We start from the raw sequence: 72089 nt of genomic DNA, 5'->3' as shown, positions 1-72089 counted from the left end.
TTAAATACAAAGAAAACATATTAAAAGCAGCAAGGGAAAAACAGCAAAAAACACACAAGGGAAACCCCATAAGGTTAACAGCTGATCTTTCAGCAGAAACTCTGTAAGCCAGAAGGGACTGGCAAGACATATTGAAAGTGATGAAGAAGAAAAACCTGCAACCAAGATTACTCTACCCAGCAAGGATCTCATTCAGATTTGATGGTGAAATTAAAACCTTTACACGCAATCAAAAGCTGAGAGAGTTCAGCAACACCAAACCAGATTTACAAAAAATGCTAAAGGAACTTCTCTAGCCAAGAAACACAAGAGAAGGAAAAGACCTACAATAACGAACTCAAAACAATTAAGGAAATGAGAATAGGAACATACATATCGATAATTACCTTAAATGTAAATGGACTAAATGCTCCCACCAAAAGACCCAGATTGACTGAATGGACACAAAAACAAGACCCATATATATGATGTCTACAAGAGACATACTTCAGAACTACAGACACATACAGTCTGAAAGTAAGGGGATGGAAAAAGATATTCCATGCAAATGGAAACCAAAAGAGAGCTGGAGTAGCAATTCTCATAACAGAAAAAATAGACTTTAAAATAAAGACTATTAGAAAAGACAAAGAAGGACACTACATGATGATCAAGGGATTGATCCAAGAAGAAGATATAACAATTATAAATTTTTATGCACCCAACATAGGAGCACCTCAATACATAAGGCAAATACTAACAGCCATAAAAGGGGAAATCAACAGTAACCCATTCATAGTAGGGGACTTTAACACCCCACTTTCACCAATGGACAGATCATCCAAAATGAAAATAAATAAGGAAACACAAGCTTTAAATGATACATTAACAGATATTTATAGGACATTCCATCCAAAAACAACAGAATACACATTTTTCTCAAGTGCTCATGGAACATTCTCCAGGATAGATCATATCTTGGGTCACAAATCAAGCCTTGGTAAATTTAAGGAAATTGAAATTGTATCAAGTATCTTTTCCGACCACAACACTATGGGACTAGATATCAATAACAAGAAAAGATCCATAAAAAATACAAACACATGGAGGCTAAACAATACACTACTTAATAACGAAGTGATCACTGAAGAAATCAAAGAGGAAATAAAAAAATACCTAGAAACAAATGACAATGGAGACACAACGACCCAAAACCTATGAGATTCAGCAAAAGCAGTTCAAAGAAGGGTGTTTATATCAATATAATCCTACCTTAAAAAACAGGAAGCATCTTGAATGAAAAACCTAACATTGCACCTAAAGCAATTAGAGAAAGAAGAACAAAAACACCCCAAAGTTAACATAAGGAAAGAAATCATAAAGATCAGATCTGAAATAAATGAAGAGGAAATGAAGGAAACAATAGCAAAGATCAATAAAGCTAAAACCTGGTTCTTTGAGAATATAAACAAAATTGATAAAACATTAGCCAGACTCATCAAGAGAAAAAGGGAGCAGAGTCAAATCAATAGAATTAGAAATGAAAAAAGAGAAGTAACAACTGACACTGCAGAAATACAAAAGATCATGAGAGATTACTACAAGCAACTCTATGCCCATAAAATGCACAACCTGGAAGAAATGGACAAATTCTTAGAAATGCACAACCTGCCAAGACTGAATCAGGATGAAATAGAAAATATGAACCGACCAATCACAAGCACTGAAATTGAAACTGTGATTAAAAATCTTCCAACCAAAAAATCCCAGCACCAGATGGCTTCACAGGCGAATGCTATCAAACATTTAGAGAAGAGCTAAAACCTATCCTTCTCAAACTCTTCCAAAATATAGCAGAGGGAGGAATATTCCCAAACTCATTCTATGAGGCCACCATCACCTTGATAGCAAAACCAGACAAGGATGCCACAAAGAAAGAAAACTACAGGCCACTATCACTCATGAACATAGATGCAAAAATCCTCAACAAAATACTAGCAAACAGAATCCAGCAGCACATTAAAAGGATCATACATCATGATCAAGTGGGGTTTATTCCAGGAATGCAAGGATTCTTCAATGTACACAAATCAATCAACGTGATATACCATATTAACAAATTGAAGGAGAAAAACCATATGATCACCTCAATAGATGCAGAGAAAGCTTTCAACAAAATTCAACACCCATTTATGACAAAAACCATGCAGAAAGTAGGCATAGAGGGAACTTTTCTCAACAAAATAAAGGTCATATATGACAAACCCACAGCCAACATCGTCCTCAATGGTGAAAAACTGAAAGTGTTTCCACTAAGATCAGGAACAAGAAAAGGTTACGCACTCTAACCCTCTTATTCAACATAGTTTTGGAAGTTTAAGCCACAGCAATCAGAGAAGAAAAGGAAATAAAAGGAATCCAAATCGGAAAAGAAGAAGTAAAGCTCTCACAGTTTGCAGATGACATGATAGTATACATAAAGAATCCTAAAGATGCTACCAGAAAACTACTAGAGCTAATCAATGAATTTGGTAAAGTAGCAGGATATAAAATTAATGCACAGAAATCTCTGGCATTCCTATACAGTAATGATGAAAAATCTGAAAGTGAAATCAAGAAAACACTCCCATTTACCATTGCAACAAAAAGAATAAAATATCTAGGAATAAACCTACCTGAGGAGACAAAAGATCTGTATGCAGAAAATTATAAGACTGATGCAAGAAATTAAAGATGATACAAATAGATGGAGAGATATACCATGTTCTTGGATTGGAAGAATCAACATTGTGAAAATGACTCTACTACCCAAAGCAATCTACAGATTCAATGCAATTCCTATCAAACTACCACTGGAATTTTTCACAGAACTAGAACAAAAAATTTCACAATTTGTATGGAAACACAAAAGACCCCGAATAGCCAAAGCAATCTTGAGAACAAAAAATGGAGCTGGAGGAATCAGGCTCCCTGCCTTCAGACTATACTGCAAAGTTACAGTAATCAAGACAGTATGGTACAGGCAGAAAAACAGAAAGATAGGCCAATAGAACAGGATAGAAAGCCCAGAGATAAAGCCATGCACATATGGTCACCTTATCTTTGATAAAGGAGGCAGGAATGTATAGTGGAGAAAGGACAGCCTCTTCAATAAGTGGTGCTGGGAAAACTGGACAGGTACATGTAAAAGTATGAGATTAGATCACTCCCTATCACCATACACAAAAATAAGCTCAAAATAGATTAAAGACCTAAATGTAAGGTGTGAAACTATTAAACTCTTAGAGGAAAATATAGGCAGAACACTCTGTGACATAAATCACAGCAAGACCCTTTTTGTCCCACCTCCTAGAGAAATGGAAATAAAAACAAAAATAAACAAGTGGGACCTAATGAAACTTAAAAGCTTTTGCACAGCAAACAAAACCGTAAACAAGACCAAAAGACAACCCTCAGAATGGGAGAAAATATTTGCAAGTGAAGCAACTGACAAAGGATTAATCTCCAAAATTTATAAGCAGCACATGCTGCTCAATAACAAAAAAACAAACAACCCAATCCAAAAATGCGCAGAAGACCTAAATAGACATTTATCCAAAGCAGATATACAGACTGCCAACAAACACATGATTGAATGCTCAACATCATTAATCACTAGAGAAATGCAAATCAAAACTACAATGAGATATCATCTCACTCCTGTCAGAATGACCATCATCAAAAAATCTAGAAACAATAAATGCTGCAGTGGGTGTGGAGAAAAGGGAACCCTCTTGCACTGCTGGTGGGAATGTGAATTGGTACAGCTACTATGGAGAACAATGTGGAGGTTCCTTAAAAAACTACAAACAGAACTACCATATGATCCATCAATCCCACTAATGGGCATATACTCTGAGAAAACCATAATTCAAAAAGAGACATGTACCAAAATATTCATTGCAGCTCTATTTACAATAGTCAGGAGATGGAAGCAACCTAAGTGTCCTCATTGGATGAATGGATAACGAAGATGTGGCACATATATAAAATGGAATATTACTCAGCCATGAAAAGAAACGAAAGTGAGCTATTTGTATTGAGGTGGATAGACCTAGAGTCTGTCATACAGAGTGAAGTAAGCAGAAAGAGAAAGACAAATACTGTATGTGAACACATATATATGGAATTTAAGAGAAAAAAAATGTCATGGAGAACCTAGGGGTAAGACAGTAATAAAGACACAGACCTACTAGAGAATGTACTTGAGGATAAGGGGAGGGGGAAGGGTAAGCTGTGACAAAGCAAGCGATAGGCATAGACCTATATACACTACCAAACATAAGGTAGATAGCTAGTGGGAAGCAGCCGCATAGCACAGGGAGATCAGCTTGGTGCTTTGTGACCGCCTGGAGGGGTGGGATATGTAGGGTGGGAGGGAGGAAGATGCAAGAGGGAACAGATATGGGAACATATGTATATGTGTAACTGATTCACTTTGTTATAAAGCAGAAACTAACACACCCTTGTAAAGCAATTATACTGTAATAAAGATGTAAAAAAAAAAAAAAAAAAAAGATTGTACCTGAAATTCATTTGAGGGAGGTGACAAAGCCAAAATCCCAAGTGGTGCCTCTGGATAAAGACTGCCTCCAATTGTTGGAGTATCTAATCAGCAAAATTATTATTCACAAGAACGTGTAGCTCATGAGTTCATTAAGGTTGCTGGGTACCAAAAGTACTAACACTTCCCTATATATCATTCTTTCTGATAAGGATAATTTTCTCTGGCATTTATGGAAGGGGAAGTACAAGCATATAACCTGTGAAATGAGATACTTTTAATAGTGGCAGATGCCATTCCTCATGCCCTGCCCTGCCCTGCCCTATGTTAACAAAGCTGCAGAGATGGGAGTTGCCCAGGCTAGAGTGCCATATATTCCACAGTTCACATATTATTTATTTATTTATTTATTTATTTATTTATTTATTTGCGGTAAGCGTGCCTCTCACTGTTGTGGCCTCTCCCGTTGCGGAGCACAGGATCCGCACGCGCAGGCTCAGCGACCAGGGTTCACAGGCCCACCCGCTCCGTGACATGTGGGATCCTCCCAGACCGGGGCACAAACCCGTGTCCCCTGCATCGGCAGGCGGACTCTCAACAACTGTGCCACCAGGAAAGCCCTATTTTTAACATCTTTATTGGAATATAATTGCTTTACAATGGTGTGTTAGTTTCTGCTTTATAACATAGTGAGTCAATTATACATATACATATATCCCCATATCTCTTCCCTCTTGAGTCTCCCTCCCTCCCACCCTCCCTATCCCACCCTCTAGGTGGTCACAAAGCACTGAGCTGATCTTCCTGTGCTATGTGGCTGCTTCCCACTAGCTATTTATTTTACATTTGGTAGTATATATATTTTTAAAGGCAAGGTGAGGGAGGGACATCCCAGAGTATGTGACCAGTTTGTGCACAATTCTCTGGTTGATAGTGATCAGTCCTTACGTGCCAGAATGTCTGAGAGCTATGTGCTTATGATCATCAAGTAGTTAATTTCTTCCATTTGTTGGTGGTTTTAGCACCTGAAATATTCAGGAAATGTGCATCTGCTATTACACTCTTATCGTTGATCTGTCTTAAGGGATTTATTTATTTTTCATCAGATAATGCAAAGTTTCTATTATGGATTTGGCTCTTTCTCTTCATTAAGCATGTTGACTTTAAAAAATAAAGCACAACATAAGAGTTGTAAGTTAAGTATTATTTGGGGCAAAAAGAGGACAATCGCCTGGGAGACAGCATTTCAGATAGCTCTGAGAAACTGCTCCAGAAAAGAAAGGGGGGAAGGTCAGTATATTTGTGGTTTTGATGAAGGGGGATTACATGCATTTGAGCACATCTTTTTGCAGAAGGTTTCTCTTAGTCTCGTGAAGGTTACTGCTAGTCACGAGGAGCAGAGTCACCATGAAGGATTTTAGTGCTTTTCTAGATATGATGAGATACAAAATTTGGGCTCATAAAATTGGCTCCTGAAAATAACTATCTGAAGACTTGTTCTGCCAGTTTCTCCCAGAGTGCCTCATTTCAGGTCTCCACCCTGAACTCCTTTCATGGGGGTGTTGAAAATCAGCAGCTGCAGAAGCACATGATTTAATCCTTGTAGAGGTAGTTGGCAAGTGCCAATGTCAAGTGCCAATGGCATGTGCCAATTTGTTGTTGACAAGCACATTTTAAAATTTTAGCCTCACCCACCTGAAATCAAATTAAAACTTGCCACACCAAGTAGTTATTGTAGAACCACTGTTACCTGAGAAGTCAGTTCAGGCTTTTCCAGATACTGTCTCTAGATAGATGATTAAAAGTCAAGTTATTTAAAACTCTGCTCTGTTTCCCTCATAATTACGAATGAGAAGGTAAGACTAGATTAATGTTTCCCAATTCTAAATACTTTGGGTTATTCAACTAGTAAAATTCTCTATGTTGTATCCTGATAGTAAAATAGAAGCAAAAGGAAAGTGGCAGGGAGTAAAATGAATTTACAATTATTGTCAAAAATTAGAAAACTGGGGAAGATGTACCTTTGACAGAGTACTATTTTATCTCATTTCTATAGGTAATGATGTCTGAGAAACACTAAATTTAATGTCAATGATCAGTAGTCTTCAATTTTCTATTATCCTTTCCATCTATTATTTAGAAATGTCCATCTCTATAGGGATGTCCATACTATAGGGATCTCAAATAGTATATATCCACAATTATCTCAATATATATTCACCAAGCCTGTTTCTATGCTTAAAAAATCTATTGATTACCATATCAGTTGCCCAACTCCATGCTCATTCTTGACACCTCCCTTACCATTTCCTCCATTCCCCACATACATTCAGTTATCAAATCCTAAAATTTGGCCCTTAAATGTCTTTAAAGCTGTCTACTTTTCCCTATCACCCTTCCTGTGCCTTAATGTAGACTTTGGCTAATCTTTTGACTAAATTATTTAACTAAACTCCTGAATCATTTGTTTCTCTTCTCTTGCAATTTATCCATCTTGTTAAACCTGTTTTGCTTTTTTTTTTTGCATGTGTATGTGTGTATAGGCATTAAAATATTCTAAAATATTGAAAGTATTAAAAAAAAGCATAGACTAAGAATAAAACTTCACATTCCAAGTCAATAGACACGCTCATCAGTGACATCAAGTGTCAAAAGTTCATATATGTTTATTCAGATATTTTCTCATCTACAAAATTGCATAAACACATATACTTTATATGTGTTTCCAATGTTTCTGCACAAATGGAACCATATTGTACACATTGCTGGTCTTTTTAGTTTCATTTATTTGAATTAACCAAGTCTTGGGAATTACTATATTATTATCTAAGTTATTTTTTGATTGCTTTGTAATATTCCACTTCATGTACATCCTATGTTATAAGAGCTTCTGACCATTTTATTTAAAGAGACTGCTAAATAAATAATTCAACAAAATGGTAGACTAGTAAAAATGTTCTCTATGAGCATCCAGGATGTTACCAAAATTTAGTTATTACAAAGATTTCTGTAATAAATATCCTTGTACATAAATTATTTTGAATTTATTTCAGTGTATTTATGAGTTAAATTCCTAGAAGTAGAATTGCTTACTGAAAGGACACATTTCACATTTTGATAGACATTCTAAGTTATCATACAAGATATTGCATAAATTTATACTTGTATTACTCTCCTACCAATACTTTTATATGTTATAAGTCATTCATATTTCCTTTTTAAGTATCTATTGACTAATTTTATTTGTTATTTTAGGTTTTTATTTGTAAGAAATTTAAGACACATGTAAATAAGTATCTTATGTAATTATAAATCTTTATAAATAATTGACCTTAAGTGATATTTAATATGTCAGTCATTTATAAAAATATCACAAAAATATTTTCTAAGTTGATTTTTTTACTTGTTAATGATAAATTTGTTCAGAAATTAATATATCTTTAAAAATTTTTATTTTATATTTTTAATCCTGTATCAAAAAACTTTTCTCCTGAAACATTAAAAATTTTTATTAGTATTATGGAGTATTTTTTCACATACTTTTTCATGTTTTTGATTTACCAATAGTTTTTGTGAAAGAAATTAATGGTAAAACTTTTAATAGTGACTTCACATATTAAAATCTTATGTATATGCATAACTTTTTATAGAGCCGCCTCCTGCTGTTCTGTTCCATTGATCTGTTAGTCTTCCTATGATGGGTCAAACTGTTCTAATTACAGCAGCTTTATGATATATTTTACTTTTTTTTGTATGTTTATCCCCTTTATTACTATTTCTTTTACCTGCTGGCTGTTTTTAGTGTTTGTTTTTCCACTTGAAATATAGAAGTGGCTTCTATAGTTAAAGAGCAAATAAACAGAAATTATATCAATTAAGATTACATTAAATTTATCAAATTATTTGGTTGGCCAAAACATTTGTTTGGATTTTACCATAAGATGTTACAAAAAAACCTGAACAAACTTTTTGGCCAACCCAATATAAGGGAAGAACTGGCATGTTCACAAAGTATATCTTTCATATACTTAGGTCGCTTTTCATGTGTTATGAGATAACCTGATACTAGAATTAATTTTATTTCTTGCGTTGCAAATTTGTGCCAGATTTATATTTCCCTTTCTAGAGTTGAATTATACTGTTCTCCCTATTTTAATAACATTTTCAATGATGTCCTTCTGCCTAGAAGGTAAAATGTAAATTCCTAAGCATGGTGTACCAAGACCACTCTAAAGTAGCCCTAGCTTTCTTTTCTTATTTGATGTCATAGTCTCCCCAAAATCCTTCTCTCAGGTCACTCTGAACTGCTCTGTAATATTTTTGCTACTTCGTAAATGTCATTATTTGTAGCCTTGAAAACCTATTTGTTATTTTATGTCCTATAGGAATAAAACCATGCTTATATGAATAAGTACAAAACAATGTGATATTTCCTTTAAGTACAATGAAAATCCATAGAATGGGTACCCAATATTTTTTAATAGCTTACCAACTAATAGTTACTTACTCAATAAATAGTAATATCTTAGATTATTAGTCACAATTCTTTTTTTTTGCCAATGCATAAGTAGTTTAATCAAAAATTATAAGTGAATTTATAGATGACCTGCATCTATATTAAACATTTACAAATGATTTTTAAATCATGAATTAGAACCAAAGTAATAGTATTTATAGCTATAAATCTTACTACTTAGCAATATTATTTCCACTTTCCCCTGCTAGCTCTTCTCTAAATACAGATATAGAAATTAAATCTTAGCCAAGAACCAGAAATCTTCATGCTATCTGAATCTTTGATATTAAAAGATAACATAAAAAAGTGCCAGATAAGACAAAATACTTTTGATTATGCTGTAAGTAGCTATCTCTCTATAGTGGTATCCCACCTCCCCTAGGAGATGCTTTCTCCGTTTAAGTTATATAATAGTTTCTATTACTCAAAAGAAAGAAAATAGAATGAAAGAGTTGGGGTAACCAGTATCTTAGTAGAACACAACTATGTTGCATTGGATGATAGGTCTCCAAAAGATGTGTCCATGCCTTATTCCCCAGAACCTGTGAATGTAACCTAATTTTGAAAATTGGCCCTTATAGACACAATTAAACCACAGAGCTTGAGATGAGGAGATAATCCTGGATTATCTGGGTGAGCCCTAAATCCAATGACAATTGTCCTTGTAAAAGAAAAGCAGAGGAAAATTTAACATAGAAGAGGAGAAGAAGCAAAAAGAGGAGATAGTCATTTGGAGATGAAGGCAGAGATTATAGTTGTTATGGGCTGAATTTGACACCTGAAATTGAAGTACTAACACCTAGTACTTCAGATTATGACAGCATTTGGAGTTAAGATTTTTAAATGGATAATTAAAGTTAAATGAGGTTATTAAGGTGGGCTCTAATCCAATATAATTGGCATCCTTATGAGCAGAGGAGATTAGGGCACAGATACACACACAGAGGAAAGACCATATGAAGGCAGAGAGAGAAGATAGTCATCTATAAGACAAGGAGAGAGGTCTCCTACTGACACCTTTATTTTAGGTTTCTAGTCTCCATACTGTGAGAAAATAAACCTTGGTTTAAGCCACACTGTCTATGATACTTTGTTATGGCAGCCTTAGGAAATTAACACTATAGTGATGCCAAGAAACATTTGGAGTTACCAAATGCTGAAAGAAGCAAGGAAGGATGTTCTCCTAGAGTCTTCAGAGGGAGTGCAGTTCATCTTGAACTTTGGTCTCCAGAATTGTGTGAGAATAAAGGTTTCTGTTGTTTTAAGCCACCAAGTTTATCATAATTTGTTAATGCGGCCCTAGGAAACTAATACAATTTTCCTTTTACCAAGGAAAATCAAGTGGTTTATAAGTGACTGTGTTTATTATTTTGAGCCATAATCCATGAAGGATGGTGAAAAAAGGCCTCTGAGTGCAGCTAAAGCTAGAGAGGAATATTACAAGTCTTGCTAGGGCTCTCTGCCCTCAGCTTCTTTTTGTCACCAGCTTCACGATGCTTGGGGAAAAAAAGCACTCAGTAGCATTTGTATTTGCCTTTAGGGATTTCTAATATTGAGACAAAAAATGTCCTCAAAACAGATTCCACTTGGTTTTTGATAATGATGCTCATTCACATTAACATTTATTTATACAAAGCACTTTCCAAAATTTTGCATTTGATCCCATCAGTTTCTTTCTATATTCCTTCAGACCATTATTTCCAGGGCAGTTCTTCTGAAACACTGTTTTGTTACAGTCATACCTGGGTGTGATACAATCCACCACATTGTGCTTCTAGGCCCAGCTCAAGATACTTTCCCCATGAAGTCTTCCATGGAAATCACATCATATATTTACATACATTTTATTCCATTAATTTAGTTTATATATCTTCTCCACTAGAACATAAATTTGAGAGCAGGAAATGCATCTTACTCATCAAATTTTGTTTTTGTTTTTTGTAGCAAGAATTCAGCAAATATTTTTGAATGAATACATTTATTTTTCTCTATATCCTTGTGACTTTGGTGAGACTGATATTCATATTTTAGAAACTAAGCCAGAAAAATTACATTGAGTAGTCCAGGGAAATTTAGTTAGTATTATAGTTAGAATAACACCATCAATTTATTTGGTCCTTTCTTTCCCTACAAGCCACTCATCTGTGGGTCATAGGGAGACAAGATGGATAACACTGCAAAGAAAGAGGTAATGACTCTATGAGCATTAAAGCTATTGTCATAATATTTTCTTGGCAGCTTCTGCATCCTGGCATTAGGGAAGTTAAAAAAAAAACTACAGTTAAAGGTAAAGGCAAAGGTAGGCAGATATAACAGATGACAAAATAAATAAAAGCAACATTATGACAAATGAAAGAGGGGATGTTTCTGGGAGACAATAAACTGTGATTCTGCTCTTAATTGAAGAGCAATTCTTTTTTTTTTTAAACATCTTTATTGGGGTATAATTGCTTTACAATGGTGTGTTAGTTTCTGCTTTAAAACAAAGTGAATCAGTTATACATATACATATGCTCCCATATCTCTTCCCTCTTGCGTACCTCTCCCTCCCACCCTCCCTATCCCACCTCTCCAGGCGGTCACAAAACACCGAGCCGATATCCCTGTGCCATGCGGCTGCTTCCCACTAGCTATCTACCTTACGTTTGTTAGTGTGTATATGTCCATGACTCTCTCTCGCCCTGTCACAGCTCACCCATCCCCCTCCCCATATCCTCAAGTCCGTTCTCCAGTAGGTCTGTGTCTTTATTCTTGTCTTACCCCTAGGTTCTTCATGACATTTTTTTTCACTTAAATTCCATATATATGTGTTAGCATACGGTATTTGTCTTTTTCTTTCTGACTTACTTCACTCTGTATGACAGACTCTAGGTCTATCCACCTCATTACAAATAGCTCAATTTCATTTCTTTTTATGGCTGAGTAATATTCCATTGTATATATGTGCCACATCTTCTTTATCCATTCATCCGATGATGGGCACTTAGGTTCTTTCCGTCTCCGGGCTATTGTAAATAGAACTGCAATGAACATTTTGGTACATGACTCTTTTTGAATTTTGGTTTTCTCAGGGTATATGCCCAGTAGTGGGATTGCTGGGTCGTATGGTAGTTCTATTTGTAGTTTTTTAAGGAAACTCCATACTGTTCTCCATAGTGGCTGTACCAATTCACATTCCCACCAGCAGTGCAAGAATGTTCCCTTTTCTCCACAACCTCTCCAGCATTTATTGTTTCTAGATGTTTTGATGATGGCCATTCTGACTGGTGTGAGATGATATCTCATTGTAGTTTTGATTTGCATTTCTCTAATGATTAATGATGTTGAGCATTCTTTCATGTGCTTGTTGGCAGTCTGTATATCTTCTTTGGAGAAATGTCTATTTAGGTCTTCTGCCCATTGTTGGATTGGGTTGTTTGTTTTTTGTTATTGAGCTGCATGAGCTGCTTGTAAATTTTGGAGATTAATCCTTTGTCAGTTGCTTCATTTGCAAATACTTTCTCCCATTTTGAGGGTTGTCTTTTGGTCTTGTTTATGGTTTCCTTTGCTGGGCAAAAGCTTTGAAGTTTCATTAGGTCCCATTTGTTTATTTTTGTTTTTATTTCCATTACTCTAGGAGGTGGGTCAGAAAGGATCTTGCTGTGATTTAGGTCATAGAGTGTTCTGCCTATGTTTTCCTCTAAGAGTTTGATATTTTCTGGCCTTACATTTAGGTCTTTAATCCATTTTGAGCTTATTTTTGCGTATGGTGTTAGGGAGTGATCTAATCTCATACTTTTGCATGTATCTGTCCAGTTTCCCCAGCACCACTTATTGAAGAGGCTGTCCTTTCTCCACTGTACATTCCTGCTACCTTTATCAAAGATAAGGTGACCATATGTGTATGGGTTTATCTCTGGGCTTTCTATCCTGTTCCATTAATCTATCTTTCTGTTTTTGTGCCAGTACCATACTGTCTTGATTACTGTAGCTTTGTAGTATAGTCTGAAGTCAGGGAGCCTGATTCCTCCAGCTTCTTTTTTTGTTCTCAAGATTGCATTGGCTATTCGGGGTCTTTTGTGTTTCCATACAAATTGCGAAATTTTTTGTTCTAGTTCTGTGAAAAATTCCAGTGGTAGTTTGATAGCGATTGCATTGAATCTGTAGATTGCTTTGGGTAGTAGAGTCATTTTCACAATGTTGATTCTTCCAATCCAAGAACATGGTATATCTCTCCATTTATTTGTATCAACTTTAAATTCTTTCATCAGTGTCTTATAATTTTCTGCATACAGGTCTTTTGTCTCCTTAGGTAGGTTTATTCCTAGATATTTTATTCTTTCTGTTGCAATGGAAAATGGGAGTGTTTTCTTGATTTCACTTTCAGATTTCTCATCATTAGTATATAGGAATGACAGAGATTTCTGTGCATTAATTTTATATCCTGCTACTTTACCAAATTCATTGATTAGCTCTAGTAGTTTTCTGGTAGCATCTTTAGGATTCTCTATGTATAGTCCCATGTCATCTGCAAACAGTGACAGCTTTACTTCTTTTCCGATTTGGATTCCTTTTATTTCCTTTTCTTCTCTGATTACTGTGGCTTAAACTTCCAAAACTATGTTGAATAAGAGTGGTGAGAGTGGGCAACCTTGTCTTGTTCCTGATCTTAGTGGAAATGCTTTCAGTTTTTCACCATTGAGGATGATGTTGGCTGTGGGCTTGTCATATATGGCCTTTATTATGTTGAGGAAAGTTCCCTCTATGCCTACTTTCTGCAGGGTTTTTATCATAAATGGTGTTGAATTTTGTCAAAAGCTTTCTCTGCATCTATTGAGATGATTATATGGTTTTTCTCCTTCAATTTGTTAATATGGTTTATCACATTGATAGATTTGCATATATTGAAGAATCCTTGCATTCCTGGAATAAACCCCACTTGATCATGGTGTATGATCCTTTTAATGTACTGCTGGATTCTGTTTGCTAGTATTTTGTTGAGGATTTTTGCATCTATGTTCATCAGTGATATTGGCCTGTAGTTTTCTTTCTTTGTAACATCCTTGTCTGGTTTTGGTATCAAGGTGATGGTGGCCTCGTAGAAGGAATTTAGGAGTGTTCCTCCCTCTGCTATATTTTGGAAGAGTTTGAGAAGGATAGGTGTTAGCTCTTCTCTAAATGTTTGATAGAATTCGCCTGTGAAGCCATCTGGTCCGGGGCTTTTGTTTGTTAGAAGATTTTAAATCACAGTTTCAATTTCAGTGCTTGTGATTGGTTGGTTCATATTTTCTATTTCTTCCTGATTCAGTCTTGGCAGGCTGTGCATTTCTAAGAATTTGTCCATTTCTTCCAGATTGTCCATGTTATTGGCATAGAGTTGCTTGTAGTAATCTCTCATGATCTTTTTTATTTCTGCATGTCAGTTGTTACTTCTCCTTTTTCATTTCTAATTCTATTGATTTGAGTCTTTTCCCTTTTTTTCTTGATGAGTCTGGCTCGTGGTTTATCTATTTTGTTTATCTTCTCAAAGAACCAGCTTTTAGTTTTATTGATCTTTGCTATTGTTTCCTTCATTTCTTTTTCATTTATTTCTGATCTGATTTTTATGATTTCTTTCCTTCTGCTAGCTTTGGGTTTTTTTTGTTCTTCTTTCTTTAATTGCTTTAGATGCAAGGTTAGGTTGTTTATTCGAGATGTTTCCTGCTTCTTAAGGTGGGCTTGTATTGCTATAAACTTCCCCCTTAGAACTGCTTTTGCTGCATCCCATAGGTTTTGGGTCGTTGTGTCTCCATTGTCATTTGTTTCTAGGTGTTTTTTGATTACCTCTTTGATTTCTTCAGTAATCCCTTCATTATTAAGTCGTGTATTGTTTAGCCTCCATGTGTTTGTATTTTTTATGGATCTTTTCCTGTAATTGATATCTAGTCTCATGGCGTTGTTGTCGGAAAAGATAGTTGATACAATTTCAATTTTCTTAAATTTACCAAGGCTTGATTTGTGACCCAAGATATGATCTATTCTGGAGAATGTTCCATGAGCACTTGAGAAAAATGTGTATTCTGTTGTTTTTGGATGGAATGTCCTATAAATATCAATTAAGTCTATCTTGTTTAATGTATCATTTAAAGCTTGTGTTTCCTTATTTTTTTTCATTTTGGATGATCTGTCTATTGGTGAACGTGGGGTGTTAACATCCCCTACTATGATTGTGTTACTGTCGATTTCCCCTTTTATGGCTGTTAGTTTTTGCCTTATGTATTGAGGTGCTCCTATGTTGGGTGCATAAATATTTACAATCGTTATATCTTCTTCTTGGATAGATCCCTTGATCATTATGTATTGTCCTTCTTTGTCTCTTCTAATATTCCTTATTTTAAAGTCTATTTTGTCTGATATGAGAATTGCTACTCCAGCTTTCTTTTGTTTCCATTTGCATGGAATATCTTTTTCCATTCCCTTACTTTCAGTCTGTATGTGTCTCTAGGTCTGAAGTGGGTCTCTTGTAGACAGCATATATAAGGGTCTTGTTTTTGTATCCATTCAGCCAATCTGTGTGTCTTTTGGTGGGAGCATTTAGTCCATTTACATTTAAGGTAATTATCGATATGTATGTTCCTATTCCCATTTTCTAAGTTGTTTTGGGTTCGTTATTATAGGTCTTTTCCTTCTCTTGTGTTTCTTGTCTAGAAAAGTTCCTTTAGCATTTGTTGTAAAGCTGGTTTGTTGGGGCTGAACTCTCTCAGCTTTTGCTTGTCTGTAAAGATTTTAATTTATCCATCAAATCTGAATGAGATCCTTGCTGGGTAGAGTAATCTTGGTTGCAGGTTTTTCTCCTTGATCACTTTCAGTATGTCCTACCACTCCCTTCTGGCTTGTAGGGTTTCTGCTGAGAGATCAGCTGTTAACCTTATGGGGTTTCCCTTGTGTGTTATTTGCTGTTTTTCCCTTGCTGCTTTTAATATGTTTTCTTTGTATTTAATTTTTGACAGTTTGATTAATATGTGTCTTGATGTATTTCTCCTTGGATTTATCCTGTATGGGACTCTCTGTGCTTCCTGGACTTGATTAACTATTTCCTTTCCCATATTAGGGAAGTTTTCAACTATAATCTCTTCAAATATTTTCTCAGTCCCTTTCTTTTTCTCTTCTTCTTCTGGAACCCCTATAATTCGAATGTTGGTGCATTTAATGTTGTCCCAGAGGTCTCTGAGACTGTCCTCAGTTCTTTTCATTCTCTTTTCTTTATTCTGCTCTGCAGTAGTTATTTCCAATATTTTATATTCCAGATCACTTTTCCGTTCTTCTGCTTCAGTTATTCTGCTATTGATCCCATCTAGAGTACTTTTAATTTCATTTATTGTGTTGTTCATCGTTGCTTGTTTCATCTTTATTTCTTCTAGGTCCTTGTTAACTGTTTCTTGCATTTTGTCCATTCTATTTCCAAGATTTTGGATCATCCTTACTATCACTATTCTGAATTCTTTTTCAGGTAGACTGCTTATAGAGCAATTCTTAATTAGAAACTTTTGCCAAATTTAGTAATGATATGAAGGGTGTAGGGGAAGAAAAATAGTTTTCCCTTTACCCTTCTGAGGTCTTGCTGTGTCCCCTCAGTAATAAAAGTCAAATTAACAAGAGAGAAACAAACAGAAGTTTATTTACATGTATACCTCATACATACATGAGAGATGCCCAGAAAACATGAGTAAACTCCCTGAGATGGCCCAAGCCACTACCTTATATAACATTTTCAACTGAGACAAAAGAAATATTTGTGGATGTGGGGGCAGTTATGGGACGTTACTAGAAAGAGCAACATGAAAAATGGTAAGGATTGTTTTGCAGATTTAAGTCTGTGCCTTCTCCATTGATAAAATTCTCCTGTGATTTACAGTCATTATTTTTAGCCTGGTACTTAAAGGAAGACACCCTTACAAATGGAGATTTCCTTTATAAATATAAATTTATCTTACAGAAGGGTAACTCTGACTCTGTTTTCAGAGCTTCTCCTATGTCTGCCGTTTCTCCGAAAAACCAGCTCAAAATAATCATAAATCAAAAAGGCATATTTTAGGGTGGCATATTCTGCTACTCTTCAAGGTCAAATATATTCTTCAATAAGAGAACTATTGTTCTATTTTTTGTCAGTGAAGTAATTTGTAATATTTGCAACTTCTTTCTCAAGTCAATCCTTACAACTCCAGTGGACAAAAGTCAACCATATTCACATGCATGCACAAATGTGCAACACACACACAGATGTTCTGATCATAAACTGTAGACTGATGCAGCTGGAGGAAATCTCAGAGGATTCCAACCCTACTGCATATAAGAATAAGGCAGGACAGTGAAGGCACAGGCTACAGAATTGAACTTCATCATGGTTTTCTGGATGTTGATTGAACAAGGTTATTCAGAAGGCATAGAGACATTGGAAAATAAAATTTTAAGACTGGGATGGGGAAAGATTAGAGAAAAGAAATAAGTGAATCACTATTGGAATAACAGTAACCTTAGGCAAGGTTAGGTCACAGGTGACTGTCTATTTGTTATCTGACCACTCCTCTCTTCAGCCAGGTTGCCGTTTAAGTACTTAGTTCATCAATTTCTACTAAAAGACAGAGATGTACAGCCTATCTGCCTTATTGGGCTTTCAGAGTGTTTGAAATATTCAGTACAAAACAGGTATTGTTGTACACATAATAAACATGTGTGCAGACACCTCTCTCTTTTCTCCTGTGCATACTTCCAGAGTGGCCTGAGGAAAATGCAGATGAGATGAGATGGTGCAAGCTCATTAACAAAGATCTAATAACAAAATCATACAAAAAAATCTAATTAGCAAGGTTACCTCTGGAGCAGCAGTCCCATGCAAATAATCACAAGCTTGCATTTATTTTGTGCCTAGAATCATATATTTTCATTTCCTTTAAAGTTTTAAAAATGTAATCTTCCTTCCAAATTGTGTCATTGCCTACATCATTGTTTCTCTTGTTGCCTAGACTCTGGGTTTCTTCTAGGTGCTTGGAGGAAGTAACCAGAGACATTTCCACCGATAGGAAGACTTTGATCTAAAGGCCACTGGCATTAATGCAACCTTCAGGAATTCCCTTGCTGGAATGCACACAGAAGCCACCTCAGGGCTGACCTGATGGCTGCTTCATGACACAGAGCAATATATCCCCACTGCTGTGGAAGGCAGGGTGGACTGGGGTGAGGGAAACTGCAGAGGAGGAGGGAGCTGTGAAATGCAATTACATGGATTGGAATTTGGCCAGCACATGGAGTGAAATGACACAGCAGTGCCTGGATTCTTCTGTTTGCCAGGATAAAGAAGTTTACACATCATTTACAATATACATGGGAATCTTCCAGAAGCAGCTGTGGTAGACCCTGAAGAGTGATCAATAAAGAAAACTGGTCTTTGCTTATGAAACTAGAGCTGCAGTGAACATGGAGGATTTTCATGCTAATCACTCATTTAAAAAATGAAGAAAATGAGCCCTGAGACAGAGAAGTAACTTACACAAGGTCACCCAGTGCAGAGGTAGAGGATTTGGGTTTAGATTTCAGGAATTTCAATTTTAAGTCCTATCTTGTTTTCAATTTTAAGACCTATTTTCCCCCAACTGTAATTCATTAGGAAGTCAGACCTGGCATTAATGTATGTGTGTCTTTACCCCATTTGCTTCAATGTCTTTTTCCATAATTTTGAAGTCATGTTAACAAAAATCTACCTCACTAGGCGATTGATTAAACTATTGCACTTCTGAGAGAAAACACAAGGGAAAATCTTTACAATTTTGAGGTAAGCAAATATTTCTTATGTAACAAAAAACACAAACCATAAAGTGAAACAATAAAGTGAATGTCTTCAAAATTAAAAATCTCTACTCTTTCAAAGACACCATTACAAAAATAAGGATATTCACAGTTCAGGAGAAAATATTCACAATGTATATATCTGACAAAGGACTGACATTCAGAATTTATAAATAATTCTTATAATTCAATTATAAGAAAAGAAAGAGCCTGCTGAAAATAAGTGGACAAAGGACTTTAATAGACGCTTTAGAAAAGAAATGTAATTCTGGTCAATAAGTAAACGAAAAGATGGTTAACATGCAGTCATAGGCAAATAAAAATGAAACGCACAATGAGATACCTATTTTATACCAATTAAAATGTCTACAATTGAAGTTTTACATACATTTTGTTGGCAAGATACATTTCTGGTGGAAGTAAAATGTTAAAAAACAGAACAAAACAAAAACTTTGGAAAATTCCTTAGCAGTTTCTTACAAAGTTAAATATTTATCTACTTTGTTACCTGAAAATTTCACCCATAGGTATTTAACTGAAGTAAAAGTATACCTACAAAAAATCTTGTACCTGAATGATCATAACAGCTTTATTCATAATAGCCAAAACTAGAAGCAACCCAAGTGTCATCATTTGTGGTATAGTCTACATGGCACAGCCTTCTCAGCAATAAAAATGAACAAACTGTGGATACACATAATATGGATGAATCTAAATGTTGGGTTAGTGAAGAAGCCAGGTACAACAAGTGATTCCATTTATATGAATTCTCAAGCAGGCAAAATGATTGTATGGAAATAAGTAAAATCAATGGTTGCTTGGGACAAATTGGAGTGGTTGGGATTGACTGTAAAGGGGTAAAAGGGGACTACTATGAGTGATGGAATTATTTCATTGTTAGGGTGATGGTTACATATTTGTTACATTTGGTATTGAGGTGGTAAATATATATATATATTTATTTATTTATATATATAATATATATATAGTTATATATATATGTCAAAATTCATAGACCTACACACTTAAGATGGCTGTATTTTATTGTATGTAAATTATGACTCAAAAGTTTACTTAAAAAATCAATCTAATGGTTACTTCTATGATGATGTAGGAGCACAGGAATCCTCAGTTACTTTGGTTCTGCTTTAGTTTTGAAGATGGATAGTCAGTTCACAAGTGCTTGGTTTATTATCATGCTTCATAAAATATACAGTGCACATATAATCTGTCATTTATCAAATATTACATAATAAAATATTTGAAGGAACTAAAACATTTTGTCAAGTTACCATATGTAAAGTGCTGATCAAATTTGCCAGATTTATGAAGTGATTACTATGTAATAATCCTTTATAAGCCTGAGTTGATTTTATCTTTGTATAAATTTATGGGGTAGTTTTAGGGTTCTAGTTATAGATTTTAGGACATTGATGATCAAAAGGTTAAACCAACTCCTCAACACTACACAGTTAGTAAAGAATAAAGCCAAATCTATCATGATTTTGTTCTTACTCTACCATGTTCTAGCTGCTTCTCCTAGTGCTTGACCCAAAACATGTTAATTTAACTCTCTCCATTCATTCTCTGCTTTTTTAGGGTCAAGAGTATACAACACTTCTCTCATTCTTTGTGCAGTGCCCATTATTTTGTAGTTACATTTATTTACATTCATCTCTTTCTTACAGCCGCCCCTCTGCTTCAGACACTTTTATTTTACACCTAGATTATTTCCATTGTCAATTCTTCCTGTTTTCAGCTTTTCCTTCCTCACAATTTTTCTGCAAACTGGGGACATTTTATTCATATACAATTCTTGTGGGCAGCAAGATGATAGCATCTACAAACTGGCTATTAAATCTCTGAAAGATAAAACACTCTCCTTAGTCAAGCTTTTATAGACCCTGCAGTCTAGTCTAAGCCAATAGTTGCCTCATAAGATATGCAAATTATGTTCCAAGTCAAATGTCTAAAAGGCTATTGCAGAAAGACCTCATGCTGTCCATTTTTTATGCCTTTCCTCTTGTTGCCTTTCTGAAGAACTATGCCTTTCCTTTCTTCTATCTAAATCCATCTGCCTTTCAATTCCCAAAATAAGTCACCTCCTCCGTGAGGATTCTCTGATTATCAAAAACAAATCCAAACCACTTCATCCTCTTCAGTTGTTTGTGTTTTACTACATTTAAGTTACTCTTTTATTCATTCATCTATTCAATTGCATCTCTTGAATTCCTACTCTGAGTCATTCACTATGTGCAGTGCAGAGCTGTAGTAGTGAATGAGTCCTTGCTATCATGAATATTATATTCTTGCATCTGTGTTGGTCTTATTCTTCAAAGTTGGTTATAAAGTTCTTAATGTCTAAGATCTTGTTTCATGCCTGCATCCCTTAATAGGTATAATTAATGTTTAGAATATATAGTCAAAGAAAAAGGCAATCTAATAATAATGATCATTTGTCCTATTTTTTATTATTTTATTTAATTTTTGATATTTATTTATTTTCCTTATTTTTTTTGGTTGTGTCAGATCCTAGTTGTGGCCCATGGGATCTTTGTTGAGGCATGTGGGATTTTTTTTTATTACAATGCATGGTCTGCTTGGGTTTCTCTCTAGTTGCGGTGCGCAGATTTCTCTCTAGTGGTGACATGCAGGTTTTCTCTCTCTAGTTGTGGCACATGGGCTCCAGGGCACATGGCTTCTGTAGTTATGGAGCACAGGCTCTCTTGTTGAGGTGCACAAGCTCAATGGTTGTGGCACGCAGGCTTAGTTGCCCCACGTCATGTGGGATCTTAGTTCCCCAACCAGGGATTGAACACGTGTCCCCTGCATTGGAAGGTGGATTCTTTACCACTGGACCACCAGGGAAATCCAATTTGTCTTATTTTTAATACCCTAAATTGGCCTCTATTTATCTGGTCTTCTATAAATGAGGAATAGCTATTTGAAGGCTATGTGTGAAAATGTAAATAGTGGTTTTCACTGGATGTTGGGGTCATAAGTGACCATAAGTAATTGAAAAGAATGAAGTAAAAAGAAATATTCTATTATTTGAAATCTTTATGTCATGCTTTTTGTGTTCTCCTGAACTTAGGAAAAATGTCTCTCCTCTAAAAGAAAAATTAATCTACTTAATAAAATAGGAGTTGTCATTTGCCCTATTATTCAGTTTTCCTTACTGTGAAGTCATGGGGCTTTACTCTCCCTACTTCATGAAGTTATAGTTAGTGATTAATAAAATACCATGACTTAATATACAGTAAAATGACACTGGGCAGGGGATATGGTTAAAAATTAATCTTATAGTCATTCATGAACAAATGAATTTTATATAAATCATTTGATGTATAAAATTATACCTCTTATAAAAGTTGTTTCTATATGGCTCAGTTTTCCTTTTTTTGACAAAGGATAAAATAATTTTTATGCTTTATTCTACATGTAACATAACTAATAGTTATGACTTTTGACAGAGAATCTTCATTATTATCATCAATAATGAAGTCCATGGTGAAATAATATTGTTGCAGAAATGACAATGCTCTGTTATAATGAGATGTTGTCATATTCATTTGAAGTATAAAATAAATTATAATTATCATAGCTATTAATATTGTAGACAATATTGATTAGTAATTTATTATTATTAAACAGAATGACATACAGAAAACTTATGGGGATTCTTTAACTCACGAGGGTGCTTTACAACCTTGGCCTTCTTAAGAGATTTTCATCTTTCAGTTTACTACTTATGTGAGAAGAATTAATTGGAAAGAGCAGCAGACCAAAGGGTACAACTGCCTTGGGGGAGGGGGAAGGAGGGAGAGGGAAGGAGAAGACAAATTCTGGAATCTAGGAAGTCTCCAAAATGAGAATTTAGGAACAAGATCAAGATTCAAATCCACTTCTTTAATTTTTTTTTCTGTACTACCAAGTTTTCAGTTTTTCCTTTGCTTAAACTAACTCAATGCTTCCCAGTGAAATAGTTCCATATTTTAGGTTCATTCCTTTAGACTGGAATATCTACTCTATATCAGGTTACATTAAAGCAACTGTATTTATGCAAAGACACAACTTCTTCCTAAGGCCTTATCTGAATAACTGAATTAAATAATGTTGCTCACACTTGAGACCAAGCAAGGGCAGCTTAAACAGTCAACAGTTAAATCAGATGATTATAGCCAGTGGAATACTTGATAGTGATATACTTTGAGTATAGTTCAAAACCATTGATTTCTAGATGATGACGGAGTATACTCTTGAAAGTAAAGCTGTGCTTTTCCACTTTAAATATAACTAAATACCCTAGAGATTATCAATAGACAGTGATAAAATGACTGAAAGCTAGAAAGAAGAGGGAAGACTGGCCAAAGACCTGACGACTTGAGAAACAACAACGTGATAAATTCCCTGAATTTTCTTTTATTTCCTATCTACTCCCTGACTAGGTACTGAGGAGGCTTGCAACCCAGGACTGACAACAGGTTTAAACAAAACAAAACAAAGCAAAACAAAAAGTCCAAGGAAGGTCTGCTCTCTCTAGCCAGAGAACTGGAAAAGGGGAAGTTCAATGGAGACCTAGAGTAGAGGCTAATTTCTTGTTCTACAACTGAAGCCCCAGCAAGCATTTTAACCACTGGCAACATCATATCAGTCCTTACTCCACACCTGGCCTAGTGAGCAGTCTGATCTGGCAGCAGTGGCAGTGGCAGTAACAACAGCAAAGTTCCAGTCTTTCCAAGCCACTTGTCCTCAAACAAGACACTGCTAAATAGTCCCATTTGCCTGTAGTAATGATAGCAGCAAAGATGAAAAGGATAATATATTTTATTTACCTATATTTTTATTCTTTCTGTTTTACTTTTTTCTACCTAATGTTTCAAGATTTCTTCTGACACCTTTTTCCCCTCCCTTTCTAGTTAGAGAATTACCTTTAGTCATTTATTTATGATAGATCTGCTAATGACAAATTCTCTTTTCCTTTATGGAGAATGTCTTTATTTCTGCTTTGTTTCCAAGGGATATTTTCACTGGATTTGGAGTTCAGATTTGGCAGGTTTGGGGTTTGTCTTAAAATTGTGCCACTTTTTTCTGTCCTCTACAGTTTCTGATGAGAAATCCATTATCATTCAAATTGTTTTTTCCTTGTAAGTAAGGCATCATTTCTCTTTGCTTTCTAGATTTTTCTCTGTCTTTAGTGAAAGTTTTAGTCTTTCAGAAGCTTGTCTATGATGTGTCTTGGCGTGAGTTTCTTTGAGCTTATCTTGCTGGAGATCACTCAGGAAATTTAATTTATGGGTATATATCTTTTGCTAAATTTAGGAAGTTTTCTATTGTTATTCCTTCATGTAATTATTTTTTAAATTAATTAATTTATTTATTTTTGGCTGTGTTGGGTCTTCGTTTCTGTGTGAGGGCTTTCTCTAGTTGTGGTGAGTGGGGGCCACTCTTCATTGTGGTGTGCGGGCCTCTCATTATCTCAGCCTCTCTTATTGTGGAGCACAGGCTCCAGAAGCACAGGCTCAGTAGTTGTGGCTCACGGGCCCAGTTGCTCCACGCCATGTGGGATATTCCCAGACCAGGGCTCGAACCCATGTCCCCTGCATTGGCAGGCAGATTCTCAACCACTGCACCACCGGGGAAGCCCTGCTTCATGTAATTTTTAAGCCCTGCTCCCTTTCCCTCCCCTTCTGAGACTCTGAGCACATGAATGGTAGAATTCTGCTATGGTCTTACAAGTCTCTATTCATTAGTAAATTTTTCTCTTTGTTGTTCAAATTGGGTGATTTCTGTTGTTCTGTCTTCAAGTACATTGACTCTTTCCTCTATCACATCCACTCTGCTATTGAGTCTATATAGTGAGTTTTCTACATTTTAGTCATTGTACTTTCATGTTCTAAAATTTCCATTGGGTTCTTCTTTATGCCTTCTATTTGTTTGATGAGACAATTATTTTAATTTGTTACAAGTGCATGGGTTTCCTAAAGTGTTTGTCAGGTAATTCTAATATTAGTGTCATCTAAGGGTTTAATTTTTTTTTAAATCATGTTGAGATTTTCCTGATTCTCAGTATAAAGAGTAATTTTTAATTGAAACCTGTATATATGAGTATTATGAGATTCTGAATCTTATTTAAAGTTCGGTTTTAGCCAGCTAGCTCTGAAACTGCAAAAGTGTGAAGAGATAGAGAAGTGTTGCTTCACTACTACCAGATGAGTGTAAGCAGGGAGGGTCTCTTAGTTACAGCAGGACAGGTGCAACAGTAAGCCTCCACTGATTCTTCCCTGGAATGGAGGAGAGTACTGCCTGTTACTTTTCTCTCCCTGGTCTTCACTGGCATCACAGGGGAAGGACAGGGGGCTCATCACCTCTAAATGGGTAACAAAGTCCTGGCTTCCCTATCCAGCCATTGACCTACTCTGCCACAATCCAGTAAGACATGGATTAGGGTACCTTCTTACAGCCTTGTGAGTGTCCCCCCACTTGGCTTTTTCCAGAGTGGGTGGGGTAAGGACCACAGTTTTTTCTGTGGCGTTTGACTGGAATAGAATAATTGTTGTCTAAATTGTTGCCTCTTTCCTGGCTCTTAGCCTAGAGTGAGAAGCCGTTTGTTGGAGTTTTAAGTGTTTAAAATCTTTATACTTTGGTGTTTCCAACTTGCTGCCTTATTCAGTTTCAATTCTGGAATATTTAAACAAAAGGGAAAATCCATAAAGAAACACAGCCCTTAAACAACATATTTTAATAGTTGGATTTAACAGATATGTACACAACATTCCATCCCAAAGCAATAGAATACACATACTTTTCAAGTACATGTGAAATATTCTTCAGCTCTGATCATATGCTAGGTCAAAACACAAATTTCAATATATTTGAAATTAAGCATCTTTTCCAAACACAACACTATGAGACTAGAAATCAAGTAAAAGGAAAAGAAAAATGCAAAATACACAAATATGGGAGGCTAAACAATATGCAACTTAACAACCAATGTGTCACTGAAGAAATCAAAGAGGAAATTTAAAAATACCTGAATACAAATGAAAATGGAAACAAAACGATCCAAAATCTGTGGGACACACCAAAATCAGTTCTAAGAGGGAAGTTTATAGTAATACATGCTTACCTCAGGAAACAAGAAAAATCTCAAATAAACAATCTAACCTTAGGTGTAAAGGAACTAGAAAAAGAAAAAAAAATCTGAACCCAAAATTAGTAGAAGGAAAGAAATAATAAATATCAGTGCAGATATAAATGAAATAGAGTCTAAAAAATATAAACAATCAATAAAACTAAGAGCTGGTTCTTTGAAAGATAAACAAAATTGATAAATCTTTAGACAGACTCATCAAGAAAAAAGAGGACCCAGATAAAATCAGAAATTAAACATAAGTTGTTACAATGAACACCACAGAAATACAAAGGATCATAAGAAATTACTATGAGTAATTTTAATACAAGAAAATGGACAACCTAGAAGATGGACAAATTTCTAAGAATGTACAATCTCTCAAGACTGAATCAGGAAGAAATAGAAGATATAAACAGACCAATTACAAGTAAAGAAATTGAATCAGTAATAAAACAAAAAACAAAATACTCCCAACAAACAAAAGTCCAGTACTAGATGGCTGCCAAGGTGAATTTTACCAAATATTTAAACAGTTATCATTTATCTTTCTCAAACTATTCCAAATACTGAAAAGTAAGGAACACTTTCAAACTCATTCTACAAGGCCAGCATCACCCTGATATCAAAACCAGACAAAGACACTACACACACACACACACACGCACACACACACACAAATCACAGGCTAGTATCACTGATAAACATAGGTTCAAAACTCTTCAACAAATTTTTAGCAAATCAAATTCAACCATACATTAAAAGGATTATATCATATTAATATATACAACAAAAGCTTTTGATAAAATTCTACATCCATTTATAATAAAAACTCTCAAAAAATGGGTATACCCCAGCAAAAAATAAAGGGCCAGATATGACAAATCTACAGCCAATATTATGTTCAACACTGAAAAGCTGAAAGCATTTCCTCTAAGATCAGAAACAACACAAGGATGCCCATTCTCACCAGTTTTTTTCAGCATAGAATTGGAAGTCTGAGCCACAGTAATCAGAAAAGGAAAAGAAATAAAAGGAATCCAAATTAGAAAAGAAGAAACAAAACTGTCGCTATTTGCAGATGACATGATAAAGTATATAGAAAATCCTTTATATACATGAAAATCTTCTATGACATGAAAAACTACCAGAGCTCACCGATGAATTTAGTAGAGTTGCAGGTAAAATTAATATACAGAAACCTGCTGTGTTTCTATATGCTAACAATGAACTATCAGAAAGAGAAATTAAGAAAGCAATCTCATTTACAATTGCATCAAAAATAAGATACCTAGGAATGAACCTACTTAAGGAAGTTAAAGACCTATACTTGGAAAACTCTAAGACACTGATGAACGAAATTGAAGACAACACAAAAAAATGGAAAAGTATACTGTGCTCATGGATTGAAAGAATAAGTATTGTTAAAATGTCTGTACTACCCAAGGTCATCTACAGATTCAGTGTAATCCCTATCCAATTACCAATGGCATTTTTTTCACAGAACTAGAACAAATAATTCTAAAATTCTTATGGAAACACTAAAGACCCCAAATAGACCAAACAATCTTGAGAAAGAAGAACAAAGGCATCATGCTCCCTGATTTCAAACTTTACTACAAAACTGCAGTAATCAAAACAGTATGCACTGGCACAAATGCAGACACATAGACCAATATAACAGAAGAGAGAGTCCAGAAGGAGTCCTAAAAGAAAACATAGGCATTACACTTTTTGATCTCAGCCTTAGCAATATTTTTTAACATCTCCATGGGAAAGGGAAACAAAAACAAAAATAAGCAAATGGGACCAAATCAAACCAAAAAGCTTTTGCACAGCAAAAGATACTATCAACAAAAGGAAAAGGCTGCCTACTGAATGAGAAAGATATTTACAAATGATATATCAACTAAGGGGTTAATATGCAAAATACACAAAGAATTCATGCAACTCAGCATTAAAAAATCCCACAACCCAATTAAAAATGAGTAGAAGACTTTAATAAACATTTTTTAGAGAAGACATATAGATGGCCAACAGGCACATGAAAAGATGCTCAACATCTCTAGTCATCAGAGAAATGTAAATTAAAACCACAGTGAGATATTACCTCACACCTGTCCGAATGGCTATTGTCAAAAAGGCGACAAATAACAAATGTTGGCAAGGATGTGGAGAAAAGAGAAACATTGTGCACTTGTTGGTGGACATGTAAATTGTTGCCGCCATTATGAAAAACAAGATGGAGTGTTCTCAAATAATTAAAAATAGAACTACCATATGATCTAGTAATTCTACTTTTGGATATTTTTCTGAAGAAAATGACAATACTAATTGAACCTAGGGGTAAGACGGGAATAAAGACACAGACCTACTAGAGAATGGACTTGAGGATATGGGGCGGGAGAAGGGTATGCTGTGACAAAGTGAGAGAGTGGCATGGACATATATACACTACCAAACGTAAAATAGATAACTAGTGGGAAGCAGCCACATAGCACAGGGAGATCAGCTTGGTGCTTTGTGACCACCTGGATGGGTGGGATAGGGAGGGTGAGAGGGAGGGAGATGCAAGAGGGAGGAGATATGGGAACATACGTATATGTATAACTGATTCACTCTGTTATAAAGCAGAAACTAACACATCATTGTAAAACAATTATACTCCAATAAAGATGTAAAAAAACAAAAAAAACCAAAAAATCATTAATTGTAAAAGATATAAGCACCCCTGTGTTCGCTGCTGCATTATGTACAATAGCCAAGATATGGAAGCAACCTAAGTTGTGCCCATCAGTTGATGAATGGATAATGAAGTGAAGATGTAGTGTGTGTGTGTGTGTGTGTGTGTGTGTGTGTGTGTATACTATTCCATATATATAATGGAATATTACTCGGCCATTCAAAAAATAAAATCTTGCCTTTTGTGACAACATGGATGAACTTAGAAGGTATTATGCTAAGTGAAATAAATCAGAGAAAGACCAATAACTTATCATTTCACTTACATATGGAATCTTAAAAAACAACAAATAAACAAGCATAACAATACAGAAACAGAGTCATAAACATAGAGAAGAAGCAGATGGTGACCAGAAGGGATGAGGGTGGGAAAATGAGAGAGATAAGTGAAGGCAAGTAAGTGGTAAAAACTTCCAGTTCCAAAAGAAACGAGTCAGAGGTATGAAAGGTACAATGTGGAAAATATTGTTAACAATTATGTAATATCTTTACATGGTAACAGATGGTAACTAGACTTATCATGGTGATCATTTTGGAATCTATGAAATATTGAATCAATATGTTGTGTACCAGAAACTCACATAAAGTTGTAGACCAATTATACTTTAAAACTAACTAACTAACTAATAGTAAAAGAGATCAGATTTGTGGTTATCAGAGCAGGGGTTAGGGGAAGGGGGAATTGGATGAAGGTAGTCTAAAGGTAAAAAGTTCCAGTGATAAAATAAACAGATTCTAGGGATGTAATGTACAACATGATAAATATAATTAACTCTGCTTATTATTATATGTGAAAGTTGTTAAGCATGGATCCTTGGAATTCTCATCACAAGGAAAACATTTTTTTTCTTTTTCTTTTATTTTGTATCTATATGAGGTTATGAAAGTTCACTAAACTTATTGTAGCAATCATTTCATGATGCATGTGAGACAAATCATTGTGCTGTACAACTTGAACGTACACAGTGCTGTATGTCAATTATATGTCAATACAACTGGAATGAAAAAAAAAAGACAACATGCCCCCTAAAATGTAGGCCAACAACAACAACAAAAATGAACAATTCCTAAAGGAATAAGTACATATAAATGACCAGTAGGGACATTAAAATTTGTTATGGTAGTCATTAAGCAGATGCAAATAAAAATAATCATGAGTTAATACTATATATATCTCCTCATTGGTGAGGATATGAATCAACTGGAATGCTCCTACACTGCTGGTAGGTACCATGTATTAACATGGTAGCTTTTCCATGGATTGTAACAAGAAATTGAAAACAGAGAGTCATATATACCCCAGTACATAAAGATCTATTTTTCCGTGGAAGTACTGTATTTCAAAAACACCATACGTATCCAGAAAGTTTGTGTATATAATTAATTATTTAATTTTAATTTGATGTGTTCTTTGCCAGTGTTTTCCTGTCTTTTGGATAATGTTTTTTTGAGATTGAACAAAATAGTTAGAAATCATGTTTTAAAAATTTAGAATTGAATATTACTTCATTTTAAATAAATTCTGATACAATGTTTGCATTTATTTTGTAATTTAAAATTTATTATAATTACATGAATAAGTTCTACTGAATTCAGATTTTTATCTATGTGTGTAAACACACATATACGTATGTGCCTGTATTTATGATTTTTTCCATAAACCCTTCTTTTAAATTTATTTTTATTTATTATTATTATTTTTAACATATTTGTTGGAGTAATTGCTTTACAATCTTCTGTTAGTTTCTGCTGTATAACAAACTGAATCAGCTATATGTATACATATATCCCCATATCACCTCCCTCCCACCTTCCCTATAACACCCCTCTAGGTGGTCACAAAGCACCGAGCTGATCTCCCTGTGCTATGCAGCTGCTTCCCACTAGCTATCTATTTTACATTTTGCAACGTATATATGTCAATGCTACTTTCTCACTTCGTCCCAGACTTACCGTTCCCCACTCCGTGTCCTCAAAAGTCCATTCTCTATGTCTGTGTCTTTATTCCTGCCCTGCCCTTAGGTTCATCAAAACCATTTTTTTTTAGAGTCCATGTATATGTGTTAGCATAAGGTATTTGTTTTTCTCTTTCTGATTTATTTCACTCCGTATGACAGACTCTAAGTCCATCCAATTAACAAAAAATAACTCAATTTTGTTTTTTATATGGCTGAGTAATATACCACTGTATAGATGTGCCACATCTTCTTTATCCATTCATCTGTCAATGGACACTTAGATTGCTTACATGTCCTGTCTATTGTAAATAGTGCTGCGATGAACATTGTGGAACATGTACCTTTTTAAATTATGGTTTTCTCAGGGAACATGCCCAGTAATGGGATTGCTGCATCATATGATAGTTCTATTTTTAGATTTTTGAGGAAGCTCCATACTGTTCTCCATAGTGGCTGTATCAATTTACATTACCACCAACAGTGCAGGAAGATTCCCTTTTCTCCACACCCTCTGCAGCATTTATTGTGTGTAGATTTTTTGATGGTGGCCATTCTGACCAGTGTGATGTGATACCTCATTTAGTTTTGGTTTGCATTTCTCTAATGATAAGTGATGTTGAGGATCCTTTCATGTGTTTGTTGGCAATCTGTATATCTTCTTTGCAGAAATGTTCATTTAGGTCATTTTTGGATTAGGTTGTTTGTTTTTTGTTATTGAGCTGCATGAGCTGCTGCTTGTAAATTTTGGAGATTAATCCTTTGTCAGTTGCTTCAGTTGCAAATATTTTCTCCCATTCTGAGGGTTGTCTTTTGGTCTTGTTTATGGTTTCCTTTGCTGTGCAAAAGCTTTTAAGTTTCATTAGGTCCCATTTGTTTATTTTTGTTTTTATTTCCATTTTGCTAAGGGGTGGGTCAAAAAGGATCTTGCTGTGATTTATATTGTAGAGTGTTCTGCCTATGGTTTCCTCTAAGAGTTTGATAGTTTCTGGCCTTACATTTAGGTCCTTATTCCATTTTGAGTTTATTTTTGTGTATGGTGTTAGGAAGGGTTCTAATTTCATTCTTTTACATGTAGTTGTCCAGTTTTCCCAGCACCACTTAATCAGAGGCTGTCTTTTCTCCATTCTATATTCCTACATCCTTTATCAAAAAATAAGGTGACCATATGTGAGTGGGTTTATCTCTGGGCTTTCTCTCCTGTTCCATTGATCTATATTTCTGTTTTTGTGCCAGAACTATACTGTCTTGATTTCTGTAGCTTTGTAGCATAGTCTGAAGTCAGGGAGCCTGATTCCTCCAGCTCCATTTTTCTTCTCAAAATTGCTTAGGCTATTCACAATCTTTTGTGTTTCTATGCAAGTTGTAAAATATTTTGTTCTAGTTCTGTGAAAAATGCCATTGGTAATTTGATAGGGATTGCCTTGAATATGTAGACTGCTTTGGGTAGTATAAACAATTTCACAATGTTGATTCCTCTAATCCAAGAACATAGTATATCCCTCCATCTGTTTGTATCATCTTTTTGATTTCTTTCATCCATGTTATATAGTTGACTGCATACAGGTTTTTTGCCTCCTTAGTTAGGTTTATTCCTTGGTATTTTATTCTCTTTTGCAATGGTAAATGGGAGTGTTTCCTTAATTCCTCTTTCAGATATTTCATCATAGGGGTATAGGAATGCAAGAGATTTCTGTTCATCAATTTTGTATCCTGCCACTTTACCAAATTGACTGATGAGCTCCAGTAGTTTTCAGGCAGCATCTTTAGGATTCTCTATGTATACTATCATGTCATCTGAAAACAGTGACAGTTTTACTTCTTTTCCAATTTGGATTCCTTTTATTACTTTCCCTTCTCTGATTGCCGTGGCTAAAACTTCCAAAACTATGTTGAATAATAGCATTGAGAGTGGGCAACCTTGTCTTGTGCCTGATCTTAGAGGAAATGGTTTCACTTTTTCACCTTTGAAGAACGATGTTGGCTGTGGGTTTGTCATATATGGCCTTTATTATGTTGAGGTAGGTTCCTTCTATGCCCACTTTCTGCAGGGTTTTTATCATAAATGGGTGTTGAATGTTGTCAAAAGCTTTTTCTGCATGTATTGAGTTGGTCATATGGTTTTTATCCTCAATTTGTTAATATGCTGTATCACATTGATTGATTTGTGTATATTGAGGAATCCTTGCATTCCTGGGATAAACCCAACTTGATCATGTTTTATGATCCTTTTAATGTGCTCTTGGATTCTCTTTGCTAGTTGAGGATTTTTGCATCTAGCTTCAGGAGTGATATTGGCCTGCATTTTTTTTTTTGTTCTGTTTTGACATCTTTGTCTGCTCTTGGTATCAGGGGGATTATGGTTTCATAGAATGAGTTTGGGAGTGTTTCTACCTCTGCTATATTTTGGAAAAAATTTGAGAAGGGTAAGTGTTAACTCTTTTCGAAATGTTTGATAGAATTCACCTGTCAAGCCATCTGGTCCTGGGTTTTTGTTTGTTGGAAGATTTTAAATCACAGGTTCAATATCAGGGCTTGTGACTGGTCTGTTCATATATTCTATTTCTGCCTAGTTCAGTCTTGGTAGGTTGTACTTTTGTAAGAATTAGTCCATTTCTTCTCAGTTGTCCATTTTATTGGCATATAGTTGCTTGTAGTAGTCTCATGACCCTTTGTATTTCTATAGTGTTAGTTGTTACTTCTCCTTTTTCATTTCTAATTCTGTTGAATTGAGTCTTCTCCCTTTTTTCTTGATGAATCTGGCTAATGGTTTATCAATTTTCTTTATCTCCTCAAAGAGCCAGATTTTAGTTTTATTGATCTTTGCTATTATTTCCTTCATTTCTTTTTCATTTATTTCTGATCTGATTTTTATGATTTCTTTCCTGCTGCTCATTTGGGGTTGTTTTTTCTTCTTCTTTCTCTAAGTGTTTTAGGCATAAGGTTAAGTTGTTTATTTGAGATGGTTCTTGTTTCTTCAGGTAGAGTTGTATTACTATAAACTTACCTCTTAGAATTGTTTTTGCTGCATCACATTGGTTTTTGGTTGTCATGTTTTCATTGCCATTTGTTTCTAGGCATTTTTTGATTTCCTCTTTTATTTTTTCAGTGATCTCTTGGTTATTTAGTAGTGTATTGTTTAGGCTCCATGTGTTTGTATTTTTTACAATTTTTTTTCCTGTAGTTTATATCTAGTGTCATATCATTGTGGTCAGAAAAGATACCTGATACAATTTCATTTTTCTTAAGTTAACCAAGGCTTATTTTGTGACCCAAGATATGATCTATCCTGGAGAATGTTCCATGAGCACTTGAGAAGAAAATGTATTCTGTTGTTTTGGGATGGAAGGTCCTATAAATATCAGTTAAGTCCAACTGGTTCAATGTGTCATTTAAAGCTTGTGTTTTCTTATTTATTTTATTTTGGATGATCTGTCCACTGGTGAAAGTGGGGTGTTCAAGTCCCCTACTATTATTGTGTTACTGTTGATTTCCTTTTATGGCTGTTAGCATTTGCCTTACGTATTCAAGTGTTACTATATAGGGTGCATATATATTTACAACTGTTACATTTTCTTCTTGAATTGATCCCTTGATCATTATGTAGTGTCCTTCTTTGTCTCTTGTAATAGTCTTTATTTTAAAGTCTATTTTGTCTGATATAACTATTTCTACTCCAGCTTTCCTTTGATTTCCGTTTCCATAAACTATCTTTTTCCATCACTCGACTTTCAGTCTGTGTGTGTTCGTAGGTCTGAAGTAGGTCTCTTGTAGGCAGCATATATATAGGTCTTATTTTTGTATCCATTCAGCCAGTCTATGTCTTTTGGTTGGAGCATTTAATCCATTTACATTTAAGGTAATTATCGATATGTATGTTCCTATTACCATTTTATTAATTGTTTTGTTTTTGGTTTTGTAAGTCTTTTCCATCTCCTGTGTTTTCTGCCTAAAGAAGTTCCTTCAGCATTTGTTGTAAAGCTGGTTTCGTGGTGCTGAGTTCTCTTACCTTTTGCTTGTTGGTAAATGTTTTAATTTCTCCTTCAAATCTGAATGAGATCCTTGCTGGGTAGAGTAATCTTGGCTGTAGGTTTTTCCCTTCCATCACTTTAAATATGTCCTGCCTCTCCATTCTGGGTTACAGTGTTTCTGCTGAAAGATCAGCTGTTAACCTTATGGGGATTCCCTTGTATGTTGTTTGTTGATTTTCCTTTGCTGCTTTTAATAATTTTTTTTGGATTTAATTTTTGAAAGTTTCATTAATATGTGTCTTGGCAGGCTTCTCTTTGGATTTATCCTGTGTGGGATTCTCTGAACTTCCTGGACTTGATTATTTCCTTTCCCATATTAGTTAAGTTTTCAACTATAATCACTTCATATATTTCCTCAAGCCCTTTCTCTTTCTCTTCTTCTCTGGGACCCTTATAATTCGAAAGTTGTGTATTTAATTTTGTCCCAGAGGTCTCTGAGACTGTTCTCATTTCTTTTTGTTATTTATTCTTTATTCTGCTCTGTGGTATTTATTTCCACTACTTTATCTTCCAGGTCACTTATCCATTCTTCTGCCTCAGTTAGTCTGCTATCAATTTCTTCTATAGAATTTTAAATTTTATTTATTGTGTTTTTCATCATTGTTTGTTTGCTCTTTAGTTCTTCTAGTTCCTTGTTGAACGTTTCTTGTATTTTCTTTATTCTATTTGCAAGATTTTGAGTCATCTTTACTATCATTATTCTGAATTCTTTTTCAGGTAGACTGCCTATTTCCTTTTCATTTGTTTGGTCTGGTGGGTTTTTACCTTGCTCCTTCATTTGCTGTATATTTCTCTGTCTTCTCATTTTGTTTAACTTACTTTGTTTGGGGTCTCCTTTTCACAGGCTGAAGGTTCATAGTTCCCATTTTATTTGGTGTCTGTCCCCAGTGGATGAGGTTAGTTCAGTGGCTTGTATAGGCTTCCTGGTGGATGGGACTTGTGCCTGTGTTCTGGTGTGTGGAACTGGATCTTGTCTCTCTGGTGGGCAGGGCCACATCCAGTGGTGTGTTTTGAGGTGTCTGTGAACTTATTATATTTTTAGTTAGCCTCTCTGCTAATGGGTGGGTTTGTGATCCTGTCTTTCTAGTTGTTTGGCATGCGACGTCCAGCACTGGAGCTTGCTGGCTGTTGAGTGGAGCTCAGTATTAGTGTTAACAAAGATCTCTGGGAGAGCTCTTGCTGGTTGTTATTACATGTTGCTGGGAGATCTCTGGTTGTCCAATGTCCTGCACTTCGCTCTCCTACCTCGGAGGTTCAGGCTTGACACCTGGCTGGGTCACCAAAACCCTCTCAGCCACATCACTCTGTAGAAAAGGAAGAAAAAAAAGGAAGAAAAAATCAATAAATATAGTAAAATAATTTAAAAAAATAACAATAAAATAAATAAATAATAGAAAAATAAGAGAGCAACCAAACCAATAAACAAATCCACCAGTGATAACAAGCACTAAAAAGTAAACTAAGATAAACATAAAAATCAGAAAAAAATCAGTGCAGACAGCAAACCCCAAGTCTACAATTACTCCCAATGTTCACTGCCTTAATTTTTGGAATATTTTTGTCTATTCAGGTACTTCACAGGTTCAGCGTTCATCAAGTTGATTGTGGGGATTTAAATCCGCTGCTCCTGAGACTGCATGGAGAAACTTCTCTTCTTCTTCTTTGTTTGCACAGCTACTGGGGTTCAGCTTTGGAGTTGATGATGCCTCTACATATAGGTCACCCTCAGGCCTCTGTTCCCCACCCAGACAGAGGGGGTTAAAGCAACAGCTGATTATGGCTCTCTTGCTCTCTCAGGTTGAGTAGAGGGAGGGGTTTGTTTGTCATAATTGGAATGTGGGATGAGCCTGTGGTGGCAGAGGTCAGTGTGAATTTGCACCAGCCTGAGGAGTGCCATGTGTTCTCCTGGGAAAATTGTCCCTGCATCTAGGGACCCTGGCAGTGATGTGCTTCCCAGGCCTCCAGGGAGAGTGTGGGTAGTGACCTGTGCTTGCACACAGGATTGTTCATGGCAGCGGCAGCAGCCTTAATGTTTCATGCCTGTCTCTGGGGTCTGAGCTGATAGCCATGACTCATGCCACACTGGAGCTCACTTTGGTGGTACTCTGCTTTCTGTGGGCACATGGAGAAGGAATCCCTTCTCCTTGCACACCCTTAAAAAATGGTCTGTTACCTCTTCAGCAGGTCCAGAATTTCCCTCTGACTCCTAGCTAGCTGTGGCACACTAGCTCCCTTCAGGCTGTCTTCAAGCAGCCAATCCCAGTCCTCTCCCTGGGGTCTGAACTCCAAAGCCCAAGCCTCAGTTCCATGCCCCCACCCATTCCGGTGGGTGAGCAGACAAGTGTCTCAGGCTGGTGAGTGCTGGTCGGCACCAATCCCCTGTATGGCAATCTGTCTACTTTACCATCTGCACCCCTGTTGCTGTGCTCTCCTCCATGGCTCTGAAGCTTCCTCCCCACGTCCCTCTCATCTCCACCAGTGAAGGGACTTCCTAGTATGTGGTAACTTCTCCTCCTTCACAGCTCCCTCCCAGAGATGCAGGTCCCATCCCTATTATTTTGTCTCCATTTTTCCTTTTTCTTTTGCCTTACTCAGGTACGTGGGAATTTTCTTGGCTTTGGGGCAGTCTGAGGTCTTCTGCCAGCATTCAGGAGGTGTTCTGTAGGAGTTTATCCACCTGTAGATGTATTTTTGATGTATTTGTGGGGAGGAAGGTTATCTCCACATCCTACTCCTCCCCCACCTTGAATGTCTCCCCCTTTGGTGCTTTCCAAGTCACCTCAATTCTGCCTCCAAAAAGTCCTCTCTCTTTTCCTTCCCTTCTTCTTTGTTAAACTAATTCAACAAGGAGGTCCTGAGACTAATGTGATTCTAACACATTAACAGCCACCAGAAGAAAACCCTTTTTAAAAATTTTATAATTTTTATTGTTTTTACAATAACCACTGTTACATAGTCTCCATATTTTAGTGTGATAACCCATTTATTCAACTTTATTGTCTAAATGCTTATGTTAACCATATGTCCTTTTATCCCTTATATTTTGTTTTCATTTGATTAAATTATATACTGATTCACTTACAGGTCAAAGATTTAAATATGCTTATTAAAATTATAGTATATTGCTAATTATTCATTAGTTTTTTCATGACATTTTTAGAATATTAAGTATTCATCTAAGCAGAATATAGTTATATGATTTTTGCAGATTACCATTATAATTTCCACATTAAAGATTAGTATTTTTAAATGAGTTTAGTTGCTACACTAAAAATTACATGGGAAGACTTGTAATAATTTGCCACTTTATTTTATTGAAAAAGGAATGTTACTGCAAAAAAAAAAAAGAAAGAAAAAGTAAACCCAGGTAATTCGCCTCCATGTTGATCCTTGTGTGTCCTAGGGTCACTCTCTGTTCTTCCTTCTTCTTTCCACATTTCAAAGTCATCTTATGTTTGTTTTATATATAATGTCCAAGGTTTTTATTTGTACTTAGTGGCAGAAATATGAAAAAAATACATCCACCCCACCTTCACTGAAAGCTTTGTTCACCCACATGTACAGTCTTAAATGTACCATTCATTCAATTATCAGAATGCAATTAAAGAAAACAAAATTAATCTAAAAATATTTTAAATGACCATTTAAAAAAATATGTGACCATTGTATTAGATTGAAGCATGTGCAATTGATGATATTCAAGAGTTTTTGATCTATAAAAATGTCACTTTCATAGGAAAATCATTTGCTACATCACATTAAAAATGTGATGAACTAGGATTTCACTAATAATGTCATAGCAACCCAAATCAGAGAAATAAGGAGTGGGGTAGACAATTATAGATAACTTCATTTCTGTCATAATAATCTCGCAAACAACTCACAAATTAAGATCCTCGGCTCTTTTTATGTTTTAATGGATTAAAATTAAAGAGGGTTGAGTTGCAAATGTTGGGCATTTCTGCCAAGAATAGTTATGCAGACCATGGTTTGCAAACATCTAAGGGTCGGGCTTCCTTGGTGGTGCAGTGGTTGAGAGTCCGCCTGCCGATGCAAGGGATACGGGGTTTGTGCCCCGGTATGGGAAGATCCCATATGCCACGGAACGGCTAGGCCCATGAGCCATGGCCGCTGAGCCTGTGCGTCCAGAGCCTGTGCTCCGCAACGGGAGAGACCACAACAGTGAGAGGCCCGCGTACTGCAAAAAACAGCAAGAACAACAACAAAACATCTAGGGGTCATTCTGGTAAAGTATTGTTTATTATTAAGAAAATTTTCTGGTAAATGACAGTAAAATATCCTGCCCTAATAAAATTATTACTATAGCTTTTCAAAACATGGAAGCACAGTGTTTTAAATGGAGGACACTTTTTCTCATGTGAACAAATGTAGTAATAACACATATGTTTTCTTAATCAGCTGGGCTCTTGAAGTGCTAAGATAACTAAACATTGAAGATATTTTTATTTGGCATAAGTGAGGTTTTAGGTAATGTTAAAAAGCAGCAGCTATATAGAGGTAGGGGAGAGCACTCCTTCAGTTTTCCAGTCTGCACAGATTGTGTCCCTAAGCCAGAAGATAGTCTGAGAGCCAGGCATAAACCAGAATGTAAGCTTCTTCCTCCTGAATTTGGTGGCAATTATTTTCATAAGGAGAAGCATTAATTGTTTCTAATAATCTGTATCTATCAGGCTTATAATAAAAGTTAATATTTCCCAGATTCTGGAAATAATTTTTCAGGGTTTAGAGAGCATTTTTACTCATTTTTGTGTTTTTAACCTTTCTGTATATTCATAAATATTTTAAATAAACTACTGGGGGCTGCATCAGTGGCCAGATGTCATTTTAAACAAAGAGTTGCATACTCATAACATTTTATTTTTTAAATAATTAAATTTTCTGACCAATATTTCAAAGGTCAACAAGTGCTTTCTGGATTTTTGGTTCAAACAAAGCTCACTTAAGAAAACTGCCAGGGTCAAGAGCTGAATGGTATTAAAGGCAGGGAGGAGGGAGTGGATGGATTCTGGACATATATGTACTTTAGATTGGCACTTTTCTTAGAGTGGAACAAATTGTTCCTAACTCTTGTCTTGTTGTTACTGTTAGTAATACAAAGCCATTAAATTCAATAATGATCTCAGCACCAAACCTCACCCAAATAGCTTCCAGTTTCACAGCTTGAATCTCAAATTGCATTAATTCACCTCCATCCCCTGTCTAGATAGTCGTTATGATGAGAGGTTATTCCCTATGGACTATACTTGATTTTGACAAGCCCACTCTTGGTAATCACAGTGCTTTGTACTCATCCAAAGCTTGAGTTTTCACTAACTATTGTCAGTCAAACTGTTCACTTCCAGCTGTTAAAGTTCAGAATCACTGGACACAGTTAAGAGGTAGAGAATCTTCTTCCATCATATAAATGGTGATGATGTAATTGGAAAAAAATCACTCATCTGATTACACAGAGTTCTCCAGTTTCATTTGTAAAAGTCTGTCTCTCCAACTACTTTTTTAAAGCTATAAGGGGAGCAGTGATGTGTTTTTCTTCTATAAAATTCATGGAGGCTATTCATGTAGCTGACGATAGTGTTAAGAGTTAATTGATGCATATTGGCTTGAATGAATAACCTTAAGTCATTCATGGTTTTTTAAAATTAACTATTTAAAGGGGAATTTTTGACTAGCCACATGTGGATCATTAGCCTTACTGTGTGCCTACTATAAAAAAACAGGGTCAGGAACAAGGGATACTAAAGAAAAGAAAGAAAGGGAGACTTATTCTTAAGCATCATATAGACAAGTAGAAATAATCAGATGTAAGATATAAAGAGCTGCATCATGGAAGAGATACAGACACATAGCTAAAATAATTCAGAGAAAAAATTTTAAAAAGATATTTTGCAATTGCACATTCTTGGAAAGAGCCATGGAAGGAATAATCTTTGACTGGATTTTTAAAAGCTAGGTACGAATTAGATAAGCAGACATGGAAGACAGAAAAATATTTATTAATTTAATAATGTATTCATGTCATGCACTTATTTGGTGTCTACCTTGATATTTAGATAATGAAATCTAAATCAGTGCTTATCTCCATCAAATGACTTCTGACATGGCAGAAATTGTGTGAGGAAGAGTCCAGAGATCATAATGATATGTCCTAAAGGCCTTGATTAGCTATAGACACCAGCTAGAAATAAATAAGGATCACATGCCAATTCTAAAATTGTTATTTTTAAAATGTAACTTTGGAGAAGTTACACATTTATTCAAGAAATTATTACTGAGGCCATACTATGTGCAAGACATATTGATTTCTATCCTATGTAAAAAGGCAAACATAAATTACAGACAAGGTTAGGGTTAGAGATATGGATCTTAGAATGGGGAATATAAATACAATACTTAGCATCATTGATATGGAAAAACTATCTGTGAAAACCTTTTGAACAGGCTGGATAATCAGCATGCTTATACACTATATTACCTCTGCCATTTATTAGCTCTGTGGGCAAGTTATCTACCTAAATTTCAGGATTTACTTTAACAAATAACCATGAGAGAATTAACCACTTCTTTAGTTTATTGTGCTGGCTACCTTTATAGATAAACTTTAAGCCATACAAATGGTACTGGCATAAAGTAGAACTCAAAAATCTCAATTAGTGTTATTATTGAAGAACGCTAAGATGAAACCCTAGAAAACATTAGCATTAATGCAAAAATTGATAAAAGAGAGAAAGTCAAAAAGATAGCAAGAGCCAGGGGGTTAAGCTATTTTGTAAAGCCTCAGGGAAAGAAGAGATTCAAAATGTAGAAGTACTAGAGAATCACATTCCCAATCAATTTTCCCACAGGTACAAAAAGAAGAGTGCTGAAAAGAAAGCCATGAGATTTGAAAGGTAGCAGGTTTTGGGTGACCTTTGTTTGGAACAGTTCCAGCTGAACTGTCAGAGTAGAAGTCTGATGTACAGGCTTGGAAGTAAGAAAGAGGATGAAGTGAAATGACAATATTCAGTTTGTTTGATATTGAAGGTAAGCAAACTATAGGTTAAGTGGAGTGTAGGATGGAGAAGATGGTTTTGTTAGAATGTGGGTCAAGCAAAAGGAATAACATCCATGAAAGAGGAAAAATTAGAGAAAGATGAAGTATTTAATAGAAAATGTCACAAAGAAGATTTAAAAAATAAGATCCGGGTCTTCCCTGGTGGCACAGTGGTTGAGAGTCCACCTGCCGATGCAGTGGACATGGGTTCATGCCCTGGTCTGGGAAGATCCCACATGTCACGGAGCGGCTGGACCCGTGAGCCATGGCCGCTGAGCCTGTGCATCTGGAGCCTGTGCTCCACAATGGGAGAGGCCACAACAGTGAGAGACCCATGTACCACAAAAAAAAAAAAAAAAAAAAAAAAAAAAATCAAAGGCACATGTAGAGAGATTCTCTGTGGAAAAAAAATAGTAAGGAAGCCTCCTTGATTCAGACAGGAAAAATGGATAAAATATAGATTGGCAATACATAGTGAAGGAGGTGTAAAGACCTTACATCTATTTCCTAAGAAGTTGAAGTCCAAGTGACTGAAAGTGAGAAGCTTATTGACAGAGGAATCTGGAAGAGAAAGGCTTGGAACTACTTAGAAAGTCAAGGTTGTGAGGTAGGGATAAGTCAACATTTTGCATAACATTTTTGAGGACCACATGATATTGGAACATATTAATTAAAAAAGCAAGTCCATCAGAATGGTTATGCATTTTCTCTGGAAGTGCTAGAGTTCCACCCATATGAAGACAGGAAAATAATTAACTAGACCCAGGTGGGAGAGAACTAAAACTCCCTTGAGTTTTTTCAAAGTGTTTGAGTTTCAGCCTAGGGAAAGGAGGCACCAATAGCTTGAGAGAATGACAAAGTACAAGATAGAGCCCATGCCCTCAAGAAGGTTTTACTGTAGAAGAAAAGATTGAGATATACATAAAGGCAATATAAAAATGTATAACAAGTACTACTGAGTGATAAAACAAGTGTTACAAGGGCATGGAAAAAAGAAAATAATTAAACTAGGTTAATTAGAGAAGTTTATTTAATGTAAGGGACATTAATGAAGGTTTAAAGAGAACAGTCATTATCTTGCTCTTAACTCAAAGTGTTTCTTGTTGTTTTAAATTTATACTGTTTTTCTATTCTTGACCTGTACAGTTAGGATTTGAGAAAATAGGGTTCCATAAAGTCAGGAACCCAAATAGGTCTCTAGAGAGAACATGAATATTAGGCAGCATGATGAGTCTTCCAGAGTATGATCAATCATAGGGCTAGAGCAGGGTGGATACCTCTGTTGTAATGACAGCTGAAAGCCAGGATGAAACTTGAGACTGGAAGGAAGCATTTGAATGTTAGTAATTCAATAGGATAAGAGATTTGGAATAGAAAGAGAAGATGGTCTACTCTTGAGCACCAGAGAAGAATAATAGGATATGGGCAAGATGCCAGGAAAATATCACCTTCTCACAAAGCCACATGGCCTTCGGCAAAACTGAGATTTTTGAAGCTAACTTTACACGAGTAAGCCTTCATAAATGGGACATGCATTGCAGGTAAAAGTCAAATCAAATGGAAAGAAATATGTAAGGCAAAGAAGACAATTTTCAGGAGTCATGGACACAGTGTCATCTAGCATGGGAAGAAACCGGAGGTCAGTGCAGCATAGTAAGAAACCAAGGGGAAGAAGAAAGTGCCTTTTTTTCATGAATTAAGGGATCAAAGTAAGACTGACATATATTAGGGTGATCATAGAAAAGAAGTAACACACAATCCAGGGATAGAATAATTGACCTGAGATGTCAAAAACAGAAATAGTCATAAAGATGCTCTGTAAGGAAATTAGAATCCTATCAGTCTTAATGTTGATGCCAAGTAAAAGCTATCTGGAGTTACAATCTCGTTACCATAACCTAGTATCCTATATAGATAAGTTAAATATATACTAAACTTGAGAAACTTGTATAGGAATATCTATAAAGGGAACATAGAAAGGGACTAGAGAAAAAAAGACTTAGCCCTACTATTATTTCAATAAATACTAATTATTTAATATCTGTAGCAACTTCCAACAGGTGTTTTATCTTTATGTATGAGAAATGGTTTCAGGAAAATCTCTCACAAAAACAAAACAAAGCAAAACAAAACCTTTGTTTAAAATCATGGGGATTTATCCTTCTTCAAGATAAGCACACAAGTGGACACACTGAGGTTTCTGTGGTTGATTGAGAAGCTGTGGCATAAATTAGGGAGAAACTAAACCCGTCAGATTAAAGGTAGGAGTGGGAGAGAGAAAGTGAAGAAAGATCATACAAGTTTTCAGACTCAGAAAAAATATTGACTTCTTGTGCCACTTATTAAGGGAATCAGAGATGACACATGAAACACCAATCCACCTAGGTAGAATTAGTAGAATTCAATGAGAAGAGAAGGATACTTCAGACACTCCATGTAGCATTCAAGAATTCAATTATAAAATGTTAACTAATTCTAAACGATTAGAAGTGAAAGAGCCATAGAAATAAATCCTTCCCAATTCTCTTTGGTCTCCTGCAAATGCCAAGAAAGCTCAGCTCAAATGTGTGGAGGGTTTTCTGAATCACATCACATTCTCTCCACCTCCCCCAATCCAGGCTGTTTTGTCTCTGAGGGTCATTCGGAATACCTTTTCATCATAGTGTCACTACAGAGGAAACAACATTAAAGTCAACTTTTTTATGTTTTTCAGGTTTCTGCTGGGCTTGCCCTATACAAGAAAGGCAAAGAAAATCTTTTGAGAGGTGAGATATAAAGACAAATTGTCTATTAATAATTTTTTTAAACTGCCTACTCAGACTGCCTCCTATGGATATTAATAACACTCAGGTCTTCTTAAGTCCAAATGCTATTGATGTAATAATGTCCTGAGGGACTTTCTTTGTGACACAGTGGTTGAAAATATGCCTGCTAATGCAGGGCACATGGGTTCGATCCCTGGTCTGGGAAGATCCCACATGCCACGGAGCAACTAAGCCCACGCACCACAACTACAGAGCCTGTGCTCTAGAGCCCATGAGCCGCAACTACTGTGCCTGTGTGCCACAGCTACTGAAGCCCACAGGCCTAGAAGCTGTGCTCTGCAACAAGAGAAACCACTGCAATGAAGAGCCCGCACACTGCAAGGAATAGTAGGCTCTGCTGACCGCAATTAGAGAAAGCCTGCACGCAGCAACGAAGACTCAACACAGCCCAAAATAAATAAATAATGTTCTGAAAGATCTTCCCATGGATATTTATGATTTTCATCTTTACACTGAATCTCCCCCCCACACACACTCTATTCATTATTAACTCTTTTGTTCTGTGGAGTAAGGCTTAGCAGTTAAATATCTTATTTATTAGAAACTAGCCGGTCTGAGTTCAAACCCATACTAAGCCTCAGTTTCTTCACTGTGATTTGGGGCTACTGTTAGCTCAAAGGACGTTTGAGAAGATTAAATGAAATAATGCCAGTAAAGTGCTTGAGAAATAGAAAGTTGTAGTAGTTGTTGTTATATTAATCATTATTATAATTACACTTCTCACCAAGTGGTATTTTTCTTCTATTCTAACCTATATGTATCTTTTTTTTAACATCTTTATTGGAGTATAATTGCTTTACAATGGTGTGTTAATTTCTGTTTATAACAAAGTGAATCAGTTATACATATACATACACATAGGTTCCCATATCTCTTCCCTCTTGTGTCTCCCTCCCTCCCACCCTCCCTATCCCATACCTCTAGGTGGTCACAAAGCACCGAGCTGATCTCCCTGTTCTATACGGCTGCTTCCCACTAGCTATCTATTTTATGTTTGGTAGTCTATATATGTCCATGCCACCCTCTCACTTTGTCACAGCTTACCCTTCCCCCTCCCCATATCCTCAAGTCCATTCTCTAGTAGGTCTGTGTCTTTATTCCTGTCTTACCCCTAGGTTTTTACTAGTCCTTCAAAGTGCAGTTAAAATTCCACTTGTCTCAATTATTTCACTACTATTAAAGAGTAGTATACTTAGGACGTAATTAGGTTATTAAAGAAACAAAATTCAATTGAGCATATTTTAAAGTTTTAATTGGCTTTACTGAATGATTCATAGATCAGGCAGCATCCCATTTAGCAAGTAAAGAGTAGCTACAAAGGGCTACACAGAAAGGTTTCTAAAGGCAAAACAAGAAGTCATACATTCTGGAAAAGGCAAATCTATGGAGAGAGTAAAAAGATTAATTGTTCCCTGGGGTTGGGGCAGGGAGAATGAATAAGTGGAGCACAGAGGATTTGTCATTATCTATTTATCCAAACCCATAGAATACACAATACCAAAAGTGAATCCCAATGTAAAATATGGATTTTGGATGGTTATGCTGTGTCAGTGTAGGCTCATCACTTATAACAAATATGCCACTCATGGGAGATGTGGATAGTGAGGGGCACTGAATTTGAGGAGGCAGATTGTATATGGAAAATCTCTGTACCTTCTCCTTTTTGTGGAAAAAAATGGATCTTATTAGGTGGATTACCTCATCTTCCTTTGGGGAATGGAAAGGGCCTGTGTGACAGGTTACCTCATTGGTATTCACCAGAAAATTCCTGATTGACCTGTTAAGACTACATTTCTGGGGGAATTTGAATGTTTGGTTAGGTTAGGAATTAAGTCCCTTTTTGGTTGCATGGCATAATGTAAGTGACTCAATCTGGAGCTTGTGGTTTTCTTTTTAAGAAGAGGAAGTTATATCAAAACCTCATTGACACCCCTAAATTGGAAAGGAGAAAGAAGACAATCGGGTTATCCCAATCAACTAGTAGAAAACTAGCTAGGAAACTATACTTCCTTTGAAATGTTGCTTACAGTGAACAGACAGTTATGTCGTTGTAGAAGAGCTTCTTTCCAGAGGTAATAATCATCCAAGGGATGACAGAAAGAAAATTAAATCAACAGAGAAAGGCCTCTTCTGCCATGAGCTAATGTGTACATTGGCTAAGAAAGTAGGAGTGGAATGCATATTTCTCAGGAATCTGCTCCATTGAGCAGACAACTTCTGTTTGGATCCTGTGGTCACAGTAAGCTTAGAGTGAGTGCTATAGAATGAGCCCTTTGACCATATGGGTGCAGCAAACAGTTAGTTGGCATAATGGTGTGACTTTACTGAAACAGACAGTCACTCCTTTCAGAAAAATAGAGAAAAATAAAGATGCCTATAAAAAGACGCAATCTAAGGGAAAACTCCTATGAAGGTTTGGAAAATGGTCATTCTGACAATTTTCTATAGAAAGCAGAACAAAATTTTAGAATATTTTATATGCTTAGAAAATTATTCAAGAGGGTAGATTAACTGAGAAGAGTAAGCAATCATAAAGGAGGAATAATCTGAGATCATGAAAGATTGCATAGGAAGAAAATCTTATTTGCAAAGCTAAGAAAAAGTGAAGAGCAGCTAGATAATGTTAAACAACTTACAGTTCTGTTAAATGATAACCATATAATTAGAGGAGAGATGAGATATATGAAAGAATGAGGCAGGATCTCTTGTAACTTACAGTAATCTCAGGAAGGCGCACCTAAACTGAGTTGAAACAATGGTTAAAGAATTGTACAAATAAGAATTTTTAGGAAGAGGATATGCTTGTGTCAGAGTATGCAAATCACCATGCACGAAGAAATATTAAAGAACAGAAAGATATTAGAACACAAAATTTACTTTTTCTGAATTTCCAAATAAAAAGAAAATCATATAAAGTCAAAAGTGAAATACTTAAAGCAAATAATAATAATAATAGCTATTAATAAAGGGTAGATTCAGATATTTTCTTATACCACTAAATACCAAAAGATAAGCAATGTATACTCACAGGTTTTGAAGGGAAGTGATTGTGACCAAAAACATCCATAGTCAGGGGTATTGCTCGTGTCTGAGAAAAATAAGATGTTTTAAAACATTCTAGGAGAAAATTGAGAAGATGGCAGAAGAGTAAGACGCAGAGATCACCTTCCTCCCCACAGATACATCAGAAATATATCTACACGTGGAACTGCTCCTATAGAACACCCACTGAATGCTGGCAGAAGACCTCAGACCTCCCAAAAGGCAAGAAACTCCCCACATACCTGGGTAAGGCAAAAGAAAAAAGAGAAAACAGAAACAAAAGAATAGGGACGGGACCTGCACCAGTGGGAGGGAACTGTGAAGGAGGAAAGGTTTCCACACACTAGAAGCCCCTTTATGGGCAGAGACTGTGGGTGCTGGGAGGGAAGCTTCGGAGCCATGGAGGACAGCACAGCAACAGGGGTGTGGAGGGCAAAACGGAGAGAATCCTGCACAGAGGATCAGTGCTGACCAGCACTCACCAGCCCAAGAGGCTTGTCTGCTCACCCGCTGGAATGGGCGGGGGCTGGCAGCTGAGACTTGGGCTTTGGTCAGATCACAGGGAGAGGAATGGGGTGGGCGGCATGAACACAGCCTGAAGGGGGCTAGTGCACCACAGCTAGCCGGGAGGGAGTCCGGAAAAGGTCTGGAGCTCCCGAAGAGGCAAGAGACTTTGTCTTCCCTCTTTGTTTCCTGGTGTGCGAGGAGAGGGGATTAAGAGTGCTGCTTAAAGGAGCTCCAGAGACAGGGGAGAACCACGGTTATCAGCGTGGACCCCAGAGACGGGCATGAGATGCTAAGGCTTCTGCTGCAGCCACCAAGAAGCCTGTGTGTGAGCACAGGTCACTATCCACACCTCCCCTCCCGGGAGCCTGTGGAGACCGTCACTGCCAGGGTACTGTGATCCAGGGACAACTTCCCCAGGAGAGCACACAGCACATATCAGGCTGGTGCAACATCACACCTCTGCCGCCATAGGCTTGCCCCGCATCTGTAGCTCTCCCTAGCCGCCCCCCCCCGCCTGATTGAGCCACAGCCCCCGAATCAGCTGCTCCTTGAACTGTGTCCTGTCTGAGCGAAGAACAGATGCCCTCAGGTGACCTAAAGGCAGAGGTGGTTCCAAATCCAAAGCTGAGCCCAGGGAGCTGTGCGAACAAAGAAGAGAAAGGGAAATAACTCCCAGCAGCCTCAGGAAAAGTGGATTAAATCTCCACAATCAACTTGATGTACCCTGCATCTGTGGAATACCTGAATAGATAACGAATCATCCCAATTTGAGGAGGTGGACTTTGGGAGCAAGATATATTATTTGTTCCCCTTTTCCTCTTTTTGTGAGTGTGTATGTGTAGGCTTCTGTGTGAGATTTTGTCTGTATAGCTTTGCTTTCACCATTTGTCCTAGAGTTCTGTGCGTCCATTTTTTTCTTTAAAAAAATTTTTTTAATAATTATTTTTTATTTTAATAACTTTATTTTATTTTCCTTTATTTTAATTTATCCACTTTCTTTCAATTTTCTCTCCCTTTTATTCTGAACCGTGTGGATGAAAGGCTCTTGGTGCTCTAGCCAGGAGTCAGTGCTGTACCTCTGAGGTAGGAGAGCCAACTTCAGGACACTGTTCCACAAGAGACTTCCTAGCTCCATGTAATATCAAATGGCAAAAATCTCCCAGAGATCTCCATCTCAATGCCAAGACCCAGCTTTACTCAATGGCCAGCAAGCTACAGTGCTGGACAACCTATGCCAAACAACAAGCAAGACAGGAACACAGCCCCATCCAATACCAGAGAGGCTGCCTAAAATCATAATAAGGCCACAGATACCCCAAAACACACCACCAGACAAGGACCCGCCCACCAGAAAGACAAGATCAAGCTTCACCCACCAGAACACAAGCAATAGTCCCCTCCACCAGGAAGCCTATACAACCCACTGAACAAACCTTAGCCCCTGGGCACAGACACCAAAAACAACAGGATCTATGAATCTGAAGACTGTGAAAAGGAGACCCAAACACAGAAAGTTAAGCAAAATGAGAAGACAGAAAAACACACAGCAGATGAAGGAGCAAGGTAAAAACCCACCAGACCTAATAAATGAAGAAGAAATAGGCAGTCTACCTGAAAAAGAATTCAGAATAATGATAGTAAAGATGGTCCAAAATCTTGCAAATAGAATAGACAAAATACAAGAAACGTTTAACAAGGACCTAGAAGAACTAAAGAGCAAACAAACAAAGATGAACAACACAATAAATGAAAATAAAAATTCTCTAGAAGGGATCAAGAGCAGAATAACTGAGAAAAAAGAACGGATAAGTGATCTGGAAGATCAAATAGTGGAAATAACTACTGAAAAGCAGAATAAAGAAAAAAAAATGAAAAGAACTGAGGAAAGTCTCAGAGGCCTCTGAGAAAACATTAAATGCACCAGCATTCGAATTATAGGCATCCCAGAAGAAGAAGAGAAATGTAAAGGGACAGAGAAAATATTTGAAGAGATTATAGTTGCAAACTTCCCTACTATGGGAAATGAAATAGTTAATCAAGTCCAGGAAGCACAGAGAGTCCCATACAGGATAAATCTAAGGAGACACACACCAGGATACCTATTAATCAAACTATCAAAAATTAAACACAAAGAAATCATATTAAAAGCAGCAAGAGGAAAGCAACACATAACACACAAGGGAATCCACAAAAGGTTAACAGCTGATCTTTCAGCAGAAACTCTGAAAGCCAGAAGGGAGTGGCAGAACATATTTAAAGGGATGAAGGAGAAAAACCTACAACCAAGACTACTCTACCCAGCAAGGATCTCATTCAGATTTGATGGAGAAATTAAAACCTTTACAGACAAGCAAAAGCTGAGAGAGTTCAGCACCACCAAACCAGCTTTACAACAAATGGTAAAGGAACGTCTCTAGGCAAGAAACACAAGAGAAGGAAAAGACCTACAATAACAAACCTAAAACAATTAAGAAAATGGAAATAGGAACATACATATCGATAATTACCTTAAAAGTAAATGGATTAAATGCTCCCACCAAAAGACACAGATTGGCTGAATGGATAAAAAACAAGACCCATATGTATGCTGTCTACAAGAGACCCACTTCAGACCTAGGGACACATACAGACTGAAAGTGAGGGAATGGAAAAAGATATTCCATGCAAATGGAAACCAAAAGAAGGCTGGAGTAGCAATTCTCATATCAGACAAAATAGACTTTAAAATAAAGACTATTACAAGAGACAAAGAAGGGTCCTACATAGTGATCAAGGAATGATCCAAGAAGAAGATATAACAATTGTAAATATTTATACACCCAATGTAGGAGCACCTAATACATAAGGGAAATACTAACAGCCAAGAAAACAGAAATCGACAGTAACACAATCATAGTAGGGGATGTTAACACCCCATGTTCACCAATAGACAGATCATCCAAAATGAAAATAAATAAGGAAACACAAGCTTTAAATGATAATTAAACAAGATGGACTTAATTGATATTTATAGGACATTCCATCCAAAAACAACAGAATACACATGTTTCTCAAGTGCTCATGGAGCATTCTCCAGGATAGATCATATCTTGGGTCACAAATTAAGCCTTGGTAAATTAAGAAAATTGAAATTGTGTCAAGTATCTTTTCCGACCACAACACTATGAGACTAGATATCAATTATAGGAAAAGATCTGTAAAAAATACAAACATATGGAGGCTAAACAATACACTACTTAATAACGAAGTGATCATTGAAGAAATCAAAGAGGAAATTAAAAAACTACCTAGAAACAAATGACAGTGGAGACACATTGACCCAAAACCAATGGGATGCAGCAAAAGCAGTTCTAAGAGGGAAGTATATAGCAATACAATCCTACCTTAAGAAACAGGAAACATCTCAAATAAACAACCTAACCTTGCACCTAAAGCAACAAAAGAAAGAAAAACCAAAAAAACCCCAAAGTTAGCATAAGGAAAGAAATCATAAAGATCAGATCTGAAATAAATGAAAAAGAAATGAAGGAAATGATAGGAAAGATCAAGAAAACTAAAAGCTGGTTCTTTGAGAAGATAAACAAATTGATAAACCATTAGCCAGACTCATCAAGAGAAAAAGGGAGCAGACTCAAATCAATAGAATTAGAAATGAAAAAGGAGAAGTAACAACTGACACTACAGAAATACAAAGGATCATGAGAGATTACTACAAGCAACTCTATGCCAATAATATGGACAACATGGAAGAAATGAGCAAATTCTTAGAAATGCACAACGTGCCAAGACTGAACCAGGAAGAAATAGAAAATATAAACAAACCAAACACAAGCACTGAAATTGAAACTGTGATTAAAAATCTTCCAACAAACACAAGCCCCGGATCAGATGGCTTCACAGGAGAATTCTATCATACATTTAGAGAAAAGCTAAAACCTATCCTTCTCAAACTCTTCCAAAATATAGCAGAGGGAGGAACACTCTGAAACTCATTCTACAAGGCCACCATCACCCTGGTGCCAAAACCAGACAAAGATGTCACAAAGAAAGAAAAATACAGGCCAGTATCACTGTTGAACAAAGATGTGAAAATCTTCAACAAAGCACTACCAAACAGAATCCTACAGCACATTAAATAGATCATACACTATGATCAAGTGGGGTTTATCCCAGGAATGCAAGGATTCTTCAATATACGCAAATCAATCAATGTGATAAACCATATTAACACATTGAAAGAGAAAAACCATATGATCATCTCAATAGATGCAGAGAAAGTTTTTGACAAAATTCGACACCCATTTATGGTAAAAACCCTGCAGAAAGTAGTCATAGAGAGAACTTCCCTCAACATAATAAAGGCCATATATGACAAACCCACAGCCAACATCGTCCTCAATGGGAAAAAGCTGAAACCATTTCCATTAAGATCAGGAACAAGACAAGGTTGCCCACTCTCTCCACTATTATTCAACATAGTTTTGGAAGTTTTAGCCACAGCAATTAGAGAAGAAAAAGAAATAAACGGAAACCATATCAGAAAAGAATTAATAAAACTCTCACTGTTTGCAGATAGCATGATAGTATACATTAAGAAACCTAAATATGCTAACAGAAAACTACTAGAGCTAATCAGCGAATTTGGTAAAGTAGCAGGATACAAAATTAATGCACAGAAATCTCTGGCATTCCTATATACTAATGATGAAAAATCTGAATGTGAAATTTCAAAAAGCACTCCCATTTACCATTGCAACAAAAAAGATAAAATATCTAGGAATAAACCTACCTAAGGGGACAAAAGACCTGTATGCAGAAAATTATAAGACACTGATGAAAGAAATTAAACATGATACAAATAGATGGAGAGATATACCATGTTCTTGGACTGGAAGAATCAACATTGTGAAAATGACTCTACTACCCACAGCAATCTACAGATTCAATACAATCCCTATCAAACCACCACTGGCATTTTTCACAGAACTAGAACAAAAAATTTCATAATTTGTATGGAAACACAAAAGACCCTGAATACCCAAAGCAATCTTGAGAATGAAAAAAGGAGCTGGAGGAATCAGGCTCCCTGACTTCCGACTGTAGTGCAAAGCTACAGTAATCAAGACAGTATGATACCGGCACAAAAAACAGAAAAATAGATCAATGGAACAGGATAGAAAGTCCAGAGACAAACCCACGCACATATGGTCACCTTATCTTTGATAAAGGAGGCAAGAATATACAGTGGAGACAGCCTCTTCAATAAGTGGTGCTGGGAAAACTGGACAGGTACATGTAAAAGTATGAAATTGGAACACTCCCTAACACCATGCATAAAAATAAACTCAAAATGGATTAAAGACCTAACTGTAAGGCCAGACACTATCAAACTCTTAGAGGAAAATATAGGCAGAACACTCTATGACATAAATCACAGCAAGATCCTTTTTGACCCACCTCCTAGAGAAATGGAAATAAAAACAAAAATAAACAAATGGGACCTAATGAAACTTCAAAGCTTTTGCACAGCCAAGGAAACCATAAAGAAGACCAAAAGACAACCCTCAGAATGGGAGAAAATATTTGCCAATGAAGTAACTGACAAAGGATTAATCTCCAAAATTTACAAGCAGCTCAATAACAAAAAAAACAAACAACCCAATCCAAAAAGGGGCAGAAGACCTAAATAGACATTTCTCCAAAGAAGATATACAGATTGCCAACAAACACATGAAAGAATGTTCAACATCACTAATCATTAGAGAAATGCAAATCAAATCTACAATGAGATATCATCTCACACAGGTCAGAATGGCCATAATCAGAAAATCTGGAAACAATAAATGCTGGAGAGGGTGTGGAGAAAAGGGAACACTCTTGCACTGTTGGTGGGAATGTACATTAATACAGCCACTATGGAAAACAGTATGGAGCTTCCTCAAAAAACTACAGATAGAACTACCATACCACCCAGCAATCCCACTACTGGGCATATACCCTGAGAAAAACCATAATTCAATAATAGTCATGTACCAAAATATTCATTGCAGCTCTATTTACAATAGCCTGGACATGGAAGCATCCTAAGTGTCCATCAACAGATGAATGGATAAAGAAGATGTGGCACATATATACAATGGAATATTACTCAGCCATAAAAAGAAACGAAATTGAGTTATTTGTAGTGAAGTGGATGGACCTAGAGTCTGTCATACAGAGTGAAGTAGGTCAGAAAAGAAAAATAAATACCATATGCTAAAACATTTATATGGTATCTAAGAAAACAAATGGTCATGAAGAACCTAGGGGTAAGACGGTAATAAAGATACAGACCTACTAGACAATAGACTTGAGGATATGGGGAGGGGGAAGGGTAAGCTCTGACAAAGTGAGAGAGTGGCATGGACATATATACACTACCAAACGTAAAATAGTTAGCTAGTGGGAAGCAGCCGCATAGAACAGGGAGATCAGCTCAGTGGCTTGTGACCACCTAAGGGTGGGGATAGGGAGGGTGGGAGGGAGAGAGATGCAAGAGATATGGGAACATATGTATATATATAGCTGATTCACTTTGTTATAAATCAGAAACTAACACACCATTGTAAAGCAATTATACTCCAATAAAGATGTTAAAAAAAATTCTGGATTACAAAAGGCGATATGCATGTTCTGTACTGGAAAGTATTATGGGAAGGTATACTTTAGCACCTTGTGAAATGAAGAAAATTAAAGAACTTACGAAGGGAATCACTGTATATCAAATGCAGAGTTGATGATAAATATCTGTAGTACCCTTTAAGTGAATATGCCAAAACTAATTATAGAAACCAAATATCTGCTATATAATAATTTAATGTTTTTATCTTAGCTCTGAAGCTCTAGATAGAATGAACAAGAAGTGGAAGTTGTATGACAGGTTGGAAAAGAGTTAGGAGTAGAGCGATTAATCCTGAGCTGACTAAAGAGTTATACATCGGAATGAATATAATCTGTGGTGGCACATATTTGGAATATATCAGTTCTTCTCCAGCTGATATAGAATGTTAAGGCAGTTGAAATCAAAATACCTACAGTGAGAATAAAAAGGCAGTTTTTGAAACATAAATGTGTGTTGGAGGATCTTGTCTTATGAATTATAAAACTATGATAATTAAAACTGATTGTCGTGGACACATGTAAAACAAAATTAAATTTTTAAAGGGCAGAAAGCACAGTAATAATTTAGTATAGCATACATTTCCCTTACTCATTGAGAAAAAAATGGATAATTAAAAATTAAATATTGGGTCAATTGCCAGCATTTAGGGTTAAAAAAGAACCTTTAAAACAAACAACCAACAAAAAAACTCCAAAAAATTTTAATGTTATCTCAAAGTATATTTTAAAATATATTCCATATTAAAGACTTAAATATAAAAAAACCATAAACGTATTTGGAGAAAATGTTGGTAAGGATTTCTATTGATACTATATTGTTGTAGAGAAGAGCAGTAACAAAATTTAGGGTAATTAATTGCTAAATTTAGCAAGAGAAAAATTAAAAACAAAATTAAAAGACAACAGCAAATTAGCAGTGTTCTCTATGTATATCCCAGAGGAATTCATAATATTCTTAATAGATGAATGGTACTTACAAATCAAAAGTAACAATGAAACAAAAAAATAAACTGGCCACTCTTCATGAGTGAGCCCTTCCGTATCTCTCTAGATAAATTTCTTGAAGCATTCTAGCCTTTCAAATCCTCCAACACCCTTGTGATTGCATGTCTTGCCCCACTAAACTGTAAGCTTCTTGTAGGCATGGTCTTTGCTTATCATGTTCACCTCTGTATACTAAATCCTTAGCAGAGGGTTGGATGCATATATAAATTAATACATGTTGGTGTTACTGTTGAAGAATATGAATAAGAATTCACCAATTAGTACATGAAGATGATAATTAAATAAATGAAAATATTATATTCCAGTAGAAATCAAAATGCATAATAAAAATAATGTAATAAGTAGTTAGCAAAGGGGAAAGGTTGAGGGAGGGATAAAACAGGATTTGGGGATTAACATATACACATCACTATATATAAAATAAATAATCAACAAGGACCTACTGCATAGCACAGGGAACTCTACTCGGTATTCTGTAATAACCCATATGGGAAAAGAATCTAAAAAAGAATGGATATATGTATATGTATAACTGAATCAGTTTGCTGTACACCTGAAAATAACATAATATTGTAAATCAACTATAGTCCAATATAAAATAAAAATTAAATTAAAATAAATAATAAGTAACAATGCTCACAGTTGGAAAAGATACAATAAATAAGTAAGCACTTTCCTACCATTAATGGGAATAAAAATTGGTGCAAATATTTTAGATGTTTGCTATAAATGGGTATTGAAAAAGTTTTCTGAATACTCTTTGACCCAGTGATTGTACTTGTAGGAACATTTCTGAAGAAACTAATTATGATAATATTTTGAGATTTTCTTTTTAGGATGTTTATGTCATCACAGCATTGTTTTAATGAAGAAAAAATAAAAATGATTTAAAATGTTCAACCTTAAGCTATTGGTTAAATAAAATGAGATATATTATTGCAACATAATATTCAGCTTTCAATATGAATTTGTACGAGAATATTTAATGATATGTAATGTCTTTCATTTTTTTTTAAATGTGGATGATACCATATAATGGGTCAAACTTCATTGTCCAACAGAAATGCATAAGGAAAAACTTTAATGTATTGATGTCTGTAAATTGCCTAGTGTGATGATAAAAGTAAGGTACAAAAGAGACTCTGAGGCCCTGAATTGAAATTAGTGGTGCTGAACTGGCAAGTCATCTGTTATTTTTTTTTTAAACCATGTTTTATATCCTTTTGGACAGTTTTTCTTAGGTAAGTTAAGCATTTCTTCTTGAATTTTTAATTTGAACAATTGACTTAGATGGAAAAAAAGATTCATGTTTAAATAATGAGTACTGGGTAAATCTTTCCCATGAGGAAGCACTTCACTAGGCCAGAAATGGAAAGTGGTTTCTTTGTCAGTTAATGAGCAAGGGTTGTTCCAGAGTGTTTGGCTTGGAGATCCAGCATTTACAAGACTTAAGTCCCCTACAAAAGAAAAGCTAATGGAAGGCCCAGGAAGAGGGAATATTTATTTACTTTCTCTCTTACTTACATACAACCATCAGTATTTTTGTCTGTGGTCTCTAGGCTCTGATCCAGTTTTTGTTTTTCAACTAACAGAGTCTTTTTCTTTAGCAAGAATATGAGGAAGTAACTTACATCATTATTTATTAAAATATACAGATTTTCCAAATGTATGCCCTTTCTCCTCTTGGCAATTCCCGCCCACCACTCAATAAAATCACCTTTCAAAGCTCATTGTTTGTTATTTTCTTCTTTTAAACACACTATTCAGAGAAAAAAAATCACTGGAGATTCACATTATTCTAAACAATTTATGAGAAAGTCTGTCTGGCTGTATTTCCCAGTAGAAAGGTCTGGGGCATTATTAAATGACTTGTTATCATTTTCTTCTGTAGACACCAAAAGATGAGACAGAAAAATCAAAGTTAATTAAGTAAAATCAATCCAGTTTTTTAAAACATATATGTGTATATATTTTATATATGATTGCATTTTATAAGTGTGTTTTTAAGTTTTGCTTTCTATATACATATGTATGAATATGGATGGGTGACATTCATTTTAAAAACTTTATTTTCACTCATTTCATATTTGAAGATGTAACTATAAAATGTACCAAATGGAAAACAGGAAAGCATGCCAACCACCAAGCTGATGGGAGACATCTGAAAAAAATTAGATACATTTTCAGAAGTACTTTTCCATTTCATCTCTGTGCCCCTGGCTAGTATGTTCTTTGTACACTGGATTCCAGTTTCAGAGATGTTGCCAAACATGCAGGGTGAGTGTATGGGCCTTGTGTCTCCTTCACTGATCAGATACAGCCAGGGAAATACTTGGGCCAAGCCCCCTGCCATGAATGTATGTGCCACTGATTCTGGTGAGTGTGTATGAATACACACACACACACACACACACTTCATTTACTTGCTTTTTGTAAGGGGGTACTGGTGTAAGGAGAGAGGTTATTAAGATATTCAAGAAATAAATACAATTAAATCAATTACAGGACATGAGTAGAGGGCTTGCTCAATAAAAGCAACAGTAAATGCTTATCTACTCAATGTGTCTTGGGAAAGGCAATACATCCTGTTTCATTAACTCTTCCTCACTCCAATCCCCACCTCCAACAGTCACTCCTCTCACTTTGTCAGGCTACTTAATCTGAGTCTCACTAAAACGAGACATTTCTCACTTAATAAATATCTTTAAAACTTGCTTCTCTGAGGCATTTGCAGTCTAGAAGAGGTCTTTACCTGTTGTTTGCCTACATGCTCTCAGATCTTGGATTCATAATTTTACCCTGCTCTGTTCTGCACAGCAAAGCACAGACTCTAGCAAATTCTGTTTCTTAGACACTCTTGCCAACTTGCTTCAGGTTAGATTTGGCCCTGGCGAGAGAACGTAGAACAGAAAAAGGAGGGAAAAAAAGGTGCTTGTTCCCTCCTTTTGACTGCTGGTGGCCTCTCAGAGAGTTGTGTCGCTGTTGTGACCCCAGCTCTCTTAGCACACCACCTCCTTTCTAGATTCTGCCTCTTGCAGATGGTTCCAGCTTCTAGAATCTGGTAAACTTCCTCCTTCCATTGTACCATCAGACCTCTTGCTAACCTGTGGGTCACTTTATCATCCCCTATCTGCCCTTTCAGCTATTAAAATGTCCTTATAGTTACTTTTGCATATTTTTTTCCTCTATCTAATTACCTGGGATAGATTCTGTTTTTCTTACTTGATCCTGAGTGGCACAAAGAAAAAAAGGCCAAGTGGAAGGAGTGCAAAGGAGTCAGATCACACTGGAGGAATTCAGACTGCCTTCTTTACTTAATCATAATGCTCCCTAACAGCACCAAGATTTGTCACTTCTTGTTCCATCCCATATCCTTTATCTCACATGGCTTTCTTATTTAATATCTCAACTTCATGAGATATTTGGGAAAGTACATGAGATTTGGAGCAGGCCATTTCTTAGCTGTATGACCTAAGGAAATTTCTCCAAGTCTCAGATTTCTGTCCCCAAAATGGTACCACATTCTCTGTCTTGATGAACTCAACTAAAATAATATATGTGGAGTCACTTTATAAATTGTACAACTCTATTTAATAATGAGGCACAGAAGGTGCTTTACAAATCTGTCTATATGTGCACATTAGAATGCTTTATACATTTATCAGGGATGTTTTAATGAGCACTATTTCGATCTAAGGGAACTGACTCTTCAAATATCCTAAAGGTGGGGGATTATTATTAAGTTACCAAAATAGGGAAAAACCCATTCAAGGTATTTGAACAACAATTTGAGGGAAGTTTGGTACCTTACTTGGATCTCAAGTAACTGGAAGCAGATAGTAATCTGCTCAACCTATTGACAAGCTGATCTTGACTAAATGGATTTAAAAAATTCATTTTTTCATTCAACATAGGATACTGGATTTTTTTGTACCAGTGTACCTCGTACTTGGAAAGTTTTGTTCACTTGGATAGTATATCAAGAACCCTAAAATAAAGTAAACAAGATCACATTTTTCTGAGGGATTTGATACATCTTTAGAAAACATTATATACAGTTAAGCCAAATTCATAAAAATAAACATACGTGCAATCAAAAGAACCTTGGATTGAAAGGCAGGAAAGTGATGGCATAGTGTGTAAGTCAGCTAATGTTACAATAATGCCTTGGAAGAAAGCATCCCAAAATTTAGTGACTTACTGCAGCAAGTATTTTCCTTCTCAAGTTTGCAGGTTGCCTGGAACCCTGCTTGGCTTGGTTCACAGATCTCATTATTTTTCTTGGGCCAGTGCCTACGCCTGGTGTGTACTCTTGGCAAATGACAGGAGTGCAAGAGGGTGAGCAGAAACATGTGATACATATTGACATTTTGGTCCAGAATAGTCAGACTGACACTTCAGCTTGACATGGTCAAATTTAGCATGAACGGAGCAGGGAAATACATTTTGCTCACTCCACTGAATTGTATGGAATCATGAAATCTCATGGCAGAGAACCTAGAAGTATAATTCTAACAAAGGGGGAAACATGAAAACTTATGAAAAAAGATTCAAACAACCATGTCTTGTTTTAAATCTATCACCAACTGGACAGACAATAAGATTTCAGTAAGGTTGGGCCTTCATTTTTATGTAAAACTAAGAAGAAATTTGATTTGGATCTAATTTCCTATCCAGTTCTTCATTTAGAATGAATGACAAACTCATTGCTATAATTTTTACACCTTAATATTATATAACAATAAAGGTTTTACCCATGAAATGAATAAAATTAATAGGATTATACTGGAAGAACTTACCTATTTCAGAGAACAAGCATTTTAAAGGAGTTTTATCATGAGTTTATATGCCTAGATGACATTAATTACACATAAACAATTTCACGTGAATAGTAATAGAGTCTTTAAAAAAACATTTACTTAGAATATTTGTTATTTAATTAATTTTATTTATTACATATAGACCATATTTTGATTAATTAGATATACCACGATTTTAGATGACACCATGCTCCAATTTGCTCCCGTTTTAAGGGTTGATAGTTCAAAAATTCCTGTTTGTTCTTCTCCTCAGGAGACAGCCAGTCCTGGCACAATTCCCAAATCACTGAATGAGATCAGAGCATCTGGTTTCCAGTTCTGGCTCTGTCACCTGATTACCACGTGACTCTGGACAAATTGATGGTTTTGTGCCTTTATTCCTCTGAAAAATGAGGAGTCACCGCTAAACTTCTTCACTCAGAGGACTAGAGAAGTTATCAAGGGAGATTCCATATGTAAAAACACTTTGAGAAACTAAGTCTTGAGCATATTGAACAGTTTCATTAAGAGAGTATGTTTTAATAAGTTTTATTATTATTTAAGTATGGTAAGGCCATAGATCAGGATACAATTGCTGTTGAAAAGATATTTTATTATATTCACAGTTCCCAAGAAAGGGAGTATATGTCATACAACAAGGGAGCCATAGACATGGGAAATCACTGGGGGTCAGTCATGAGGCAGAGGGAGAGAGACGAACAGTGCACAATCTTCTTTATTGTGTTTTCCATGGGAAGGAATGAGCTAAATAGAGTATGAGGGTTTAGAATTGGCTAGTTTGAATAATTTAACAGGCTCTGGGTCGTGGTGACAGTCCCTTGTTGTCTGGTACATTGACCTGGGGTTATTAGGATGTGTATATAGTGCTTCAGAGTGTGAGAACCCTATAAGAGGGGTGGTTGAGGGTGCAGACTCTGGATTTGTATTGTTTGTATTTACAAGTGCACACCCAAGAGAAGGTCTCATCCTGAGAAGTGATGACAATGAGGAAGGCAGGAGGCCAAAGAAAGGTAACTCAGGCATATTATCAGGTTGTACAGAACAAGGTGTGTCCAGTATAGGCATGCAGGGCAGATATTAAAGCATCAAATTTACAAAAGCTAGAAATAGTTAATACTGGATCCTGAGGGATCCAGCAAGAAAAACTTGCTGGATCCTGATGCTGGACTAAATACTTGTGTGTTCCTAAATTTCCTAGATATCTCTCTTTCATTAAATATATTTTAGTATTACTGTTTATGCAGGTGTCTCTTTCATTACTCTTCACGTTTTTTAAGGACTGAAACTGTACATCATTAATTTTTGTGTCTCTAATTTCAAACACAGTAGTACAATTGAAGTATTCATAAATTGTAGCTGTAATAATTTTTATTATCACTATTACGATGTTTTTGAATAAATGGATAAATAAATGAATAAACAAATGCAAAAGAGCACATAATAGGATCTGAGGCAGAAGTAATAATGGGGGACAAAGAGTAAAATAAATACCATGCCTTTCTCATAGGGTTTTTTTCCCGTGTCAAGATAAAATGATATTGTTCAGAAAAATCATCAGAAGAGAGTAAGTCAGAAAGAGAACAACAACCATATGCTAACACATATATATGGAATTAAAAAAAAAAAAAAGGTCATGAAGAACCCAGGGACAAGACGGGAATAAAAACGCAGACCTACTATAAAATGGCCTTGAGGATATGGGGAGGGGGAAGGTTAAGCTGGGACAAAGTGAAAGAGTGGCATGGACATATATACACTACCAAATGTAAAATAGATAGCTAGTGGGAAGCAGCCGCATAGCACAGGGAGATCAGCTCAGTGCTTTTTGACCACCTAGAGGTGTGGGATAGGGAGGGTGGGAGGAAGGAAGACACAAGAGGGAAGAGATATGGGGATATGTGTATATGTATAACTGATTCACTTTGTTATAAAGCAGAAACTAACACACCATTGTAAAGCAATTATACTCCAATAAAGATGTTAATATAAAAGAGAATAAGGTAAACAAGGCATTATATTACTAGGGTAAAGTGAAAGTGAGAGAATATGATTTATTTAAAAATTCATTGGATCTCACAGTTTAGAATGTGTCTGTTGACAAAGTTATGGAAACTTAATCATCATCACTTTTTTGAAAGACACTTACGTTTATTGTCTACTTTCTTCAAAGACCAGAAAACAAGGGTGTTGATGTCAAGGAATGATATCTACAGCTATCGTGAGGACAAGACGGTTGATGTTCAGAAGGGATCAAGTATATCACAGGATGGCTGGAGGCTGGTTTCCAGGATGAAATAAAAAGCACATTCAGTAGACCTTTGAATAACAAAGGGTTTAGGGGTGTGACTCTCCACTGAGTTGAAAATGCACATGTAAATTATATTTGGACCTCTGTATCTATGGTTCCTCTGTAACCACAGTTCCACAACTGGGGATTCAACCAACCATGTATTGTGTAGAACTGTAGTATTTACTATTAAAAAAATGTGTGTATATTTGGACCTGCACAGTTCAAACCTATGTTTTTCAAGAGTAACTGTATTTGGAAAGGACTGTATTACAATAGTGTCCAACTTTATCCAATAGCCTCATGCAAAAAAACTGATGGGATTCCAGGAGGAATGTTTTCTACTACTTCTTCAAAGGGTTAGTTGTTGCCAACTGAGCTGATGTCTAATATTCTTTTCCAAAAGGAATTGTTGTATGTCAAATATCCAGTTAGAAGTAGAAATATGTGCAAAAATAACTCACAAAGAATTTATTATTATGGAATTATAGGAGTAAATGGCTAATTTCAAAACACTTCTCAAAGCAAATTTTGATAAGGGAAGGAGAGAGCTCAGAACAGTTGCCAAGGTGCCCTCTCAGGGCTTCACTCTTTAATGTTTAACTTTGCTTTTGAATGAGAACATACTCAATGGGAAGACCTTGCCATCAATGCTTCCTCTTCTCACTGCTAACTTCTGTCACCTCCCTGTTGTTCTCTGCAGTGCCCATCTGGTAGCACTTTACTCTCCTCGAATCCCTACTCAGGACAGAGCTACAGCATGTGCAGTTCACTGGGTGGGGCTTTCAAGATAGGATGGGTGGTGGGGTGAATGCATGGCAGATTAAGAAAGAATAAAGGAAAAGCAAATTACCAAATATAAATGTAGCAAAATTCACAGTGTTTTTAAAGACTCTTCTTTTGACTCCTTTATATTTCAAGGCAGAAAAAAGAGAAGGCACATTTCTGTTTTTCCTCTCCTAATTATTTCAGAGCATTAACCAGCTTTGAATTCAGTCTACCAAATGAGCTGTTTCCACACCCAAGAAGCATTATTATCAACCAGTTCAAAAGTGTTCAACATAGGGACACCATCAAAACCCAAACTGACATTCTGTTTCTCATTTCTAGTAAACAATTAAAGAAAGCTAATCAAGACATAGGCCTCTGTCAGGGACTAGGCATTAATTGTGCCATGGAGTTGTGTGCAGACTCCACAAACTCATTTTAATTTTACACAAATGAATATTTTAATTTTGCACCTAATGAAGGGTGCAGCTCCCATTTAAAAATAACAGCAACAACCTGTGAAGTCATGATAGAAAACAGAAGCTACATTTTCAAATCATATTTATATTGGAATTTCACAACTGTAGCGTGATTTGAAAATGTTAATTAATTCCTGAAATGAACAGTAAGCCAAAGGGACAATTTTAGAAGAGTATCAAAACTTGTCATTTAATTAGTAAATTAAGTATTTTTATCTCAAATGTTTCTCTATTTAATTAGTATGTACTGTAGATAAAATTTCACACCAGCTCAATATTTTCAAGATAAATGGCTTTGCTTATTTTTTTTCATTTATCAATCCAGTAATTTTTCAGAAAGAGGTTGAGCTTGGGTGGTAGGAAGGTGAGGGAATAGGATCAGAATAGAGTACTTGTTCTGGAGAATCATATATTTCAGAGAGGAATGAGGAGGAAATTTCTATTTTAAGATACTACTCTGATATCTATAGCATAGGATAACAGAGCTTGAGGAGTTTTAGGGCTCATCTAGTCCAATACCTCTTTCCTTAGAGTAAAGTTTTGAGTCTTAGAGAAGTTGAGTGACACATTGGAAGCTGTACATCAAGTAGAATGACCTGAACTACTATCTAGGACCCCTGACTCCAAATATAAGTTTTTTCAGATGTCCATGTGTTCATGAAAAAGTATGAAAAGTGTAATTGTAAGGGTGCATAGTAAAACAAGTAGAGTACACGTGAAGAGGACTTTATGATATCAACTACTATTTTAAAGTCTTGGAATACTGAGATATAACTGGATTAAGTTTGCTTTTAAAGTATTATCAACTAATAATTCATATCTCTAAATGAAGAATTAGTCAGCTTGTTTCATCTCACATTCTGAGAGCAGTTTTTTTTCATTTTGGAGCAAGGTTCCATTAATGTTTCTTAATATAGTATCAAGATATGTCATCTCAGGCTTAACTCATTAGTGCAGTGTCTCTATTTTCTTCTTAATTAAAGAGAAACTGCTGATTCAAGGACAAAAAATAGAACCTGATGAAATCTGAATTTATTCCAAGAAAATATTTTGTCTTTTCCTCCAGATGTCAAAAGTGACATATGAGTACATCTTATATGGGGGAAGGGACATACAGCTTCCCTTTCAAGAAGGCAACCTTGGGCTGGAGAATATCACTGATTACTCACCTGTTGTTTCCAGATACAGGAGCTATAATCCAGGATCACTTGTGATAGAATGTCTTCAGTCTAGAAGTTGCCTTAACTATCCTGAGCCCTCCACAAGAATGAGTAAGGAGCACTAAGGGAGTTGAATATAAATTAATCAGTTAAACAAGTTTTAATGACTACAAACTACTCAAAGAGCTTGGTGGGCTAAATATGATACTTTTCTCTAAGCTATTGCAATTAATTTGAGGTAAAGAATTCATGTATGCATAAAACATTTAAAAATAATTTTAAAATATGTGCTAAATGTCTAATGAGAGGTATATAATATAAAGTCTCAGGAATGGAAAGTTTCATTAGTTTATGTAAATAGGTCTTGTGGATATAGGCAAGAGCCAGGATTTGTAAGTTGCTTCACTCTCACCACCAGCAGAAATGGGAATCTTGTTATTTCTGTCTTTGCTACCTGCTCATCTGAATTTTGACCTACTGCCTCTGTATGATATATTCAAGATTGTCATCTAGGTCTTTATTTGCAGAAGTCTCCAATTTTTTAAATTTAGATTCACTTAGGGATGACTATCCAGCTAGCTGGAGTCATTTATGTCCTAGGGCTATATCTTTCCCAGCCTTAAGGCTCTATCTGGTGTCCAGGTCATCTTCAGTCTGACTTACCGCTCTGTGAAGCCACATAAACACTTGAACTGACTGAGTGAGTTGCGAAGATACTAATTTTGTGCTTTCAAGTTCCAGCAGAAACTATATCTAGGCTTAAAATGAATTTCCCAATATAGTTTCTTTTTTAACCTATTAATTGCCTCTGTTTTTTTGGTTTTTTTGTTTTGTTTTGGTTTGGTTTGGTTTTTTTGTGGTACGCGGGTCTCTCACTGTTGTGACCTCTCCCGTTGTGGAGCACAGGCTCCGGACGCGCAGGCTCAGCGGCCAGGGCTCACAGGCCTAGCCGCTCCGCGGCATGTGGGATCTTCCTGGACCGGGACACGAACCCATGTCCCCTGCATCAGCAGGCAGACTCTCAACCACTGTGCCACCAGGGAAGCCCAAGTATCATTAAGTCACATTTGTTTATTTTTGTTTTTACTTCCACTTTGCTGGGAGGTGGGTCAAACAGGATCTTCCTGTGATTTATGTCATAGAGTGTTCTGTTTATGTTTTCCTCTAAGAGTTTGATAGTGTCTGGTTTTACATTTGGGTCTTTAATCCATTTTGAGTTTATTTTTGTACACAGTGTTAGAGAGTATTCTAATTTAATTTTTTTACATGTAGCTGTCCAGTTTTCCCAGCACCACTTATTAAAGAGGCTGCCTTTTCTCCACTGTATATTCTTGACTCCTTTATCAAAGATAAGGTGACCATATGTGCGTGGGTTTATCTCTGTGCTTTCTATCCTGTTCCATTGATCTATATTTCTCTTTTGGGCCAGAACCATACTGTCTTGATTACTAGAGTTACTGAAGTCAGGGAGCCTGATGCCTCCTGTTTTTCTTTCTCAAGCTTGCATTGGCTATTCGGGGTCTTTTGTGTTTCCATACAAGTAGTGAAATTTATTGTTCTAGTTCTGTAAAAAATGCCACTGGTAGTTTGATAGGGATTCCATTGAATCTGTAGATTGCTTTGGGTAGTATAGTCATTTTCACAATGTTGACTCTTCCAATCCAAGAACCTGGCATATCTCTCCATCTGTTTGTATCATCTTTAATTTCTTTCATCAACATCTTATATTTTTCTGCATACATGTCTTTTGTCTCCTTAGGTAAGTTTATTCCTAAGTATGTATTCTTTTGCAACGGTAAAGGGAAGTGTTTCCTTAATTTCTCTTTCAGATTTTTCATTGTTAGTGTATAGGAATGCAAAGGATTTCCGTGCATTAATTTTGTATCCTGCTAGTTCACCAAATTTGTTGATTACCTCTAGTAGTTTTCTAGTAGCATCCTTAGGATTCTCTGTGTATATTATCATGTCATCTGCAAACAGTGACAGTTTTACTTCTTTTCCAATTTGGATTCCTTTTATTTCTTTTTCTTCACTGATTGCTGTGGCGAAAACTTTCAAAGAACGCTATGTTGAATAATAGTGGTGAGAGTGGGCAACCTTGTCTTGTTCCTGATCATAGTGGAAATGGTTTCATTTTTTCACCATTGAGAATGATGTTGGTTATGGGTTTGTAATATTTGGCCTTTATTATGTTACATTCCCTATATAAGACTTTCAGGAGGGTTTTTATCATAAATTGGTGTTAAATTTTGTTGAAAGTTTTTTCTGCATGTATTTAGATGATCATATGTTTGTTTTCCTTCAATTTGTTAATATGCTTTATCTCGTTGATTGATTTCCATATGCTGAAGAATCATTTCATTCCTGGGATAACCCCACTTGATCATGGTGTATGATCTTTTTGATGTGCTGTTGGATTCTGTTTGCTAGTAGCTTTTTGAGGATTTTTGCGTTTATGTTCATCAGTGATATTGGCCTGTAGTTCTTTTTTCTTGTGACATCTTTGGTTTTGGTATGAGGGTGATGGTGGCCTCGTAGAATGAGTTTGGGAGTGTTCCTCTCTCTGCAATATTTTAGAAGCGTTTGAGAAGGATGGGTGTTAGCTCTTCACTAAATGTTTGAGAAAATTCACCTGTGAAGCCATCTGGTCTTGGGCTTTTGTTTCTTGGAAGTTTTTTTTTTAACATCTTTATTGGAGTATAATTCCTTTACAATGGTGTGTTAGTTTCTGTTTTATAGCAAAGTGAATCAATTATACATAAACATATATCCCCATATCTCTTCCCTCTTGTGTCTCCCTCCCTCCCACCCTCCCTATCCCACCCCTCTAGGTGGTCACAAAGCACGAGCTGATCTCCCTGTGCTATGGGGCTGCTTTCAACTAGCTATCTATTTTACATTTGGTAGTGTATATATGTCCATGCCACTCTATCACTTTGCCCCAGCTTACCCTTCCCCCTCCCAATGTCCTCAAGCCCATTCTCTAGTAGGTCTTTATTCCCATCTTGACCCTGGTTCTACATGACCTTTTTTTTCCCTTTTTTTTAGACTCCATATATATGTGTTAGCATACGGTATTCTTTTTCTCTTTCTGACTTACTCCACTCTATATGACAGACTCAAAATCCATCCACCTCATTACAAAAAAATCAAATTCATTACTTTTTATGGGTGAGTAATATTCCATTATATATATGTGCCACATCTTCTTTATCCATTCATCTTTCAATGGACATTTAGGTTGCTTTCATGTCCTGGTTATCGTAAATAGAGCTGCAATGAACATTGTGGTACATGACTCTTTTTGAATTATGGTTTTCTCAGGGTATATGCCCAGCTGGGTCATATGGTAGTTCTATTTGTAGTTTTTTAAGGAACCTCCATACTGTTCTCCATAGTGGCTGTATCAACTTACATTCCCACCCACACTGCAAGAGGGTTCCCTTTTCTCCACACCCTCTCCAGCATTTATTGTTTCTAGATACTTTGGTGATGGCCATTCTGGCCCGTGTGAGATGATATCACATTGTAGTTTTGATTTGCATTTCTCTAGTGATTAATGATATTGAGCATTCTTTAATTTGTTTGTTGGATTTCTGCATATCTTCTTTGGAGAAATGTCTGTTTAAGTCTTCTGCCTGTTTTTGGATTGGGTTGTTTGTTTTTTGAATATTGTGCTGCATGGGCTGCTTGTAAATTTTGGAGATTAATCCTTTGTCAGTTGCTTCATTTGCAAATATTTTCTCCCATTCTGATGGTTGTCTTTTCGTCTTGTTTATGGTTTGCTTTTCTGTGCAAAAGCTCTTAAGTTGCATTAGGTCCCATTTTTTAATTTTTGTTTTTATTTCCATTTCTCTAGGAGGTGGGTCAAAAAGGATCTTCCTGTGATTTATGTCATGGAGTGTTCTGCCTATGTTTTCCTCTAAGAGTTTGATAGTGTCTTGTCTTATATGTATGTATTTAATCCATGTTGAGTTGCTTTTTCTTTATGATGTTAGGGAGTTTTCTAATTTCATTCTTTTACAGGTAGCTGTCCAGTTTTCCCAGCACCACTTACTGACAAGGCTGTCTTTTCTCCACTGTATATTCTTGCCTCCTTTTTCAAAAATAAGGTGACCATATGTGCATGGGTTTAACTCTGGGCTTTCTATCCTGTTCCACTGATTGATAGTTCTGTTTTTGTGCCAGTACCATACTGACTTAATTATTGTAGCTTTGTAGAATAGTCTGAATAGTCTGATTCTTCCAGCTGCATTTTTCTTTCTTAAGATTGCTTTGGCTATTCAGGGTCTTTTGTGTTTCCATACTAATTGTGAAATTTTTGTTCTAGTTCTGGAAAAATGCAATTGGTAGTTTGATAGGGATTGCATTGAATCTGTAAATTGCTTTGCATAGTATAGACATTTTCACAATGTTGATTCTTCCAATCCAAGAAAATATTATATCTCTCCATCTGTTGTATCATCTTTAATTTCTTTCATCAGTATCTTATAGTTTTCTTCATACAGGTGTTTTTTCTCCTTAGGCAGGTTTATTCATAGGTATTTTGTTTTTCTGTTTGTTGCAATGGTAAATGGGAGGGCTTCCTTAATTTCTCTTTCAGATTTTTCATCATTAGTACATAGGAATGCATGACATTTCTGTGCATTAATTTTGTATCCTCCTACTTTACCAAATTCCTCGATTAGAGTAGAAGTTTTCTGGTAGCATCCTTAGGATTGTCTATGTATACTATCATGTCATCTGCAAATGACAGCTTTGCTTTTTCTTTTCGGATTTGGATTCCTTTTATTTCTTTTTTATCTCTGATTGTTGTGGCTTAAACTTCCAAAACTATGTTGAATAATAGTGGTGAGAGTGGGAGACCTTGTCTTGTTCCTGGTCATAGTGAAAATGCTTTCAGTTTTTCACCATTGAGGATGATGTTGGCTGTGAGTTTGTCATATATGGCCTTTATTATGTTGTGGAAAGTTCTCCCTATGCCTACTTCTGGAGTGTTTTTATCATAAATGGGTGCCGAATTTTGTCGAAAGCTTTCTCTGCATCTATTGAGATGATCATATGGTTTTTCTCTTTCAATGTGTTAATATGGTTTATCACATTGATTGATTTGCATATGTTGAAGAATCCTTGCATTCCGGGAATTACCCCACTTGATCATGGTGTATGATCCTGTTAATGTGCTGTAGGATTCTGTTTGGTAGTGTTTTGTTGAGGATTTTCGCATCTATGTTCATCAGGGATTTGGGCCTGTAGTTTTCTTTGTGACATCTTTGTCTAGTTTTGGTAGCAGGGTGATGGTGGCCTTGTAGACTGTGTTTGGGAGTGCTCCTCCCTCTGCTCTATTTTGGAAGAATTTGAGAAGGATAGGTGTTAGCTCTTCTCTAAATGTTTGATAGAATTCACCTCTGAAGCCATCTGGTTCTGGGCTTTGGTTTGTTGGAATATTTACATCATAGTTTCAATTTCAGTGCTTGTTCATAATTTCTATTTCTTCCTGGTTCAGTCTCAGAAGTTTGTGCATTTCTACGAATTTGTCCATTTCTCCCAGGTTGTCCATTTTTTTGGCATATGGTTGCTTGTAGTAATATCTCATGATCCTTTTATTTCTGCAGCGTCTGTTGTTACTTCTCCTTCTTCATTTCTACTTCTATTGATTTGAGTCTTCTCCCACTTTTTCTTGATGAACCTGGATAATAGTTTAAAATTTTTGTTTACCTTCTCAAAGAAAAGCTTTTACCTTATTGATCTTTGCTATCGTTTCTTCCATTTCTTTTTCATTTATTTCTGGTCTGATCTTTATGATTTCTTTCCTTCTGCTAACTTTGGAGATTTTTCGTTCTTCTTTCTCTAATTGCTTTAGATGTAAGGTTAGGTGGTTTATTTGAGATAAATAAATCTTGTTTATTAAGGTAGGATTGTATTGCTATAAACTTCCCTCTTAGAAGTGCTTTTGGTGTATCCCATAGGTTTTGGGTCATCGTGTTTCCATTGTTATTTGTTTCTAAGTATTTTTTGATTTCCCCTTTGATTTCTTCAGTGATCTCTTGAGTATTAAGTAGTGTATTGTTTAGCCATCATGTATTTGTAATTCTTACAGATATTTTCCTGTAATTGATATCTAGTCTCATAGCATTGTTGTCGGAAAGATGCTTGATATGATTTCAATTTTCTTAAATTTATCAAGGCTTGTCTTGTGACCCAAGATACGATTTATCCTGGAGCATGTTCCATGAGCCCTTGAGAAGAATGTGTATGCTGTTGTTTTTGGATGGAATGTCCTGTAAATATCAGTTAAGTCCCTTTTGTTTAATGTATCATTTAAAGCTTGTGTTTCCTTTTTTGTTTTCATTTTGGATGATCTGTCTGTTGGTGAAACTGGGATGTAAAAGTCCCCTTCCATGATTGTGTTACTGTTGATTTCCCTTTTTATGGCTGTTATTATTTGCCTTATGTATTGAGGTGCTCCTATGTTGGGTGCATAAATATTTAAAATTATTATATTTTCTTCTTGGATTGATCCTTTGATCATTATGTAGTGTCCTTCTTTGTCTCTTGTAATAGTCTTTGTTTTAAAGTCTGTTTTTTCTGATATGAGAATTGCTACTCCAGCTTCTTTTGATTTCCATTTTCATGGAATATCTTTTTCCATCCCCTTACTTTCAGTCTGTATGTGTCCCTAGGCCTGAAGTGGGTCTTTTGTAGACAGCATATATACGGGTGTTGTTTTTGTATCCATTCAGCCAGTGTATGTCTTTTGGTTGGAATAGTTAATCCATTTACATT

This window comes from Monodon monoceros, unplaced genomic scaffold (genome assembly GCF_005190385.1).
Source record: "Monodon monoceros isolate NGI ecotype Baffin Bay Population unplaced genomic scaffold, NGI_Narwhal_1 Super_Scaffold_1, whole genome shotgun sequence".
Taxonomy (NCBI): Eukaryota; Metazoa; Chordata; class Mammalia; order Artiodactyla; family Monodontidae; genus Monodon; species Monodon monoceros.
The sequence above is the reverse complement of the archived record's forward strand: the minus strand, read 5'-3'. Positions refer to the sequence as shown.